General features: G+C 40.6%; 1 protein-coding gene across 1 annotated transcript; it reads right to left on the reverse strand.

Moving 5' to 3' along the window:
- Positions 1 to 4,231: 4,231 nt before the first annotated feature.
- LOC124777372 (nucleoside diphosphate kinase homolog 5-like) lies at positions 4,232 to 51,709 on the reverse strand. The gene is made up of 3 exons (XM_047252759.1): positions 51,464 to 51,709; positions 20,348 to 20,660; positions 4,232 to 4,431 (listed from the first exon to the last, which is right to left on the reverse strand). Exons 1-3 carry the CDS (start codon positions 51,707 to 51,709, stop codon positions 4,232 to 4,234), a joined length of 759 nt encoding a protein of 252 aa, XP_047108715.1.
- Positions 51,710 to 72,089: the final 20,380 nt, after the last annotated feature.

Below are 72,089 nucleotides of genomic sequence, written 5' to 3' on the forward strand. Positions count from 1 at the left end.
ACACAATTCTTCCAGCAGTCTACATCTAGAACTGATGCCCATACCTGGCTCCTCCCAGAAGATTTGTGTGATTTTAAGACAGACATGCATCACCCATTTATTCCGAAAAAATTCCAGCACAGCACTTTTGACTCTGTCCACGGGTTATCACATACTGTTGCAAACACCATACTGTCACTTGTGGCAGCATGTTTTGTCTGCTCCGGACACCGGAAGGACTGTCATCAATGGGCACACGCATGCATGGCATGCCGGTGTGCCAAAGTCAGGAGACATACCCGCACACCCATTGGCACCTTCCCCGACATGACAAATTGCTTCACACACATCCACACGGACATTTTAGACCTGCTTTCCCCATCCCGTCCACATGCTTAGCTGGGTGGTAACATGCTTGCCTTCCATGCAAGTGGGCCAGGGTTTGATTACCGGCTGGGTTGGAGATTTTCTCTGCTTGTGAACTGGGTGTTGTGTTGTCCTCATCATCATTTCATCCTCATCATTGGTGCACAAGTCGCCCAATGTGGCATCGAACGAAATGAGACTTGCACTTGTCAGCTGAACTTCCCCCAATGGGGCCTCCCGGCCAACGATGCCATATGCTCATTTCCATTTTTCCTCCATCCCAAGGTAAGCGCTACCTCCTTACAATGGTGGACTGTTTCACCTGCTGGCTGGAGGCACTTCCTGTAGTGGATGCCACCAACAAGATGGTTGCTACTGCCTTTGTTGACACCTGGGTTGCGCACTTTGGCTGCTTGAGCAATATAACTAAGGACCACAGCTGTCAGTTTGTCTGTGTGCTCTTAAAATACATCACCCAACTGTGTGGAGTGTGGCTACACTGCACAACATGCTACCACCTGACATCTAATGACATGGACAAGTGGTTTCATCGGATGCTCAAAGCCTCCCCACTTGGATGGAAGCACTACCGCTCATACTACTTGACCAATGAGTGACACTGAAGGAAGAGATCAGTATCTCACCTGCAGACCTCGTCTAGGATCAGTCACTCTCCATTTGTGGAGAATTCATGGAGGAAGTACTGCTGCCACACAATGCCTCAGCCCTGCTACTAGCAGAACACCCACGCAGTCACATGACTGGCCTCTGACCACATGCACCGACATGGCATGGTACCAGCAAAGCCTTTGTCCATGTAGACCTACAGCCATTTCGGCTGCCCTACTCGGGACTGCACACATGATAACCCGCGGTGGGAAGATGTTGGGGACTGAGTGTAATGGTAGGTCTGATCAACAGGATCAGACTGGCATATGTCTTGACAGAGCCCACCACCGTGCACTTCTTTGACCCTGTGGAGGGCTTGGTAACGGACGATACTCCGCAAGCAACCGGCAAGCAGAGCCCACTCCAGCACTTTCTGCTGACTCTTGTGCACCACCAGCTGTCACCAAGCAGCCACATACACCCCAGCTTGCTCTGCACCCCCCCCCCCCACCCCTCCCCCCCACCCCCCCCACCCCACCCCCACCCAGACAGCTGCCCAGACTGCAACCCACACAAGTGCACTGGCCAGCCCCACCACAGTGGCCAGTGGATTATGTAATGCATGCGAGCTGTGTTGTTCACTTCAAATACCAGTGCCATGTCATAATGATGTCATGTTGCACACAGCAACCCACACGCACACTGCATGCCGCCAGCCATTGAGACCCTGTCCTTGGCTGGTCACCTCACCAGCTGACAAAAAATCTGCAATCAAGCTCCGAACACTGCTACCCATCTCACCGGCTGTTTGCCCACTGCAACTCCTGGAATTGCTGTTGCATCTCTGCACCTCCATCACATCTGGCGCTGAGGCTGAATTGACTTTCAAGCTCGTTCCTGCGTCATGACCCGTCGAGCTCCAGACAGCACCTCACTCACCACCAGGTATGTCTGCCGCAGCTCTGGAAGCTGTGCTCTAGCCCCAGAAACACTGTATTCACAAGTGTTAAACTCTCCATAGTCTTTGCTGCTGTGAGTGCCAGGACTGGATTGAGTTCCACGTCATGTTTCCACGAAGTGTTTACAGTGAGTCTCCACGAACATTTTGTTTAGTTTTTCCCACAGTTAATGAGCCTCATTTATTTGCATATGAACTCAGTGTTATGAACAATATATCTTCACCAACACTTCATTTCTTATCCTTTGTAGCAGTTAATCAGAGTTTGATTGTGTGTCAGTGTTCCCGGGCCAACATCTGTACACTTGGTCTGAAGCCACTCATTACTACAGACAGTTCCTGCACAGTGCTGCCGGGCACTGCTGTTCTAGCAGGCCATGTGGGAATGCACCCACATGTGCCCCACAAGCTGCTCATGATGACACACACCACTGTCTTCATGCTCACATTGATGTCATGCATCGCCGCAACCACACTTCCGCTGTCATCACAAACGCTTGAATCACAAACATCCCCAAGGGATGATCTGTTTGGCAGCCTCTGACAGCTGTACAGCAAATTCAGATAACACAGTCAACAGGCTGACATTCATCCATGCATGACCCCGCACAAAAGTACCATTAGGCCAAAGCCCAGCAACAATGCTATGCTGAGAGGCATGCAGAACACAAAGAGACAGACCAGTGTGAGCTATCCACTGTTACTCAGTGGACATCTGCATCATTCTGCGATCTCACCAGCCACAGTTCACGTGGGTTGAGCATTATGCGTTCCCCACTGTTGCAGATACAAATCGGACAGCTGCCACTCGTTTGCCATGTTTCTCATGGCCACAAGTTAAGTGGCATCCACAAGACAAGAGAACATTTGCATGCTCATCTAGACAAGCATCCATTGTCTCCCATCTCCATGAGTCTGGTCTGCATACTCAATCCCTGAGGAATGTATTCCCTCTATGATCAGTGATCAAGCCGTTTGCCATGCTCATGTGATTGCTGATACAGGCATTTCCAGTTTATTTATAATAACTTTTTGGGTATTATATTGGTGTGAATAAATGTGTTTTGCATAGCCATGTGTGTTCAGTTACTGTCACCATTGCCTACAGGTTGGACCTAGTGCAGGGGCTCGGCAGTAGGCTGGCCGACAGTACAACAGTTCTGAAAGCAGCAAAGAACCCCGTGTTGCTCACTTCAGTATTCTGGGAATATGCTATTGCTATAGCTCACAAAGCCTTCTATTCCATTTAGCTGTCACAAAATTGGCATATCCTATAGGATGGGGTAGTGGGAAGGAGAGAGTAGGGGAGGGGGCAGAGAGGGTTAATGACCCATCTGAAACCATGGGTGGTCACTGTATACAGGAAGTGTCACTATCACACTAATTGTGGAAACTGAGTTCTGTGGGCTTTCAGGTGTCATTAACAGTCACAAATTCTCTGAAGATGGCTGAAGTTATCACCGCAGTTATGACCATTACATCAGTGGCGGTGAGTTCTTAAAAGAGGGGAGAAATGTAGGTACACTGCTGTCTCTCAAAAAATGTGCCAGTTAGTACAGAAATTACAGTGGTGGTTGTCCAGTCTTATGTGATCATTCCTCCACATTTGTCACAGCGTGCACCATGGAATGGATGTCCACAGCACAAACTATGTCTTTGTGACCAAAGGTTGAGATGAATGGCTAACCATGAATGGATTACTGCCATTTTTGTAATGTTAGTCACATGTATCCCTGTTTCAATGATTATCATGCTATCCTGTGTTTACTAATAAGATGGTCCATGCTTGTTTAAAGCTGTGCTGTTGATCTAATCATGTATAAACTTGGCACTGTATGGTTTTCATATGTTGAATATCTCCTCAGTGAATCTGAATGTTGAAAAATACACTGCTGACATCTAACACTTTGCCACTACATGTTGACTGGTCCTCTGTACCCATTAGGTTACTTGGCTCCCACCCAGAACATTCCATTACCATAAAAAGCCATATCAGTTTCTGTTAATTGCTTCTAAAGCCTCCATTATTGTCTATGAAGACTTTTCATCCAGATTTGGATTGTACTCAAGTAAAACAGCAGATTGTCTCCATAGCTCAGTGGTCAGCATGCTTTGCTGCTATAAGTTTTGACTTGTAAGTAAAACAGCACCTAACACTATGTATTGTGAACTATCTTGTGTAATTATTATTTTATTGATTACAGAACAGAGCTGATGCATTTGCTATATTGTTATCCTTCACATCACATTCGCAGAAAAAAAATTTTCTTACGTCTTGTTTTAGATTGCAAGAAGATATTTATTAAATTACATTGTGGTTTATGTTGGTAAGTTAGACAAGATTTCATTTGTTTTGGGTCTGTTGGGATTATGTGTGAGCAGCCAATCTGCAAGCCATATCACAGGATCTACAGGTTTCACTTTGCAAACAGCAGTCAATCCTTCAACCAAAGTAGGGTTTACTTTTTCTGCCAAGTAGAATGTTGGATGGTGTCCTTTCAGTGTAGATTCCAACATCACTGTAAAGAGGAAGCAACTGGAATAAGTATATGGTAAGTATGTAAACATGTGCATTAGATTAGAGATTAGATTAGATTAATACTTTTTCCATAGATCATGAATACAACACTTTGTAATGATGTGGCACATGTCAAATATTAACAACACTATTAAATTTACATCTGAGTTTTCTAAGGTTGATAAAGTCTATGTTTTTGATGATCACTTAAATGCACAGTCATACATATCAATCATCTATATGCAGACAGTAGTCTATATACCATAATCTTGTAAAAGTTGTTTGAATATAAATGCAATTTACTTTTGGTAATACTCTGTATTATTTAACTTTCTATCAGCACAATATCTTAGACCAAAATTATCAGTATTAACTGTATACTGATTGTTATGTAATATATATAATACTAACCCAGAAGTACCTAAAGTAACTTATATTACAACCACACCCTACACTCAGTAGGCAGAAAACCCATATTGTCTTTGCAGTCAATGGAAAGTAGAGTCAGTACTAAAGCATCAATAGTTGCAGAAACTTATTAAGAATTTCAGTATGTATATTACTTCTATAGGTATTAAAAACACAGAATCTAAGTTGCATATTTCCATTCACTAATAAGTTACAGAATATGTTTAGAGGAAATCAGCTTATAGCTTAATTTGCATTGTTTTATGTAATATATTTTCTGATTGAAAAGTATGGCAATGTGCTGGCCAGTTATATTATTTTATTTTAAACAATAAGCTACCTTTATTTTTATTTTACTTTATTTTATTGCTTGCAGTGATTTATACTTAACAATTTTTCAGTCTCTCTCTCTCTCTCTCTCTCTCTTATCTCTCTCTCTCTCTCTCTCTCTTTCTGATATTAAACAATGAGAAATTCTTCTCTGGAGTACTGTGAATAGTAAATAGTGATTTATACACTTATTAATCATCTTATATGGGTACAGGAGACACTACAAAAAATTAGCAGTGTTGTTTGTTTGTAGTTAATGAGATGAAGCATTATTCTACAGTTGATAATTTATATCCTCATAACAAACATTTATATTTTCATAATAGGTTGATCAGTGACATCCTGCTTAAGTTTTGTTTGTCATTCATGATCTGTTCCAACAAGTAATAACACTTCTGTTTCTAGAATATTAGCAAGCTTCTTGACAAAATAGATCATGGGTGAATGGCTGGATCTCTGTGTCAATGGACACAGTATTTTGACAAATGACCACATTGCCGTCATCAAATATGCCAAAAAATTAAATGACTAGGAACTGGCACCAGGCATGGGCCTCATACAGAATGCCAGGTAGGAGAGAGGAGATATAATTCTGGTGCCAATTCCTAGGAATTCAGTTCATCGGTGCACTTTATGATGGTAATGTGGTCATTTGCCAAAATATTGTTCCCAATGGACACGGACTTCCAGCCAATCAACCATGAACTATTTCTTAACTAATTATGCCAGGAGAAACTGAAGAAACACATCACGTACCCCTACAGGGAGAAGATGTATCACAGCATGAAAAGATTTGATGAGCTGCACCACTGGAAAAGCCATCTGCTGACTTCTTTTGGACTCATTATAAGATGCTATGAAATTTGACAAGGTAATGCATCACATCAACTTGGTGGCAGCTAGAAGAATGCAGAAATGTGCTAGCGTAGCCATGTTACAGGAGAGAGTATGCCTTGAGTATGCCTCACTCTTCAGGAAGAGGGGCAGCAGCCTTTTCAGTAGTTGCAGGGGCAACAGTCTGGATGATTGACTGATCTGGCCTTGTAACTAACCAAAACGGCCTTGCTATGCTGGTACTCCGAACGGCTGAAAGCAAGGGGAAACTACAGCCGTCATTTTTCCTGAGGGCATGCAGCTTTACTGTATGGTTAAATGATGATGGCGTCCTCTTGGGTAAAATATTCCGGAGGTAAAATAGCCCCCCATTCGGATCTCTGGGCAGGGACTACTCAGGAGGATGTCGTTCTCAGGAGAAAGAAAACTGGTGTTCTACGGATCGGAGCATGGAATGTCAGATCCCTTAATCGGGCAAGTAGGTTAGAAAATTTAAAAAGGGAAATGAATAGGTTAAAGTTAGATATAGTGGGAATTAGTGAAGTTCGGTGGCAGGAGGAACAAGACTTTTGGTCAGGCGAATACAGGATCGTAAATACAAAATCAAATAGTGGTAATGCAGGAGTAGCTTTAATAATGAATAGGAAAATAGGAGTGAGGGTAAGCTACTACAAACAGCATAGTGAACGCATTATTGTGGCCAAGATAGACACGAAGCCCACACCTACTACAGTAGTACAAGTTTATATGCCAACTAGCTCTGCAGATGACAAAGAAATTGAAGAAATGTATGATGAAATCAAAGAAATTATTCAGATAGTGAAGGGAGACGAAAATTTAATAGTGATGGGTGACTGGAATTCGGTAGTAGGAAAAGGGAGAGAAGGAAATGTAGTAGGTGAATATGGCTTGGGGCTAATAAATGAGAGAGGAAGCCGCTTGGTAGAATTTTGCACAGAGCACAACTTAATCATTTATTTATTTATTTATTCTTTGCCCATGGACTCCAGCTGAAAATCCAGCTGAGAGTATTGGGTGTGTCATACAATATCCTATTAACATCAAACTTGATTTCAATATATATATAAATGAAACAAATGATTAAACAGAAATAGTCCATAATCATACAATGTTTCACATTATATGTACACACAAATAAAAAAAAAACATACAGAAATAATAATTTTTACAAGTACATTTCAGTAATGATGTATTTAAACACCATCTTAGTATTCACTCAAATTGTATATACATTTCTCTGTGAGATATAGTTTCAAATGATTTTTAAAACATTTTAGATCTGTTTCTTTTTTAACGATTTTGGGGAGTTTATTAAAAAACCTCTTGCCTGCTTCTTCTGGGGCAGTCATAGACAGTTTTAGATTTCTCTTTATCATGTAGTAATTTTCATTTCCTCTTGTACCGTGTTTGTGTACATCTTTATTTAGGAGGTGTTTATCACTTGACCTTACCACCATTATGCTTTGGTATATATACAGTGAATATACTGTCATAATATTATAGTGTACAAAAGCTTGCCTACAGGTCTGTCTTGGTGGTATTTTTGCAGTGCATCTCACTGCCCTTTTCTGAATTGTGAATATTCTTTTTAGGTAGCCAGCTTGTGCATTTCCCAATATATGAACTGAATAAGACAAATGTGGGAAGACAAGTCCATAATACATTGATCTGAGGACTTTATGATCCACAGTCTTAGCTGTTTTATGCATAGCTAACACTTGGTTCAAGAATCATGAAAGAAGGTTGTATACATGGAAGAACCCTGGAGATACTGACAGGTTTCAGATAGATTATATAATGGTAAGACAGAGATTTAGGAACCAGGTATTAAATTGTAAGACATTTCCAGGGGCAGATGTGGATTCTGACCACAATCTATTGGTTATGAACTGCAGACTGAAACTGAAGAAACTGCAAAAAGGTGGGAATCTAAGGAGATGGGACCTGGATAAACTGAAAGAACCAGAGGTTGTAGAGAGTTTCAGGGAGAGCATAAGGGAACAATTGACAGGAATGGGGGAAAGAAATACAGTAGAAGAAGAATGGGTAGCTCTGAGAGATGAAGTAGTGAAGGCAGCAGACGATCAAGTAGGTAAAAAGGCGAGGGCTAATAGAAATCCTTGGGTAACAGAAGAAATATAGAATTTAATTGATGAAAGGAGAAAATACAAAAATGCAGTAAATGAAGCAGGCAAAAAGGAATACAAACGTCTCAAAAATGAGATCGACAGGAAGTGCAAAATGGCTAAGCAGGGATGGCTAGAGGACAAATGTAAGGATGTAGAGCCTTATCTCACTAGGGGTAAGATAGATACTGCCCACAGGAAAATTAAAGAGACCTTTGGAGAGAAGAGAACCACTTGTATGAATATCAAGAGCTCAGATGGCAACCCAGTTCTAAGCAAAGAAGGGAAAGCAGAAAGGTGGAAGGAGTATATAGAGGGTCTATACAAGGGCGATGAACTTGAGGACAATATCATGGAAATGGAAGAGGATGTAGATGAAGATGAAATGGGAAATATGATACTGCATGAAGAGTTTGACAGAGCACTGAAAGTTCTGAGTCGAAACAAGGCCCCGGGAGTAGACAACTTTGCATTAGAACTATTGACGGTCTTGGGAGAGCCAGTCCTGACAAAACTCTAGCATCTGGTGAGCAAGACGTATGAGATGGGCGAAATACCCTCAGACTTCAAGAAGAATATAATAATTCCAATCCCAAAGAAAGCAGGTGTTGACAGATGTGAAAATTACCGAACAATCAGTTTAATAAGCCACAGCTGCAAAATACTAATGCGAATTCTTTACAGACGAATGGAAAAACTAGTAGAAGCCAACCTTGGGGAAGATCAGTTTGGATTCTGTAGAAATATTGGAACACGTGAGGCAATATTGACCCTACGACTTATCTTAGAAGCTAGATTAAGGAAAGGCAAATCTACATTTCTAGCATTTGCAGACTTAGAGAAAGTGTTTGACAATGTTGACTGTAATACTCTCTTTCAAATTCTGAAGATGGCAGGGGTAAAATACAGGGAGTGAAAGGCTATTTACAATTTGTAGAGAAACTAGATGGCAGTTATAAGAGTCGAGGGACATGAAAGTGAAGCAGTGGTTGGGAAGGGAGTGAGACAGGGTTGTAGCCTATCCCCGATGTTATTCAATCTTTATATTGAGCAAGCAGTGAAGGAAACAAAAGAAAAATTCGGAGTAGGTATTAAAATTCATGGAGAAGAAGTAAAAACTTTGAGGTTTGCCGATGACATTGTAATTCTGTCAGAGACAGCAAAGGTACTTGAAAGAGCAGTTGAACGGAATGGATAGTGTTTTGAAAGAAGGATATAAGATGAACATCAACAAAAGCAAAATGAGGATAATGGAATGTAGTCGAATTAAATTGGGTGATGCTGAGGGAATTAGATTAGCAAATGAGAAACTTCAAGTAGTAAAGGAGTTTTGCTATTTGGGGAGCAAAATAACTGATGATGGTCGAAGTAGAGAGGATATAAAATGTAGACTGGCAATGGCAAGGAAAGCGTTTCTGAAGAAGAGAAATTTATTAACATCGAGTATAGATTTAAGTGTCAGAAAGTCGTTTCTGAGAGTATTTGTATGGAGTGTAGCCATGTATGGAAGTGAAACATGGACGATAAATAGTTTGGACAAGAAGAGAATAGAAGCTTTTGAAATGTGGTGCTACAGAAGAATGCTGAAGATTAGATGGGTAGGTCACATAACTAATGAGGAGGTATTGAATAGGATTGGAGAGAAGAGAGGTTTGTGGCACAACTTGACTAGAAGAAGGGATCGGTTGGTAGGACATGTTCTGAGGCATCAAGGGATCACCAATTTAGTATTGGAGGGCAGCGTGGAAGGTAAAAATCATAGAGGGAGACCAAGAGATGAATACACTAAGCAGATTCAGAAGGATGTAGGTTGCAGTAGGTACTGAGAGATGAAGAAGCTTGCACAGGATAGAGTAGCATGGAGAGCTGCATCAAACCAGTCTCAGGACTGAAGACCACAACAACAACAACAACATGCCTTACTCTCTGGTGCCTGGATTTGACCATTACAGGGCCACTGAAATAACATCTACAGCTGGCCGACCAGTTCAGTTCCTGGACATGGGAATAGAGTGATGGTGTCACCTGGGACACAGAAGAATCCATATGAAGGAAGGTAACTAGACATCAAACATCAAAACCTGAGTGTGTATCAGAAAGAATACCTCTTGATGCTGCCTGAAAGGCCATCATAAGTTTCATGGCCAAGCTACTAGATAGGGGTCATGGTTTCATTCCCTAAGAAAGGACTCAATTTTGTATCAACTACTAAATTCGCACCTATCACTGACATTATCAGCACAGTGGAACAGGCAGCAGCATGAGTATCACATGAAGAAGCTGAAGAACTACTTCACGTGACTGTCATGCTCTTCTGTGAACTAAACTTATGAAACCAAACATTTCTATGAACACTAATGCTATCTAGAGAGCTGAGAGGAAGATCATGGCATTTCTCAAAGAATCTGCCTTTCCTGATGAAGTTTTCAAGAATCTATGAAAGTGGGCCCCTGTGCCATTGAGATTTTATGGACTTTCAAAGGCCTTTACACCCCCCTGTTGGCAACACTGGTATACCAACATATTCCCACGCTAAGTACCTGATGTTGAAAAATGTCCACGTCATATTCCCAGCTTCATGGATATTGCTGTCTTAACAACTGTAGGGTTGGTGATTCTGACATCCTTATGTGTGTCAATGTTGTCTCTTTTCATCAGAATGCCTTTGCAAATTTGACAGAGACATACTTTTCAGACAGGTCTTGACATTGACATACTTTCTTTTCAATGGTGGTTACTACTAGCGGACAGAAGGCGTAGCCGTGGGGAGTCCACCTTCACCTTTTGTCACCAACATGTATGTGGAACACTTCAAGGAGGAAGCCCTAAGAAACCAAATGGAAGAGATCAGCGGAATGATTTTCTTAAGCATCTTAGTTTCATACAACAGAACATCAACTTATAACAGAAGCTGGAGATGTTGAAGTGTTTCTTTTTCTGGATGTCCTGGTAAAAAGAAAAGAAGAGCTGACAGCATGTTGGGCCACAGCATGTATTGTAAGAGCTGCCACCACCAGGCACAGAGAAGCAGCATTCTCAAAACACTGGTACACAGAGCTTGCACCCTCGCTGACAATGAGAGCCCCAACCCAGAACTGGAACATACGAGGAAAATGTTCCGAGAAAAGTGCTGCCATTTATTCCATTTTATGGTGCACTATCCAGGGAGACTGGATGCATTCTTTGGAAAGTGGAAACTGTCTTCTCTACACCATATAAAACACGGGCACTATTTGATAGAAATTCAGGGTCTATTAGATCGCCTGCCAGTGAGGCCTGACTTGCACTGGCCAAACTGAGCGTACTGTCAAAGATCATTGCTGAGAACACCAATGGCACATCAGGCCGCATCAGCCTAACAGGTTAGCAGCTGCAGAACATTGCCTTCCAGAATCACACTGGAGAGATTATGACCATACGAAGGTTCTGACACAGATGTCTAACTTCTGTGACCATGTAACTAAAAAATTTATTGAGATTTAAGCAAGGGAGCCACTGATTGCTACATACTTAGTAAGGTCTTGAAATCCAAAATAAGTCTGGGTAAGAAGAAGAAGAAGAAGAAGAAGGACAAGAACAAGAAAGAGATATCCTACAATGAACTGACCTCAGGGATAGGCAGAGCCACAGCAAGATGCTACCAGCATGTATCCCTAGGCATGAACCCCAGATGAAATGATTTGGTGGCAGGAAGAAGGGAGGAGACATTGGACATATGCTCGTACCTGGGTGCAGACCTCATGCTGAATGCCAGGTAGGAAGGAGGAGATATAAACCCAGCATCAGCTCTTAGGCATCCAGTTGGTCAGAGCACCTGATGATGGCAATGTGGTCATTTGCTGAAATATTGTACCTGTTGGACACTGACATCCACCCATTCACTTGAGATTTATTTCATTATGAATTATTCAGGAGAAGCTGAAGAATAACAGTTAGCTTCTTATGTCGTGGACCAAGCTTCATGTTCAGAATGGCCTTATCTTTAAGTCTATTAGTTAGTTATTTGCATGTTCCAGGACTTGTAATTGCAACCCCTCACCATTATATGGAATGAGTCCCTTTTACAATTGAAGTACAGCCTCTCAGTGAAAAATATTACAGACTGCTGACCATTTGCATTAGCATTTAAATGTGTTTTTTTTTTTTTTTTTTTTTTTTTTTTTACATGCATAGATGTGATTTAAGTTTTTGTTTGAAGTTGATTTTATTATCCACTAAATTCTTAAATACTATACATCTCTCAGTAGGTGGTCAAAGATTTTTTATAGCTGAATGTTTTACTTCTTTCTGTGCCAACTATGGCTCAGTGGTGTACAGTGTAAATAATTTCTCCTTCTTCTTCTCCTTTTCCTTCTCCTTCTCCTTTCTTCATTATGCCCAATTAAAGAGCACATGTGAACTTGTTACCTTGGTCTGACAGTTTCCTTTTATTCTTGTCATCCCAAAATCTCTTCATGATATCTCTTTGTTGTTTCTCGATTTCCACTGTTTTCCATGATCCTTCTCTGTGAATGTGTGATTTGCAACTAGGATTCCAAAGGCTTTACACAATCTAATGGTATCTCGTGTGGCATTCATTTCTCCCAAGTCCTACATAATTGCTTCTAATCAAGTAATTTTCACCTATTATAAAATTTATTATATTACATAGGTTTTTAGTTAATCTAGTGTTGTCCATTCGGCAGCTGCAACCATAGAACTCCACAAATCTTTTATATATTGCATCAGTGAACTTATCTACTGTTGTCTATATGTCTGTAGTTTTTCTTTTAACCCACATGCCATTTATATTAATAGAGGCCATATTTTTTCTGAGAATTTTGCACTCTTCCTTTTCAACTTCATAAAATTTTGAGTGGCCTCCTAGAGATGTAGTTTCTGAAACATATAATGCTTCATGCAAAACAACTGTGTCCTAATGCTGAAGTTTCACATTATGAGACATTACTTATTTATCACAGTAATTCCATATTATGCTGTATGCTTTCTAGAATTTAATGGCTCTTTCTAAATTGGGGATTTTCTGATGTTTTAATGTAATTTGTCCATTAAATGAGTCTTCTTATGTGATATTTGAAGGCCTGTCTTTGATGGTATCTTGTGTAACTCCTCTATGGCATAATTTGTTTCAGCATTAGTCTTAGTGAAGATAACTAGGCTTGATTGTAGTACTTGCATCATCAGCATAGAGAAGTATTTCTGCTTCTTGTCTACATGATAGAATGATACTTTAAAATATAAGTGGTGTATTATGATTCTCGCATGCATAAATTTTTCCAGTACCTCCAAGGAGGAGTTAAGTAGTGAGACTGGTTGGTAATCATTAATATCTGTCTTACTATCTTTTCTGTAAAGGGGTTATATGTTGCGTATGTGAGTGGATACTGTAGTAAACCTATAATACACGAGACCAGTCCAAGTAATGCAAATATGGCTTTATTCATGAAGCACTCAACAATAATGGAAAACAAACTTCTGTGGATCCTCAAGTAGCAAGATACAGTACACTAATGTGAACGTCACCCTGAAAGGACATACAAGAGAAGTCAGTCAGCACTGCTCTTGCACTTACATGTATGAGGCACTGGCAGATGGCATGGTGAAGACCTTGCTCTGTGCATGCCTCCCGCAGGTGGCCTCCAGTGGCCTGCGCAAGCTGATACAGTTGGTGGCCAATTCAAACACACATGCACGACAAAACCACACTCAGTGCACTCATAATCAGATGCACTAATCGCAGGATGTAAAAAATACATTGCATATATATGAAGAAGGGATTTTAGCACTTTGCCTGAGACATTTTCAACTCCATGACTCGTTTTGGTTCTGAGGGAGTTAATTGCATTCTTAATTTCTTTCTCAGAACATGAGGCAATTGTAATTGTCCTTATGTATGAGGCACTATTTTCTGCATATGTTTTATTGTTCTATTCCTTGAACTGTCCATGCCAGTTTTCTGAGCTGATTCAAGGAAGTGATTATTACATACCCGACTTCTGTCATTTATTATTTGGCTGTTTTCCTTCATTACAAAAGTCAGCACATTTCTTAACTACTTCTCTGTTTTTTATTTATTTTTTTCCTACGATCACTTTCCTTCACACTGCAACCAAGATTTTTGATCACTTATCCAGTAATATAAAATGTCTGATAGCAACGTAAAATTTGAAAACAAACTGAGAAAGTTTCTCTTTGATAATTCCCTCTCTTCCATAGAAGAGTTTGTTTCAATGTAATGTGTAAAAGTTAGTGGGCAGGAATTAATAACTTTGTCTGTCTTTTGTTTAAGGAATAAAAAATAAACACTTGTAAATGATCAGCATGTAGTTACATTATTATGAAATGAGCTTTCAGCCACTACCAGAGACTGTGATCTTTATGTATGAATTGCACTTAAAAGATTCATTCCACATCATTACGAATCATCATGCATAAGTTCTGTGGAACACGAAACTGACTAACTACAGTACCATATTTTTTGTAATGTGAAATAATAACAATTTCATTTTTGTTGCACATGGTACTTTGATTTCTTGTAATCAAAGGATTCTTTAATGAGTTATTAGTTCCACACTGTTTTCTTGGGAGAGCAGCTGCTAAAGATTGATAGAAACCCATTTATAAATACATCAAATTCATTAATTACTCTTAACTGTTTCTTTAACATCACTTCATTGCAATCAGATAAACTGTTTAATATAGCTGGTTATGCCTCGTTGTCAGAGAGCCTGTTCACTACTGAATATACATCCATACAATCTACATCTACATCTACATCCATACTCCACAATCCACCGAACGGTGTGTGGCGGAGGGTACCTTGAGTACCTCTATCGGTTCTCCCTTCTACTCCAGTCTCATATTGATCATGGAAAGAAAGATTGTTGGTATGCCTCTGTGTGGGCTCTAATCTCTCTGATTTTATCCTCATGGTCTCTTCGCGAGATATACGTAGGAGAGAGCAATATACTGCTTGACTCCTTGGTGAAGATATGTTCTCAAAACTCCAACAAAAGCCCGTACCAAGCTACTGAGCGTCTCTCTTGCAGAGCCTTTCACTGGAGTTTATCTATCATCTCCGTAAGGCTTTCATGATTACTAAATGATCCTGTAACAAAGAGCACTGTTCTCCGTTGGATCTTCTCTATCTCTTCTATCAACCCTATCTGGTACAGATCCCACACTAGAGAGCAATATTCAAGCAGTGGGCGAACAAGTGTACTGTAACCTATGTCCTTTGTTTTTGGACTGCATTTCCTTAGGATTCTTCCAATGCATCTCAGTCTGGCATCTATCTGCATTACCGACAATTAATTTTATATGGCCATTCCATTTTAAATAACTCCTAATACCTACTCCCATATAATTTGTGGAATTAACTGCTTCCAGTTGATGACCTGCTATATTGTAGCCAAATGATAAAAGATCTTTCTTTCTATGTATTTGCAGCACATTAAACTTGTCTACATTGAGATTCAATTGCCATTCCCTGCACTGTGCGTCAGTTCGTTGCAGATCCTCCTGCATTTCAGTACAATTTTCCATTGTTACAACCTCTTGATATACTACAGCACCATCCACAAAAAGCCTCAGTGAACTTCCGATGTTATCCACAAGGTCATTTATGCAGGGTGTTACAAAAAGGTACGGCCAAACTTTCAGGAAACATTCCTCACACACAAAGAAAGAAAGTATGTTATGTGGACATGTGTCTGGAAGTGCTTACTTTCCATGTTAGAGCTCATTTTATTACTTCTCTGCAAATCACATTAAATCATGGAATGGAAACGCATAGCAACAGAATGTACCAGCGTGACTTCAAACACTTTGTTACAGAAAATATCTAAAATGTCCTCCGTTAGTGAGGATACATGCATCCACCCTCCGTCGCATGGAATTCCTGATGCGCTGATGCAGCCCTGGAGAATGGCATATTGTATCACAGCCATTCACAATACGAGCACGAAGAGTCTCTACATTTGGTACCAGGGTTGCGCAGACAAGAGCTTTCAAATGCCCCCATAAATGAAAGTCAAGAAGGTTGTGGTCAGGAGAGCGTGGAGGCCATGGAATTGGTCTGCCTCTACCAATCCATCGGTCACCGAATCTGTTGTTGAGAAGCGTACGAACACTTCGACTGAAATGTGCAGGAGCTCCATCGTGCATGAACCACATGTTGTGTCGTACTTGTAAAGGCACATGTTCTAGCAGTACAGGTAGAGTATCCCATATGAAATCATGATAACGTGCTCCATTGAGCATAAGTGGAAGAACATGGGGCCCAATCAAGACATCACCAACAATGCCTGCCCAAACGTTCACAGAAAATCTGTGTTGATGACGTGATTGCACAATTGCGTGCAGATTCTCGTCAGCCCACACACGTTGATTGTGAAAATTTTCAGTTTGATTGCATTGGAATGAAGCCTCATCCTTAAAGAGAACATTTGCACTGAAATGAGGATTGACACATTGTTGGATGAACCATTCGCAGGAGTGTACCCGTGGAGGCCCATCAGCTGCTGATAGTGCCTGCACATGCTGTACATGGTACGGAAACAACTGGTTCTCCTGTAGCACTCTGCATACAGTGATGTGGTCAATGTTACCTTGTACAGCAGCAACTTCTCTGATGCTGACATTAGGGTTATTGTCAACTGCACGAAGAATTGCCTCGTGCATTGCAGGTGTCCTCGTCTTTCTAGGTCTTCCCCAGTCGCGAGTCATAGGCTGGAAAGTTCTGTGCTCCCTAAGACGCCGATCAATTGCTTCGAATGTCTTCCTGTCGGGACACCTTCGTTCTGGAAATCTGTCTTGATACAAACCTACCGTGCCACAGCTATTGCCCCGTGCTAATCCATACATCAAATGGGCATCTGCCAACTCCGCATTTGTAAACATTGCACTGACTGCAAAACCACGTTCGTGATGAAAACTAACCTGTTGATGCTACGTACTGATGTGCTTGATGCTAGTACTGTAGAGCAATGAGTCGCATGTCAACACAACACCAAAGTCAACATTACCTTCCTTCAATTGGGCCAACTGGCGGAGAATCGAGGAAGTACAGTACATACTGACGAAACTAAAATGAGCTCTAACATGGAAATTAAGCGTTTCCAGACACATGTCCACATAACATCTTTTCTTTATTTGTGTGTGAGGAATGTTTCCTGAAAGTTTGGCCGTACTTTTTTGTAACACCCTGTATATATTGTGAATAGCAAAGGTCCTATGACATTCACCTGCAGCACACCTGACATCACTCTTGCTTCAGAAGACTTCTCTCCATTGAGAATAACATGCTACATTCTGTTATCTAGGAACTCTTCAATCCAATCACACAATTGGTCCGATAGTCCATATGCTCTTACTTTGTTCATTAAACGACTGTGGGGAACTGTATCAAACGCCTTGCGCAAGTCAAGAAACATGGCATCTACCTGGGAACCCATGTCTATAGCCCTCTGAGTCTCATGGATGAATAGTGTGAGCTGGGTTTCACACAATGGTCTTTTTCCAAACCCATGCTGATTCCTGCAGAGTAGATTTCTAGTCTCCAGAAAAGTCATTATACTCGAACATAAGATGTGTTCCAAAATTCTACAACTGATTGACATTAGAGATATAGGTCTATAATTCTGCACATCTGTTCGACTTTCCTTCTTGAAAAAGGGGATGACCTGTGCCCTTTTCCAATCTTTTGGAATGCTACACTCTTCTGGAGACCTTCGGTACACCGCTGCAAGAAGGGGGGCAAGTTCCTTCGCGTACTCTGTGTAAAATTGAAGTGGTATCCCATCAGGTCCAGCGGCCTTTCCTCTTTTGAGCGATTTTAATTGTTTTTCTAACCCTCTGTCATCTATTTCAATATCTACCATTCTGTCATCTGTGCGACAATCTAGAGAAGGAACTACAGTGCAGTCTTCCTCTGTGAAACAGCTTTGGAAAAAAACAATTAGTATTTCAGCCTTAGTCTGTCATCCTCTGTTTCAGTACCATTTTGGTCACAGAATCATACTTAAAAATGGTCTCATATCTATTTTGTCATCAGTAATTATTAGTTTGCACAATAATTACAACAAAATAAATTTATAAACATATATTGAGCACAGTGAAAAATGAAATGTGTTAAAGATCCATTTCTTTTTATATGCAATTCTGACAAAGCCAGTTTGTTGTGGTGACTGTTAAATATCTTTCATTGATTTAGTTCACAAATTGCAAAACCTTCTGAAACTTTCGTGCTAATTAAGGCCACAGAAGCATGGTCGTTTCTGAATGTAGGTCTACTTCTGACCAAAAAGTGATTCTGCTTTCATAATGAAATATTTTCATAAAACTTTTGCTCTGCTGTTTCACTCCCTTGGGGGGCTAAATTTCCAAAAATGCTGAAATGCATTTTTTTTTTTTTTTTTTTTTTTTATCAAGAAACCAAATACCAATTTCCCCATTGCTAGATTCAAAATTACCTTACTTCAAAAAACCTGTCATCTCCTATTTCAACCCTTAGGGGATTAAACTGTGCTTCAGTACTTCAGTATAAGATCAACACCCTCTCCAAATTTCAAGTTTCCATCCTTTGCAGTTTGGGCTGGGTGATGATGAGTCAATAAGTCAGTACATTTCCTTTTATGCGTAAGGATAGATAATTTATGCTTTGGTTTTCTGATGTAATGGACATCCACAAAGATCTCTTCACTGCAGGTCTAAGGTAAAAGAAACGTGTATAATCTCAACTCATCTGTTACCATTCAATCAGAATATGCTAAGTTAAACACTCTAAAGTTCAAAGTAATTTTAAGATTGATCATGGCCTCACATAACATTTATTGGCTACAGCCATTTGTTGTGCTCTAATTCTTTGTGGAATAGGTGTCATTAGTTTCAAAACTATATTGCATTAGTTTCATAACTATATTGTTATTAGGTAAACAATATGGGTTACTGTGTAATGAAATGAGTTCCTATGTAACATATTCAAATAATCTGACGATGACTTTGTAGCAAGTTGGAACCAGTAATGGTAACATTTGACAACTTAATTGTTGAAATAAGCTCAGACTTAATCCAGAGTATCTGTTGCAGATGCCATCAGAAGGGATCCATAATTTTTGTACAGAATATTTTACTAGGTTTAAAAATGTCATACTAAGTGTAAGATTCTGACTTGTTAGACAAGTGTACTGCTATTGCCCATCAAGCAGTCATGATCATATTGGATAATGATTTGTGGTCTCTGTCTTGGAACTTATAGTCTGAGTATATTGCTTCCAGCAAACATATCTGTTTGCCCTTATAAGTGATAAAAATGATGCCCCACTTATTACACTAGCACCTATGGCTGAAAAATTCTCTTTACTAACATGTTAAATTTAACAAGAAGTGGAGAATACACTTTCTTTGCCAAAAATAAAGTACACAGTGAAGTCATAATGTTCAACAAATCACTGAAGATTAGCATTTGAGCAATTAATAATTAAACTCACATTACCCAACACTGGCACATTATCTGAAATGTGCCTGGATGTAAAATAACATGGCTAGGACCCATAATTTATCAATTTATCAGTTTGTCAGAACTTGGTTGCTTTCACTTGCAAACAGAACACATATATTGCTCATTCATTTATTATCAATGAAAGTCCTACATCTGCATCTATACTCTGCATCTGTACCACTGTACCACTCAGAGCTTCTTCCAGTTCCTGTTGTGTACACGGTGTGGAAAGAATGAGTATTTAAATGCCTCTGTGAATGCTTTAGTTGGTCTACTCTTGTGTTTGCAGTCCTTATGAGAGCAATACATTGAAAATGGTAGTATGTTCCTAGATTTCTTACTTAGTTCTGGTTATTGAAACTTTGAAAGTAGGCTTTCATGGGATGTTTCCCACCTGTCTTCAAGTGTCATACAACAAATAAATAGGAAAGCTGTTATTCATGCAAGTTTTTCCCATTGATGGCTCGATCAGTGGGTGTTTTCCACAAATAGAAAATTAATTACAAAGCAAATGTACTCTTTGACATTTCTCTCAGAAAAAGTAGAAAAACATGTCAGTGTTAGGATTTAAGATTATTTCACTTTAATAAACTAATTCTCTGTGCAGCTCTGTACATGACTTTCTGCTTAGTAATGAGAATTTATACCGATAACTAGAAACATTTGACATTAAATAAACTTGTATCACATGGACTTACATTCAGGAAAAAAGAAGTGTAGCTCTTTCTCAGCCATTTCTTCAGAGTCACTTCCATGAAGTGCATTTCTTATTTCATCATCTGGATCTCCAAATTTTGCTCGAAGTGTTTTAGGGTACTCCACTCTGGCAACTTTAACACACTTTGGACCCATAAGAAGCTTCCAGTCTTCTATAGCATTTGTTTTTGTTAAGCAAAGAGCAATGACTGGGCCACTGGACATGTGTGCTACTAGTAGTGGGAAGTACAGATTCCCATAATGTTGAAAATACAGTTCACTCACCTGCTCTGGAGTGAGATGCACTTTCCTTTCCTACAGAAAACAAATATGGTTTTATTAGATGTTGTATCTTATAATTATTATATTACTACTTAATCAAGGAGATGAAGCAAGATGAGTACATTTCAGTGAATGTGATGGCAATTGAAGGATTTCAGATTTCAATACTTATTTCTCAAATGAATAAAATTAGTTTCTGGAGAATATAATTATGGCTAGTAATTAATTTAGCCACAGCTGTTTGCCACATTTTTTTGGGCTTTGAGAAACTACAACAATCAAAAATCTTGAGCTTGTAGGTATCACTTCTCTTTAGTACATTGCATTCTGAAATGCTTAATATTTTCATTGATTTAGCAAAAGGAAAGTCTATATCATGGAGACTGAAGAGATGAGGTACAGCCACAAATGTGAATATCATGTTTGACAGCATACTGACATGGTTTATACTCAAGAATCAAGAATTTTTTAAAATGAATCTTTGAAATGATTTTAATCATCTATAGCACAGCAAATAGCATCAGTGAAATAAACTCTGTAATCAATAAGTTGGAACTATCATTAGTAATTTAGAGCTGCTGAAGTATAACTGCAACAAAAAGTATTCAATGAAGCAAGCTCAGCAATCAGTAGTGTTTGAGCTCTTGGCAATAATCAGATGGCTACATCAAACTCACCACATTCACCACAAAGAGTATTTAGTATTGCACACACTACTTTTTATTCATAGCTCTACATTAATGGCTACAAAAAGGGAAATGAAATCTAGTAGCCTTACCAATCTTTAATTCTCTGATTGGTGTCACCCATTCCCAAAAAAGATGTATGGTAAATGCTCCTTGAATGGTGGCAATGAATGCTGACTGACTTCTCAATAGAGAACTGAATGCATGTTTGCACCATCCACTCTTTCAAACTTCTGCTGATGAAAGATTTGAACTGCTTATGAGGAAAATTTTGAAAACTAAGACAAAAGTCATTACCTGTGGTGATTTCAACACTGAAATGATCAACTAGGATGATCATGTTACAAGGACATTTTTTTAACATACTAAGACCTCTAAATTTACATTATACAAACTACAGGCCCATACAGAATAATGCCTGCTTGCATACATTATGGTTAATTTTTCTAGAGATATGTATGATGCCAGACTTGTTAGTGGAGCACTAGTAGACTATGATCCCTTAATTTTAACATTCTGCTGTGATCAGTTGTCTAAGTCAGACTCATCAGCCAGCATCAAGTCTAATGCTACATAGATAAGAGGCCAGAAAGACGAATATATTAATCTATTTGTTGACAGATCAGCTGATGTTATCAGGGACTTATGTACAACACACAACCTGGGAAGAGCACTGGGGAAGAAGCGTCTGATTATTTTCATCAAAAAACTCACTGAAATATGGTACTATTGTTAACCATTAACCAAAATTAATCCTAAGCATAAACAGAAAAAGAAACAGCTCAAATGGTATACAGATGAGCTGGCTCATATATGCTCAGACTGTACAAGAGCCTGAGCTGGATGACACCTGATATAGAGCTTTTTCTATGATGTAAAAAGAACTACAAAGACAAACTGACCCCGGCCAAAAAACTTGCATATGGACATGCTCCCAATGAATGTAAAGCAGAATGGGAGATAATTAATGAAGAAAAGTCTCAAAACTATGCACAAGATGTAGTAGCACTGGACTCTGAAGAAGTAAACAATTACTTTATAATCTCTGTGAAGAAGCTGAAAGACAAAATTAAACAAAACGACATTTGTGCTTTAGATCTTCTTGGTGCTGAGCCACCTAAGGGATATGACTTCCAATAGAGTGTTCTCACCCTCAAGACTATTATAAAAGCTGTGTGAAGATCCTCAAACCCCAGAAGAATGGACTGTTATTGGTTGTCCAACTATGTGACTAAAAAAATAATACATCTCATTTGTCAACCTCTCTATATCATCTTCAATATTTGTTTAGAATCTAGAGTTTTTCCTGATGCACTCGAACTTGCTAAACTGATAGAAATCTTTAAAAAGACAGATAAGCATCGCCCCAAAACTACTGACCAATTTCTGTTTTCCCAATTTTCTCCAAAGTTTTTGGGATCTAATGTACAACTAGCTAAATAGCTATTTGGGAGGCATTATCTTCTCTCCAACATACGGTTTGGATTCCAACATGACAAAAATACTACTGCTACAGTCACTGAAGTTGTTAACCAGGTGTTAATTGCATTTGAACATGAAGATCTAGTATCATTATACTTTGTGATCTCTGCAAAGCCTTTGGCTGTATACTGTTTAACACCATACTTGCAAAATTGACATATTACGGCATACACAGCCCGTCTTTAGATCTAATCGATTTATATCTAAGCAACAGAAAGCAGTCTGTATCAGTCAAAAACAGATGCTCTTCTTTCAAGGAAGTTTGAATTGGAGTGCCACTGTTCATCACTGCACTTAACTCTCTGCCTAACTATGCAGCATGTAGAAGCAGATTCCATAATGTGTTATGCAGATGACACAACACTGCTCAGTACCCACCATGACATGACAAAACTGGATATGGCAACACAGGAAAAATTAGAACTAGCAATGAATTGGTTTTCTTCCAATGAAGTCCTATACAGTTCTGATGAAACACAACAACTAATTATGAGTCTGTGGAAAGTAAATCAGTAAAGCTGTTAGGCTTTCACATTGACTGGAAATTAAACTGGGAACAATGTATTAGCTATGTCTGCAAGAGAATTGCAAGAGTAAGCTATCTCATGTGGAAACTGATGGATGTAGTCACTGGTGAGTCTCTGAGGGTTGCATATTTTGGCCTATTTCAATCACACATATCCTACGGCAGAGTGCTATTGGGACATTCCAGCTATGTTAGTGAAATTCTGAAAATTAAAAAAAAAAAGTCACCAGAATAATAAGCAGAGCTACACCTAAGAAACACTGTCATCCTCTCTTTATCATGCTCCAAATATTAACTTGTTAATTTATGCATATACACAACATTGCTTCATGTCAAAAGCAACATAAATGAGTCCATTGCCAGAGAGATGATACAGCCTCACAGTTCCAGAGGCAAACTGAATCTTGATATACTGAGACACAGACTCACAAAGACTACAGACTCACACAAAACAACAAACTTAATACTTTTTAATGAACTTCCACTACCTGCTTGGACATTGCTCTATAATATTTTCAAAGTTAAGGTGTAAAATTGGTTATTCTAACACCCATTCAACAAGAGTAAAAGATATGGATCAAAAATTGTAAAAACTTCACTGTAAAAATTATTCTTAATTGTATATTTAATGTTCAAACCTATTCTGCCGTAAGTGGTGAATGGTGATTAAACTGGTTTATTGGCTGTTGGCTTTTGTCTCTTAACTTTGGCTGATGTTTATATAATGATTTTTCTAATATTTCACCACTATGAGTTGTTAGGATTGTCAAAGCTTCTCCCTCCACAATGAAGAACAAGAATTCTGTTGGCATTTATTTATTTATTTTTATTTATTGTATTTTTTTTTTGCATGGAGACACCAACGGGTGTCTTTTGCAAACGTCATAGCATTTTTTTACAAGTTTAGTACAATAATTTATTTTAGTTTAATATTAACATTCACTTAAAGAGTATAAACACTTGTCAATCAAGAAATGTTTCAGTTTCACTTTGAATAAGTTCCCTTTGTGGCACCTTATAGAGCTCGGTAATCTGTTGTACCATATTTGACCACTAATGCATGGACTATGGTCTGTTGATTTTAATTTTGTTCTTTGTCTGTAATAGCAGTCTTTATTTCTTGTATTATAGGCATGCATATAAGAGCACTTTGTTTCTTTGTTTTGATGTGTCACAAAAAATATAATTAATTTGTAAAGATACAGTGAGTAGACTGTGAGGTATTTATGATGAACAAAGATTTTCCTGCATGAATCTCTATACCCTAATCCATGGATAATTCTGATTGCTCTTTTCTGTAGGGTTAATATTCTGTTCATATGTATGTCGGCAGCACAACCCCATATCTCTATCCCATAATTAATCTGTGCAAAAATGATTCCATAATAAATTGTTTTTAATCTCTGATGTGGAACTTCTTTTGATAACTGGCTGATAAGATGTAATGAACTGCTGATTTTATTGCATAAAAATTTGATATGGTTTACCCATCTTAGATTTTCATCTAGGTGAATACCTAGAAATCTGCAGCCTTCTGAGTCCACTACTTCAATTCCACCTATGTTACTGATAGAGGTTTGGTGTGAGTTTGTAAGTTTAAATGGCAATAACTGAGATTTACTGATATTAACTTTCAAACCTTGATCTTGGAAATAAGTAGTTATTTGCTGTAGTCCCTCAGTTGCTACCAACGTTAACTCATCATTTTGTTTACCAAGAAATAACAGTGAGGTATCGTCTACTTAGGTTACCAACTGGGAGTTGAAAGGTTGCTCTATATCATTTATGTACACTAGGAAAAGGAAAGGGCCCAAAATTGAGCCCTGGGGTACACCTTGTGTGACTGTCTCATATTTGGACTGGAAATTAATGATCTGATTATTGATTTTGTATGTCAGCTTTGTACACTGCATGCGGTTAAATAAATATGTAGCCAGCAATTGCATGGATGCAGCATTTACATTGTATGACTCAAGTTTACTTAAAAGTAACTCATGGTTTACCGAGTCAAAGGCTTTAGTAAGGTCTAGAAATATGCCAGCTGTTTGCATTCCTTGATCAAGGGCACCATATGTTTTGTGAAGAAATTCTGTAATTGCTGTGATAGTACTATGATCTTTTTGGAATCCGTGTTGTGTCTCTGTTAGGAACTTATTTTTCAAGAAATAGTCACTAAATTGTGTCAGCAGCGCAACTTCAACACGAGGAAAGTTAACAGGAGCAGGTCCAAAGGTCATGACCCTCTTTCTTGGATCCAAACCTCTTAATTTTACTGCTAAAACTGGGTAGCACTGCTACTGGGTCCTAGAAACTGTGTGGCCCCTAACAATTTTATCAACTGAAGACATAAAGTCTGAAAATGAGTCCGAGATCATATTATCGGCACTTTATTTTACAGATCCATCTTTATCACACAAACTTCTACACTTCACTATTACTGGTTTTGGTTACTGCCATCTTCAGATCATAAAATATTCTGATGTAGTATGAATGTCAAACTAAACATGTAGGTAAACAGTAAGTTCACTTACTATGTACCTACATGTTGAATTTGACATTGACACTATATCAGAATATTTTATGATCTGAAGATGGCAGTAGCCAAAACCAGTAATACTGAAGTGTAAAAGTTTTAGTGATCAAGACAGACCTGTAAAATAAAGCCCCTGACAATGTTACATGGATAAACCACATCTCATATGTTTCCAGTATACTACCAGTGAATTGTAGCCAACCATTTGCTTTACCTACAACTGAGCCTATGTGATCCTTCCACATCATATCTCTACACACTGTTACTCCTAAATGTGTACATGGCTTGACAAGTGGGTTAGAGAATTTAAAAAGAGAAACTGAACTACACGGTTGATGTTAGGTACACTGTAATGGGAATTAGTGAAGTGCAGTGGCAAAAAGAACAGGAATTCAGGTCTAGTAATTACAGAGTTCTCAAAATAAGGGAATACAGGTGTGCTACTATGCTCAGTATAGAGAATGCATAATCATAGCAAAGACAGATAAAGAGCCAACATTTACCACACTCAGAAAAGGAAGATAAGGGAAAATAATCAGATAACATGGAGTACGGGAAAGGAATTGTAGAGGACAGGGGTGAGTGGTATCTACAGTGGATGCTGGAGCTGGGCTGTGAACAGTCAGGATAGCCTGTAGTTCATCACCCCAGGCATGGTTGCAGTGGTGTGGTAACAGATGTCAGGTGGTAGTCTGATGTTCTATCATGAAAACAGTGTTTTCAAGCAATCTCTTCGCTCCATAACAAAGTACAACAAGGATGATTGTTCTGGGAGGCTGCCATGGCTCTCCAAGGTGCATTCTGGTTTCAACCTGCAAAAATTTCAGCAGTGGCCTATTGTTACAGACAGTGTGTGGTGTCTCACTCAAGCAAAGACAGTGGACACAGAAACGAGACACATCAGGACGGCAGCTGTAGCGCTCTCAGGCTGGACTGGGCAGCACCTGTGGGCTCATTCACACTGCACAGTGCACAGGGCCAGGTGGGAAGAAGGAATAAAACTTCAGCTACCAGCATGTACAGTGGCAGCTTACAGCGGTGACTTGTATCTGCACAGGTGATGGCAAACAATGACCGTGTTTGCTCACTCAAACTGAGATGACTGTGCAGCTAGATGGTCCAGGCTTGAGCCACCAACACAGTCGACCACCAATTGTCAGAAGCTGGCCAGCAGGTGGCCAGCCATTTAGAAGGTGCCAAGTCAGCAGCATCCAGATTTATAGCACAGGCAGCAAGCCTACAGTCAGTGAAGATATAGTCTAGTTGTGGCAGCTTGTAGACTGATCTCAACTCTTAGACCATTGTGGACCTCTCCTCGTAGCTAGCAGCTGGCAATAACTGATAATGCCTATCTTAATTTGGACGAATGTATGGAAGTGTGATCTGCACCAATTTTTGAAATGGTAATGTTTCTGGTCTCTAATGTGAGATACTGGCATGCCCATTGAGCAACTGTGATATCATCGCTCCAGTTTTCCTGTCTTCTCAACAATTTCACAGTCATGTTGGTGCAGTAGTGGTGTGACAGCCTCTCTTTTCAGAAGCCCTGGATGGTGACTTTTGCAATGTCATTTTACTGAATACATCTTCTTGCACAAGAACACCTACTGCCAAAATTTCTTGTGCCATCCTTTGTATGACGTATGGTTATTGAGACAGTCACAGGAGCTAGCCATTATGTCATACAGGATTGTGGCACAACACACCTCCCCTTTTTGGGATGTCCAGTCCAGTGCACCATAGATCTCTGTATCTCTGGGAAATCTTGACGTCATATCTCGAGGTTTGAGATATGTGTACAATACATTTTTATTCTCTTAATCCTAGTCCAGCCTGAACCACAATATTCATTGGCTGCTTAGTGAATTATTTACTATTTTCTAATAGTAACCCAGGATGTAGGGAACTGATGCCCTGGGTGCTCAAGTGGATGGTCAGTTTTCTGTCTGAAATAGCATAGAGTTGGAGCCATAATGGTACCAGTAATTGAGACACTCATCATAATGACTTAGTGGCATCAATCGTCACGATACTGCTGTATGTGCTGGAGCATCTGTTCCACGGAAAAATATCCTTTTTGCATCGATACAGCCCCACTGAACTTCCCTCATTTTTCACACATATCCATTAGTATACTGAATCATATTCTAACTAATACAATCAACAGCTATAATAATACTCCAGATCTCCTCCTTCTTGTTAACAAATTCCCTTAACAAATCATCTACCAACAGAAAAAAGGTCCTACTTAACTGATTTCTCATGCTTGGCATTTCTTTTTGTCTATCCAGTGGCTTCTTAACTCTCTGTTTTAGTACATCTCTCGGAACCTTGTCTCTGCTATAAAAGTTCACCATAACTTTTCCCAGGAATTTCATCCCTAAAACTATGCTGACACATAAATCACTTACGATACTACAAGTAGCCACTAAGACAGTCCCACTTACTTCCCTTACTTTATTGCTAACTACAGGCTAACTCCTACTTACAATGCTATGTTTCTTTGTGACTCGCCATTCTACATCACGTGAACTAAGTCTTCATGGGTTGGTTTGCAGTTTAATTGGTTCATCTTTCACAGGGGAGACCTTTGCAGTAGTATGTCATTGGCAACAGCTTCCCTCATCTGGAACAGTGCCTCAATTGAGCTCCAACAAGCACTGACAAAGATCAGTTTCCACATGACACTTCCTCTTAACCCCAGTAAACATTACATTGCAAGTATAATCAGCTTTATGGACATTCCAATCCTCAGGAGCATGCTACTGAAAGGATTTAGCCTTGTTGGCCTGAAGACTTGTATTAAAAGCATTTTTCCTCTTCCTTCTCTTGCCCCCTCCCCCATTTGCAGGAAGTGCCACCACAACAGGTGGCAAGAATCTGATGCACTATTTATGACTAAATGTGCCTAATCCACCCTATTATCCACAACACAGTAATGTAACTAATATCATCAATAGCTTCCTGTGCATCCTTCACAGCAGCTACAAAAATTACCATCTCCTACTGCACTCTGCACAACACAGAAATAATTGGTGCATCTCGAATTACACCTGACCCCAGCTCTCCAGCAAGTACGCAACACCCATTAACCCTTAATGAGTAGATACCACTGAACCTAAATCAGTATCATCCATCTTGCTACTCACATACTCATTCATTTCAATACAGCACACATATACTTCATCTGGCACTACAGCTGATTCAGACTCTGAATTTCCGCAAGATATTCGAGCTGCTAATCCCACATCACTTTCCTTAACTTCCACAATCATACTACCTTATACACCAGTTAAACTCTTAATATTAATTTATTTCTCTAACTATTCAATCTTGCACAAATCTTCCTGTTATTCAAGAGGATATTCCTCTTTGAAAATAAAAAAAAATTATTTATGTTCTCTGGCATGTCTGCTTTATTGTAGTGTCCTTCCTAAGTTCATCAGAAGCTCTGTTATCAAGTTACATGGCAATTTGTGAAAAAGTGTCTTCAAAAACCATCAACAGTGGGGGAAAAAAATAGAAAACAGTCAACATTGCAGAAAATGTGGAAGCACATAATTTCAACGATGACCCAACAGGCATTATGAAAATTTTGAACACGCTTGAGCCTGAGATCAGAGCAGCCTGATACAGTTTTTGCACAAAAGTGGATGAAAAGCATATCAAGCAAGCAGAACAGCAGATGACAAGAGACTAACAAAGAGAACGGCACAACTACTAGAAGATGAAGGAGGACCTCCTTTTGGTTCTGGAAGGATTGCCTTATGGACCAGGGATCACTTACTGGAAATATGTTTAACTTAACTACAAAAAAATGTAACCCAAAACTTTAAATGTGTTTTCTCAAAACAGTATTTTTCAAATTGGCAGGAAATATAACTCGAGAATGGTACATACAATTTTGATCAGAATTTGATGCTAGCATTCCAAATTGAATTCTATATCAGTGTAAGGAGCCATTCTGTGATACCTCGTATAGTCTATTTTTGGTGAACACTTTTGTCTCAGTGTTTTGGGCAAATAAAATGATATTTGAACATGTCACCATTTTGTTAGAACTTAATATTTTTCAATTATCCTAGATATGGTGATAGGAAATGTATTGAAAATGACTTATAGGAAATAATTTTGTTGCAGGTCCAAGAGGAGGGTTTCAGGAGTTCCTGCCAATGATCAATGTTCTGGGTGCAAGAAGTCCTTCCACCTGATGTAGTGATTACAGGAACTGTCCAATATGGACACAAAAATGATTTCTTAATGGCAAAAATGTAAAGAATTAATCTATGTTATCAGATTTAGCATTAATTTTTATTTTACTTGAAAAAATCATGAAAAGGCCCTACTTCTCATGTGCTCAAAGAAGGTACTTTTTTTTTAAATCCATCTTTTATTCTACATGTTTGAAAGTTTTAAGTGTTTAGATACATGCTTTAGGAACAGTATTTTCATTTCTCCAGTTGATTGGTACTTAAGGTAAGTAAATAAATTAGTGAAATCAAAGTGAAGTAGAAATTAGAAAATAAATGAAAAACTTAGTTTAGTTTAGAAGAATTACACACTGGGAAACAGCGGGCAGAGCAGCAGAAACAATGACCGTGAATTCAGCAAGTTCAGAAGAAGCCGTCGTCCTCCCCACATAAGCGGACGCTGTCGATTCAGCCGTCAGGGCATCGCCCGACCGGTTCACGTGTTTCTCAGTTTTCACATGTGAGCAAAGGCCCTCGCCTACATTCCAAGAGCCAATGACTGACGTTAAGAAGATTCTTCGAGAAGCTTTTCAACGTGACAGAAGAGGCAATGACCGTGAAGTCGTTCACCTCCAGTAAACTGAAGTGAATAAATACGCGAGACGCAGTGGGCCCGAGAAGACGAAGAAAGAAGAGATGAGTAGCAGTAGTTTTCAGTCAGTTTCAGTCCTGAAGACCGTCATGCAAGAAGAGACTACATCATACACAGACACACCAAGTCCGCTGCTGTAATGGAATAGCAAGCAGCAGCCTCAGTGCCAAAAGACAGAAGTTAAAAGGTATTTGAAGTCTGATTGTTACGTACCCGGGTGACTCGTGAGGACGGGAAGGAGACGGCGTCACATCAGCAGTCACCTGTGAGCTGACATGAAGATCTGACAGCCGAAGACTGGCAAGCGGGAGTCTGTTGTTCGAGTCCGGGACACCCCCGCCGCGCCGCTCCGCTGACCGATGCGCAACACTAACACATAGAGCCGCTTAGAGAAGAGAATCACTGGGACGCCACATCCAAGGTATCACCATCTGATGCACGACTTCGCTCGCAATAATTAAACGGGCCACCTCGCGCTGCGCGTCTCCAGTCAACTGGGCGAGGCAAGACGGTGACACAAGATACACTCTGCCGCGCGTAATCAGACGCCGCCGCTGCCGCAGCAGAAGGCTTCGCAAATGACACAGCTGCCGCTCTCCGAGCCAGAACATTGAGTAAGGAAACAGTTGTACAAATCTTCAATAAAAGTTATCTTATGGAAAAATGCTGTTTCATTCTACCTCATACCCGAGCCAAGGAAGAACCCACCTTGCCCACATGTTGTTAAGAGAGAAAAATTAATTTATTTAGTATTTTCGCCGTGACATAATGCTTTAGGATTAAATGCCCATTGCAGTAATGCTCATCCTGACAATTGACTAGTAACAAAAGAGAAAACCCAGTTACATTTAGTGACAGAAGTGTTACATTTAGAGTGTCAGAACTGTTACACTCCACATAATTTCCATCCCTCTCAACTACCTTACGCCATCTTGGAACCAACACCTGTATACTCACACAGTAAAATTCTGGACCAACCTGTTGGAGCCACTGTTTGGCAGCATGCACAAGGGAGTCATCACCTTCAAACCTTGTTCCACGAAGAGAGTCTTTCAGTTTCCCAAAGAGATGATAGTCACATGGAGGTAGGTCAGGACTGTAAGGCGGGTGTTTCAGTGTTGTCCATCCGAGTTTTGTGATCGTGTCCATGGTTTTTTGACTGACATGTGGCCGTGCATTGTTGTGCAACAGCAAAACATCCTGCTTTTGCCGATGTGGTCGAACACGGCTCAGTCGAGCTTGAAGTTTCTTCAGTGTTGTCACATATGCATCAGAATATATGGTGGTTCCACTTGGCATGATGTCTACAAGCAAGAGTCCTTTGGAATCGAAAAACATCATAGCTATAACTTTTCCAGCAGAAGGTGTGGTTTTGATTTTTTTTACTTGGGTGAATTTGCATGATGCCACTCCATTGATTGCCTCTTCGTCTCTGGTGAAAAATGATGGAGCCATGTTTCATCACCTGTCACAATTTTTCCAAGAAATTCATCTCTACCATTCTCGTAGTGTTCCAAAAGTTCGCTGCATACTGTTTTTCTTGTTTCTTTGTGAGCCACTGTCAACATCCTGGGAACCTACCTGGCACAAACCTTTTTTGACGCCAACGCTTTCAGTATTCTGCAAACACTTCTTTCCCCTATCACAACGTAGCGTGACAATTCGTTCACTGTGATGCGTCTGTCAGCAGTCACCAATTCTCTCTGCACATTGTCTGGAGTGTGTGCAGTACGAGGCCTGCTGCTGCGAGGACAATCCTCAATATTGCCATGCCCGCTTTTATCACGTAACCTGCTTGTCCACCGGCTAACTGTACTGTGATCGACAGCAGCATCTCCATACACCTTTTTCAACCTCTTGTGAATGTTTCCCACTGTCTCGTTTTCACAGCACAGGAATTCTATGACAGCACGTTGCTTCTGATGAACGTCAAGTGTAGCAGCCATCTTGAAGACATGCTGTGACGGCGCCACACACGGGAACAGGTTGAACTAAGTTTGAAAACAAGCGGGAAGGATGTCTCTACACACTGTAAAGCTTTCAGACATGCAGAATGAGAACTGTATATTTACAAAAATAGTGTGCATTTCTTTTGGAATGACCCTTGTACATATCCTTAGGTCAGCAGCTGCAACGATTTTCTTCTAAACTGAATGTGTATTTGTGCCATATCCCGGTGGAAATTATGTGGGTCCTTCTTTTTCGGTGAAGCAATTGTGACTGGTGTTTCCAGAATGAGATTTTCACTCTGCAGGGGAGTGTGCGCTGAAATGAAACTTCCTGGCAAGTTAAAACTGTGTGCCGGACCGAGACTCGAACTCGAGACCTTTGCCTTCCCCGGGCAAGTGCTTTGTAACCGGTGTTCCTATCTTCATGCGCTATAAATATGGCTCTTTCTTCAATTGGAAGAAGCTGATCCACGTAACTTTCTTTGGCAGTGAGGTGGTGCACGCACGCCCCACTGGCATAACACAGCATGCGATTTGTTAAATAACGTCGTGTCCGACCACTGGATTGGCCGGAAGGGGCCGCATTTGTTTTGTATGGCCTCCAAATTCACAAACGCTCTGATGCCATCCAATTTTGATCTTTGAGGGTTCATAAATGCGTCTCCATTACCAGCTGACCTACCCGACTTTAGAAACAGCATTGTAGCAACAATTACTCCAGACAAACTGACCGACATTTGGGAAGATCTCGCTATCGACCTGATGTATGACGAATAGTGCTCACATTGAACACTTGTAATAAAAACTGTTGGAGTTGCTCTTTCATTTGACGTGTAATTTATATTTGTAAGTTGAATGTAATAAATGCTACAAAGCCTTAAAACCTGTACATTCATTTCGAAACACCCTAAATTAGGAACTATTGTTTCTTTGAAGCCGTCCGCACGCGGAGAAACTGAAAAGGATGTAATGGGCAGGCGCTCTACATTGGACAACTGGTTGTCGACCAGCTGGCAACGCAGCTCGCACACGGGGCAACTCAGAAACTGCAGTTGCCTTGTGCGAGTGTGGAGAAGAGGAAGTATTGTTTGTCAAATCTGGACATCTTTCGGTTACACCCGGCATGTCGAGCACAGAATCAAGATCAGAGGAACATGTGGTTCTGTGTTATTATTACACACGAATAAGAAAACAAAGAAAATTCTGGATTCATCCGTACATCCAAAGAAGTACAAACTGCAGGCAGTACGTAGCAGCCAAGGAGCTTTAATAGACAAATTCGAAATTCATTTTTTTTTTACAGAACGACTAAACGGTGGTACGCTGATTTGGTGAAGAGGATTTCTTCCAAAATAATACATCGTTACTTTTATTTTGAAAACCGAAATATCTTGAACTTTATATACGCGGAAAAGCTCGTTAAATCACTCGTATGTGAATGCCACTGAACCTATATGCAACGGATTGTGGGTTTTCACTGTTCGTTCCCACTCTGACAATGTAATTTTACAGAATGACGAAGGCTGCTAGTCACGTGAAGAATAATGTCAGTATGAGTTACAATTTTTCGTACATTTGCTTCCGATGACGTACTGGACGACGCAACTCAGACCACTTAGCACCTCTGAGTCGTCGGCAACTGGTTAGCTACGACTGCAAGCAATTTACTCTGCAGTCGCGCCTTCTGCGGAACCGTATCTAACTACACAGGAAGTGATTCGCCGCCGACCTGTTACCAACTACATCGGCAACGACATGCGGAGGGCCTAACTGCAAATGAGAAGAAAATTCAAACGGAACAACCTTCCTATTTCACCTGTTCCCTTTCTTTATCTTCTGGAATAGAAAACTCGAACAATCTCAAAAAAAATGGCTCTGAGCACTATGGGACCTAACTTCTGTGGTCATCAGTCCCCTAGAACTTAGAACTACTTAAACCTAACTAACCTAAGGACATCACACACATCCATGCCCGAGGCAGGATTCGAACCTGCGACCGTAGCAGTCGCGCGGTTTCGGACTGAGCGCCTTAACCACGAGACCACCGCGGCCGGCGAACAATCTCAGCGCAGTGTAGCTACATCAAACAAAATGGTTTGTTTGTGCGCGCTACGTTGAGATGGTGTTCCTCATTTTCAGTTTTTAGATAAGAGAAAATAAACTTCTTTAACAAAATCGCTAATAAATAATCTTTATTCTCAACAATCGGTTTCAGTAGCCACTGTTACCATCTTCACGTCTGGAAAACATTTATACAGTGTAACTATGTACAAGGAAGTGTAATATTCACTATCAGGTACAATAAATCAGAAATACTACAGACCACGACAGACAGGTTATTGCCTATTTCTTAAAATAGCAGTAAGAGTACTCTTTCTCACGAATTGCCAGGTACATCACACTGATGCGTCGGCAAGTCAAAACTAAAACAACTAGATATACAGTTATTTAACACATACATCTGACTTATGCCACTCACAACAGAGCACATTAATGCGGCCAAGTCGCTGCTAGACTGACAGGCGTGATCCAGAAAAGGATAGACGTTGATAAATGGATTGACAGGTATCGCTAGTGTAACACATATATTCTTTCTTGAAATAATTTGTTTGACTACATTACAATTTTCTAGGCAAAACGTGGACGAAAATATATCTAAACGCATGTTTACAAAATTATTGGCAATAATTAATTAAGGTAGGCTCTAAGAAACTATTCTTACTGCGTTATTTACATGACGTACCTATGTAAAAGATGAATGCATATTTGGTACAGTTACCACAAACTGATATGCAACAGATTACTTACACTGGGTTCCATAGTTTACAAAAACCACATAAACATATAGAAAGCCATTAAAATATTTAAAATTTTACAAATTTTAAAAAAGCAGTTAAAGATAAGACATATCTTTATTTTTCTACATAATTTCCAAATACATTGAGACATGTCATGCCGCTTTATAAGCTTCAAAAAGCCTTACAGGAAAAAATCAGGGCGTTGCATACGGAAGAAGCATTGAATGGCTTGTTTGACGTCAGCATTGCTGCCAAAGCACCTTCCGCCGAGAGTCTTCTTCAAAGCAGGAAACAGATGGAAGTCACTTGGTGCGAGATCCGGTCTGTAAGGCAGGTGGTGTAGGCGCTCCCAACCAAGAGTTGCAATATGGTTTTGCGCTGCCGTCGCCATGTGTGGTCTCGCATTGTCATCCAACAGCAGAACGGCAGATCTGAGGCCAGGCCGCTTTTTCGGAATTACCTCTTTCACTTTCGACAGAGTGGCACAGTACCGTGAAGCATTGATGGTTGCATCCTCCAGGAAGTCCAGCAGTAAAACTCCTTTGGCGTCCCAGAAAACGGTGAGTAGCACTTTACCTGCACACGGAATGCTTTTGAACTTCTTTTGGACTAGTGATGAAGGATGTTTCCACTCCATAGATACAACCTTCGATTCAGGCCTGTAATGGTGGACCCACGTTTCATCCTCCATCACAATCTGAAACAGAAGGTCATTGCCAGATTCATGGTAACGCACGAGCTGTTCCGGGCTGAATGCCATGCGTTGTTCCATGTGTGGCGGGGTCAGATGGCGTGGTACCCATCGTGCTGACACCATCCCGTATCGAAGAATCTCGTGGATGACCTAGTGAGCCCGCTCAAGTCCGATTCCAAGTTCTGCCGCTACTCCATCGATGGTGATACGCCGGTTCGCTTTAATCATGTCATCCATCTTTCTGACATTTGCATTTGTAGTGGCCGTGCGCGTCCGTCCAGGTCTCGATATGTCCTGCACTTGCTGACGTCCATCACTGAGTTGCTGGCACCATCTCCACACCATTTGCCTTGACATCTCACCTCATCCATACACCTCTGTAAGGTGGCAACAGCCTTGCACCTTACATGAGTCCGTTTAACGTGACACTTTAGGTTTTGCTGGAGTAATACTCTAAATTACGGTTTAGGAAATCTATGTGGAAACGCATCGGCACGCGAGAATTCCGCGATTTTGTAATTATAAGATTTTGCGGAAAGGCAGTACGCGAGACAGAGCTCGGCTACATCCCCGCCTAGCCACCGAAGGCTACAGCCTGACGGTATGAATGGTGAACTGGGGGATTTCTGTAATCCATTTAGAGAGGCCCCAGCGGCCGCCAACCTCTGAGGTACGCGCGGTTGCAGGTGTTCAAGTGTTTACCAAAACAGAGCAGTAGACAGCTGGACGGGCTTTCCTGTGTGTGCTCTCGCCTATGTCCCACTAATTTTATGCCTTCGAGTAACTCAAGTGGGGCAGGCCTGGAGTTCCTAATAACAAACTTTCAATGCAAGAATCTGTGTTCGCTATGACGGGGAATCTTTCCGGGAAAATCTCGAGTGGTCTCTTGGGAGAAAACTTCCAGTAAACGTGTTATTGCCCACAGCTGTGGTTCTTCCCAGCCGGTGAGGGCGGAGTTTACTTGTGAAATTTTGTAGAAATAAAAGAATTGTGGAAAAGAGTTCTATTCCCAGGCCGTACATTGGTCGGCACTGGCAAACTGGGTATTTTGAGAGCTTCTATTGATGTGATTCGCTCGGTAAAAGTTGAGGTGAGAAAACAAAGGTGAAGAGCGATCTTGCTGGACTCTCAGTAGAGGTCTTCTGTTCTGGGCTCTCGTACTGAGAGGACGTTAGCCAAGTCGTCTGCCCTCTTGGTCTTTCGTTCTGAGAGGACGTTAGCCGCGCCAGCTCATTGCTGACAGAAACATTGTCGCAATTAGAGATGTTTACGGACAGCAGTCTGTTGTTCAAATACTTTAGGATTGTACTTTCCGAGTTGCCACACGCCGACCGCCGGGCCGCGCCGTCGCCGTCGGAGACCGCCGCTACAACAGGAATATTACGGTGAGACCGCTCCCGCTTCGGTCTGTGTTAGGAGTAACGTTAAATAGCTGGATCACGTGCAATTGCTGTTTGACGGTACTTTGGAGTGTAATGGTTCTTCGTATATATGTTATAAGAGATCGCCTTTGGGTTGATTTTAACACAGTTACTGCCAATGCCAGATAGATGGATTATTTGTAAATTGTTCATTGTGTTTTATTCAGCATTGATATGAAGGTTATAATAAAATTATTGTGATTCAGTAGAACCTTTACTTGTTGATCCTGAATTCACCCTTTTGCTTTATTTTATTTTTGTGTATGTGTTTGATGTCATTGAACACCCTAAGTGTTCGTGATCGTTCATGTCTGGAAGTAAAAATAGGTGTGATTTATCGTCAACACTACAACCGCAGATTAATTAGGGGTGACAGGGGCACATTTAAATCTAGCGTTATCCATTTTTACGTACAGTTTCACTCGCAATTTCTCTGTAAGTTGTTTGTCAGGGGCGAACACACGCAAAAATAGGACAAGCAACGGGTGGGGTGTTACATATGGCTGACTCATGCCTAGGATTAGTAATTTTGGGATCTGCCTGGGATGCAGTTAGGAGAAACCTCAGTTTTGTTTTTCATTGTGATCCAACTTGTCTGATCATTTTGATAGTAGAATCACGGATAAAAGTAAGTAGCGTAAGTTGTGTGTTTTTTGTTGTTGTTGTGTTTTTGCTTCTATGAAGCAAGTGCGTTATTCTTTTGTTGTTTCGTTGTGTGTGATAATGTTACTTGTACTCAGCAAATGCTGAACAGTAAGTGCACAACCGTTTGTGTGTCAATCCTATTAGCAAGTATAAGTTGGTGACATTTCTGTTCACTGCTCACACCCAGTTTCGCATTTTGTTTTGTGATTGGTATTTTGTTCCTTCTTATTGTTGAGGCAAAAAAATATACGTTGTTGTTGAGTGTACGACTAACATTAAATTGCACATTGAAAAGGAACTAAAAATGTTGTAATTTAATCTCAAAGATACAAGAAGAAAATTTGTTCGACTGTCATACCAGAGGAATACTCTAAAAAACTTTTTTATCATTGAGAGACAAAGGACTAATTTCGAGATTCTTTTATTACTTCTAGTATTAACTACCTTTTTGTTCCGATGTGCTGGCGTAAAGACGTACTGTATAGTTTCATGTCTATGTGTGTGTTAAATGAAGGGGTTAAATGATGAAAAATGTGTTTTATAATTTCTGTCAAGATCAAGCCTAAATCCCATACCAATGGAGTACAAATTATTCTGTTAATTCGAGAAGGTGAATTTCAGATGGAGGCGACGATCTTTACGACGGCGCTGCTCGACAATAGAGGCACGTGATTGTGCTCACTACTTTCCTTGGGTGGCCGCTAAGATTAATTTCGACGTGTTTTTGCCGAGACATTCAGAACCTGCAATCTTCCTTTTCGTATAAAAATAGGAGTCCGATTGAAAAAGAAATATTCCTAAATTTAAATAATTGCAATTCTTTTACCCAGACCACGGGGAATGACAGAAAGTACGTGCCTCTACCCTGATTGTACGTTCGCAATCTCCGAGTATGTTACGACGTAATTATTTTACACAAAAAATTTAAGATAGATATTTCTCATCAGATCGCAACCACTCGTACGCGAATGTACGTACCCACTGAATGTGTCTAGTCAGTCGTGCGCATTGTTCTAAAGCTTTTCTGTTAATATTCTGTGGACTGCATCTCCGCAATTAATTTTTGTTTATGCCGCAAATCGCACTTCACGCGAAGTATTTATTACGCAAGTTTCAGGCTCCATTTAATGTCAGAAAATTCCGAAGTACGGCTGACTAAGCAAACCGCTACAATAATTTCATATCTCTACAACTACAATAACAAAAAAACGATAGCAAAAACAAAAACAATAACAGAGAGAGAGGGTACGTTACAACATGTTGACGAGAGCGAAAGGCAGGGCCACAGCAGAGCAGATTCTCGTCTGTAATAGTGATAAAATGGATGACAGTCGCGAGGGTACTGCAAGCGAAAGTGACGAGCGTGAATTGCAGATGCCGGATGGTGATGATAAGAATAGGTTCAGCCCAGTGGGTAGTAAGATTTACGAGACGACAGCGACGCTGAGGAACCGAGGTACGTGGAGGCTGATGTTGTAATCCATAATTAAGGAGGATACAGCCCACGGAGTCATGGTGCCGCTGAAACGTATCATTTCCGACCCCAGTCGAGAGGTTCAGTCCGGAGCGACCCTACTAGTGCACGGAAACATTACGTTTCTAGACACAGAAAAGTTAAGAGGAACATGGGAAACGGTGTTCAGTGTAGGACACAGGAGACAGAAATTCAGAATGGACCAGGCCTAGAGAACATTATAGAAATTTTGAAAGGAATGCAGACAGAAATAAAAAGGACAACACCGCGCTTCACGCCGATCTCAGTAAAAAATATCCAACGTCGAAAAGGCGAGGGAGAAAAGATGGGTGAAATGAAAAAGGAGGTAAAGAACCTAGGTGCAAAATTAAAAAAGGAGGTAGCTATAATCAACATCCTGTACCGGCAACACTTACACAGTTATGGACGGCTATAGAGACAGCATGGCTCTGGACTTCCACTGACTTGTTGACTCCATGCCACGTCGAGTTGCTACACTAAGCCGGGCTGCAAATCGTCTCCAAGCAGGTAACCATTTCCAGCTAACAATATGTTCCAGTGGATCAGAGGACTCAGTCCATTCCATGTAAACACAGTCCACATCATTATGGAGCCCCCACCACTTTATACAGTGCCTTGTTGTCAATTTCGATCCATGGGTTCGTGGCTCTGCGCCACACTCGAATCATACCGCCAGCTATTACCAACTGAAATTGTGACACATCTGACTAGGTCACAGTTTTCCAGTCGTCTAGGGTACAGCCGATATGGCTCTGGCTCTGAGCACTGTGGGACTTAACGTCTGAGGTCATCAGTCCCCTAGAACTTAGAACTACTTAAACCTAACGAACCTAAGCTGTAGGAGCTCCAGCTGCTTTATTTAAAACCGGAAACGTCTACTTGTTGTTGCATATTGCCGATTTTTTACTGCAAGAAAGTGTAGCTCCTGAGGTAAAAGATAGAATTTAAAACTATAGTTTGTATTCAAGACTAGAAACGAGTATTTAAGGCAAATCGTGCAAATAATTTTGCATCTTGAAATAACATAGGGAAGTTTTCTTCAGTGACTTTACGCAATTATATAAATACTTTCATATACTTTCATTACAAGGACATGTAGAAGAGGAAAGCATGAGAATCCCTATGCGGTCTCAGCTCTAAAACTCGTAAAGCTCGTATAGCTGCAGAGTGCTTAACAGCAGTGTTCCGATGCAGACCTGGCCATCAGTATGTGACGTCACAAGTGTGCACGCAGGCCTGTCGTCTAGGTGGTGTTGAATTACGTCGCTGAGCAGCGCAGAATAGCGCACCATGGAGCAGAGTGTTCCTAAGCGCGCAGTAATGTTCCAGTGCGTACATGCGCGTCAGTGAAATGGAAAAGGAGATATGTTGTTCAAACTGAGCGGTGCAACGAATGAACTATTTCTTTTGATGTATCGACACCGCATGGAACTTGGTCGTTGTTGCACAGAGAAGCTCTGGTTTCCAGCCTGACCACATCCGCAGAAATCGATTGCGACATATTTGGAAATGAACAGTCAAATATTCATATAAGGCGAAAATATAAATGCTGTGCCCTTGGATTCCTGCCTAACAACACCCTCCGAAATCGCAACATATCGGGAAATGAACAGCTAAATATTTGTGAGCAGCAAGAATTGTCATTACTGGTCGTCGTTTAACTTGGAGCGTTTTAATCTTTCGTGTTTCTATCAGACAAAAGATAAGAAAAAGGAAATTTAAACATACCCATGTACTAAGTGCAAAGCCTAGATAAAATGTGAAGGGATGTTCTTATTACAAAACGGTCGAAAAAGACAGGCTAATACCAGCCACTTTCGCACTGTGGAATTTTCGACCAGAGCCTCCCTCACCACTGTGGCTTCCTTTGACGGTCCCCCTTTTTGTAGAGAGGCCTGAAAATGGCATATTTTAACCTGCCTGGGAAAATACCTTGAGTTAGTGATGCATTATATGTATATGTGACTCAGAACATCAGCTGTAATTGCTCCACATTGTTTTAATATCTCATTAGAGATGTCATCTACTCCAACAGAACATTTATTTTTCGAAGATTTAATAATTTTACTTATTTCACAAGAGGTTGTTAGGTGAAACTTAATCTGACTAAAATTTTTCAAAACTGGCTCTTCCATGTACTGCTTGGTTTTTTCTTTTTAACTATTCTCACCAATATTTTCTCCTACACTTAAGAAATATCTGTTAAGTACATTAACTACTTGTTTACTGTTGGTTAGGATGGTCTCATTCTCTTTAATAGCAATACTACCTACCCCAGTGGTTACTTTTCCTGTCTCCCTTCTAACAACATTCCATACTGATCTGATTTTATTGCCGGAGTTGTTAATTTCTTCTCTAACATACATATTTCTTGATTTCTTTACAACTTTTCTCAATGTGTTACAATTATTTTTCTTAGTATAAAAGTACGTCTGGATCTTTACTAGTTCTTGCTGTCTCATACAGTTTTCTTTTTCTTTCTGAAGACACTTTAATACCTTTAGTGATCCAAGGTTTCTTTGAAAAGTATGTGGTGTTACATTTAGTAATTTTCTTCGGGAAACAATGTTCAAAAAGGGATATAAATATCTCAAGAAATATGTTGCATTTATCATTAGCATTTGGCTCATTATATAATCTCCCCAATTAAAATTTCTTTAACTTTCTCTGAAGTGCTTTGTAGATATCGAGTTGAGCAACCTCACACTATTACTTAATGGTTTCTGAACTGTACACCCTGTTATGTTTTGTAAGTTAATCAGTTGTGCATCATGGTCTGACAATCCATTTACCACAGGGAAATCATGTGTTTGTTTTACATCCTCTTTCTGTGCAAATACATTATCTATCAGAGTGCTGCTGTCTTGACCTATACATGTAGGGAAATGGACCACTGATTCTAAGTTATATGTTGTTAATAACACTTCTAGTTCACTTTTCCTATTAGAATTACTTAGAAAGTTTACATTGAAATCACCAAAGATCAATAACTTCTTCTTTGTGTCTGACAGACAGCATAATAGGGGGTCAAACTTCTTTATGAACAGCTTCCAGTCTCCTAATGTGGACTTGTACACTGTTGCTAATATCAATACTACATTATCTAGCTGGAGTTCACATGCACGAACCTCAAAGGGCTGATAACACAAAATTTGCTTACTTCTACAGTTTTGTATTTATACCCTTGTTTTACAAAAATGACAACTCCTCCTTTATCCATCCTAGATCTACAGGTGTAAGATGCTAAATTATACCCATTTATACTGACACTATCCATCCTCACAGTTACGAGGTGTTCGGACAGACAGAGTATATCAATCTTATTCTTACTTTTGCGATCACCTGCTGGCCGTTGTGGCCGAGCGGTTCTAGGCACTTCAGTCTGGAACTGTGCTACGGTCGCAGGTTCGAATCCTGCCTTGGGCATGGATGTGTGTGATGTCCTTAGGTTAGTTAGGTTTAAGTTGTTCTACGTCTAGGGAACTGATGACCTCAGATGTTAAGTCCCATAGTGATTAGAGCCATTTGGACCATTTGAGATCATCTAAACACACTAATAGCTCCTCATCTACTTTAATTTTTATTCCCCTGATATTCTGATGAAGTAAACTGATACTGACCTTAGCTTTGCCCCTATTTACTGTACACGAAGTTTCTTTTATTCCATTTATCTTTATTGTTGTTTGTCTGGACTTTGGCTTTAACCTAAAAAACCTGTATTTCTGGACCCATTAACCACAGAGATCACTCCTTGTGTGACTGTGGCCCCCCTTGCAGTTTCTGCTAATAGAGAAGCCAACTTATTTTTCCCCTTCCTATTCCGGTGCAGGCCATGTGTAGTGTATCCCCACCTACCAATAGCATTAACTGAAACAACACTTACGTGAGATTTTGCCGGTGTCTGGAGCATCCTGTTCAGCTCAGTGTTAACACGCCTTACAGCAGTGTTTACCCAGGGCTGATCATGGGGCTGAAAGACCTCCACAAACCCCATATTTGTGTGCCCAGTTTCTGCTCCTATTTTATCCAGGTCACTCCTAATATTGTATCTTGGATTCCTAGCCAGGCTGTTTTCTCCTCCCCCAACTATAATTACCTCATCTTCCCTCTCAAAGTCCCTGCATAGCTGACCTAAGTTTTCTGTCATATGGCTAAGGCTAGCACTTGGTTGCACAAATCTTGTGACCTGGTACCCTGCTCCTAATTTCTCCTGAAGCTGCTGGCCCACACCCCTCCCATGACTGCTGCCTATAAACAGAATTCTTCTTTTCCTATTCTGGTTGATCCGACCTGTCTTTTTTCTATAAGCTAATATTCTGCTTCAACCTACTTTCAACTACATCTGGATATTTTCCCATTCCTCTACAACGGCCTGAATGATGCCCTGTAAAGTCTCTTGGTGGGACAGGAAGATTGCAGACCGCTAGTTTTAGCATGGTCTGTGCGTTTTCAGAGCTTTTGGAATCTGGATAACATGGAGGTCATTCCGTTTGACTGATTCTACGGTCCACTAGGAAGATGTTCACAAGATAGTAACGATGTGGGCGTGCATTCTCGTCCATCAGCGTGAATCCCGCTCCAATATGCACACCAAATAAAACCACCGTGTGTGTAAAGATTTCCTCATACTTCACACACACAATACACACTACACACACATCTTCCTGTGTATTGGCACAAGGGGTGTCCTGTGGTCATATATGATTCCACCCCAAAACATGATTGAATCGCCTTGTTAGGAGTGGCGTCCGCAGCTCGTGGTCGTGCGTTAGCGTTCTCGCTTCCTGCGCCCGGGTTCCCGGGTTCGATTCCCGGCGGGGTCAGGGATTTTCTCTGCCTCGTGATGACTGGGTGTTGTGCGCTGTCCTTAGGTTAGTTAAGTTTAAGTGGTTCTAAGTTCTAGGGGACTGATGACCATAGCTGTTAAGTCCCATAGTGCTCAGGGCCATTGTTAGAAGTGGCGGTCTACGGTACAGTTAGGGTATAAACGTTGACCTCGTTGCTTCCACACACGAATATCAGTGTTGCCAGGAAGTAGACTGATACAGGTTACAAGAGCGTCGTGTCCCATTGTTGACTATTCCACAAAGGGTGGCTTGCACCCGCGCGACTCGAGACTCCGGACCCGATTGAAAGGAGAAGCTTTGAGTAGTTTTCTGACTTGCAATCATTGCTCATAAAGACTATTCGTATCGTTTGTATTGACACCTGCAGTCTTGTAGCTATTTGGAATTGCCGCCGCAGACGTGTCACATTGTGCTAAGAGTGTGTACTCGCTGTTATACACAGATATTAGTCCTACACAACTATTCTCTTTTCTTCCGCGCCCACTACTGTGATCTACTGATCTTGCCGCTAGAAACTTGTTCAAGTTTCTAGACACATTCACTGCGACGTCCGCCTGTCTCATTCGCTGCCGCATTGGAGTGACTCTACGGAGTAATTTATTTTTGCCCGAACCACCCTGGAGCAACACAGCTCTGATAATGGCATACAGCCCAAGCACTTCAATGTTTACTGGTGACGGCTGCCACAGACTGAAGATACTGCCCCCTCACGGTAGAAACATGGACTGTTTGCTCTAGAATTACATTACAAACCGACCAATGTACTGACATCATAACGTGTTTCTGGATTACAACATTCAATACTAGTGTTTCGGCAATACGCAGCATCTATTTTGACCGCTGCATATGACAGAAGGCCTTTAGTCGATTTTTGCTGACTGAGGGCTATAGCACACTGTTTGAGATACAGTGCTTCAAAACCTTTGATGGAATACTAACGAAGTGAAACGGAAAACAAATCTCATATACATCCAGCACTGGTTTAAGGCCCAAGCGATACAGCTGCTGCTTGAGGCGTCAATGGCTCCACATTATGTTTCTGTACCTGACCTATCACACAGTAACGGTTGCTTATGGCACCAAGCTGAGAAGAGCATCAAGGGCGCCAAAGTAATCGATTTATACAAAGAAGGCCAGAGTGAACAGCCACTGGTTTGATTCGCCGAGGGGAGAATTTAGGAAACGCTTAAAAACCTTAAGTGGCATACGCATTCTATCCCATGAAAGCCTACTTAAAAAGTTTCAAGAACGAACTCTGTGTGAGGAAGCTAGAATATACCGCAGCGCTCCGCGTATCTCTTTCATAGGGATCGCGAAGACAAGATTAGACTTATAGCAACTCGCTCAGAGTCATTTAAGCAACGTTCAGCGCGGGCGTCACATATGACTGGAGTGGGGAGAAGTCCTAATAAGTGAGACAATAGGATGTAAGCTCATCAGACAAAAAACTAGTCATCCCAGTGCGCACTCACAGATGAATAATACAGTAGAGTCTCGATTATCCGACCTAAACCGACAGCGGCTAGGTCGGATAAGCGGGAAGGTCGGATAACACGGAAGATAATAAAAATTAAACTAAAGTAGGCCAAAAGAGTTAAACATTTAATACAATACAAATCAAATTAGACTGAATAGATATTTACTGTGTGAAGAAGCTAGTAATTGTCTTTTGTTTGCCGTTTTTTTGCCGCTAAATCACGTAGTCTCTTAAGAAGTAAAACCTCGGTAGACGATGTTTCCTCCAGTCGCTCTACATATTTTAAAGCAGTTTTTAAGGCCTTGTGTCCTTCGATGTGAGAAATCTTGGGCGCACTGTCGTCCACTACATCCGCTTCTTCGTCTTCTTCTTTTTCGTTTACCATGTTGACTATTTCTTCATCTGCCACTTCAGATTCATCTTGGACAATCCATTCATTTATGTCATCTTCTGTGGCGTCAGCACATCCCGGAACTTCTCGTAACAATGAAAGCAGGGTAGTATTTTCTGGTTCGGTCTGCTGCTGTAGATTTTAATCATCTGGAGAATTTCCTTGATTTTCCTGTAGCAAAATTTGCCAGGGTTTTGCAATTGCATTTGCTCCAACATTCTCCCAAGATTGGGCCACGTCATAAGCTACGCCTTTCAAATTAATATGGCACAACTGCTCTAGCATGTCGTCTCCCTTGTCCATAGCATTAATTAAAGAGGAAAGCAAGTTTCTGTGGTAGTTTCTCTGCAGCATCTCTAAGGTCCCTTGATCCACAGGCTGACACAAAGATGTGACATTTGGAGGCAAAAACGTGGCCTTTATATCTTGATCTTGAAATTCATCTTCATTAGGATGACAAGTGGCATTATCTAGAAGCAACAGTGCTTTGCGGGGCAAGTTGTTGGCTTTCAAAAACTTTTCAGTTTGTGGCACGAACTCGTTAAAAAACCATTCTTTTAAAATGTCTGAGCTTATCCAAGCATTTTTTTGGTTGTAATATTTCACCTGTAACGCCTTTTTAGATACATTTTTAAATGCTCTCGGTTTTTTTGGATTACCTATCATAGACAGTTTCATTTTCAAATTTGCTGTGGCGTTACTGCATGCAAGAATTGTCACTCTTTCTTTGCTACGTTTGTAGCCTGGCGCTGCCTTTTCGGCCTTTGACGCTAATGTTTTTTCCGGTAACATATTGTAATTGAGACCAGTCTCGTCGCAGTTAAAAATTTGATCGCCTGTTAAGTTTTCCTTGTCCAATACCTTGTGAAGTTTATTACTAAACAATTGAATTGCTTCAAAATTTGTTGAAAGCTTTTCACCACAGACATTAAGTTGCCGAATTCCGTATCTTTTCTTTCGTCTATCGAGCCAGCCTACATTAGCTGTGAAATCAGGTTCACCATCGTTTAGTTCGTTATGAAACTTTAAGACTTTTTCCTCCAAAATAGGTCCCGACATCGGTACACCTTTATCTCTGTGTTGAGTAAACCATAGGAACAAAGCTTCACTTACTTTTTCATAATCACATATTTTCATGGTTTTCCGATCTTCCAAAACAGCTGAGGTTGCTCGCTGAGAACACCACTTCTCAATTTCGTTGCGGTTCCTTTTCCAGTCTCCAACTGTTGTTTTCCCGACGATATAATCTTGCGCCACTTTTAATAAAGTTTCACCATTGTCTATTCTTTTTAAAGCTTTATGTTTTTCTTCCATTGAAACGACCTCCGGTTCTAGGCGCTACAGTCTGGAACCGCGCGAGCGCTACGGTCGCAGGTTCGAATCCTGCCTCGGGCATTGGTGTGTGGGGTGTCCTTAGGTTAGTTAGGTTTAAGTAGTTATAAGTTCTAGGGGACTGATAACCTCAGAAGTTTAGTCCCATAGTGCTCAGAGCCATTTGAACCATTTCTTTTGAAACGACCACCTTTTTCCGTTTTGAAGCCATCACCACAAATTTTTACAATAAACGAAGTGCAACACGTCCACTCCACTACAGATCTGCGTTAGCACTGAGGAGTGAGGAGTAGCAGACGGCGACAATGAACTGAGTATCAACAAACAACACGTTAGTCACTGACCTGTCCCCGGCTAACGGTTAGCCGGCGCGGTGAAAGGGACGGATAACACAGATCGGATAACCGAAGATCGGATAATCGAGACTCTACTGTAGATGGCGCAACGGGCGAGTCACGTGTTCAACCGTGCACGCACTGCATCTACGAGAGCAAGCAGTAAATGTGAGGACGTGACGGAGTGCAAAAAGGGGCTATCTCGTTTGACCGTGCCCGTGGCCATATGGTGTGTCAATCTGCAGCAATTGCTGGTGTTTTGCGGTGAATTGTTCAACGTGTCTACAAGCGGTGGGGTAACACACGTGGCCTCAAAACACGTCAGAATTCTGGTCAGAAAAGGTTCTGATTGAGAGGAACTGGAGACATGTTTTTCGGCTTGTGAATCGGGCGCTGATGACCGCGCAGTTGAGCGCCCCATAAACAAACATCATCATCACGGCTTGTGAGTCAAAATCGCTTTCAAACCCAGCAGAAATTACTGCAGATAGTGAATAAGGGTCCATCCCATCCTGTTAGTGGGAGAACATTGCGACAGGAACTGCATGCAATGAACATTTTGAGTCGGCCACCTCGCAAGAGGCCATTGCTAACACAGGCACATAAAGACAACAGCAAACGTCATCGGGTTGGAAGAATATGTCACCTGTTTTTTGAACAGCACACTACTCCTTCAAATCTCGACTGGCCTGCAAAATCACCTGACTTGAACCCAACAGAAAATCTGACGGACTTGGAATAGCAGGTAAAACACCGACATCACCATCCCTGTAATGTGATGATTGTACGATCAAATCCTCAGCGAATGGATTAATCTGGATGCAACGTGCCTGCACAACCTCGTGCACTTCATAACCAAATCCAGGCTCTTTCAAATTCTGAAGGTGGCAGGGGTAAAACACAGGGAGCGAAAGGCTATTTACAATTTGTACAGAAACCAGATGGCAGTTATAAGAGTCGAGGGGCATGAAAGGGAAGCAATGGTTGGGAAGGAGTGAGACAGGGTTGTAGCCTCTCCCTGATGTTATTCAATCTGTTTATCGAGCAAGCAGTAAAGGAAACAAAAGAAAAATTTGGAGTAGGAATTAAAATCCACGGAGAAGAAATAAAAACTTTGAGGATCGCCGATGACATTGTAATTCTGTCAGAGACAGCAAAGGACCTGGAAGAGCAGCTGGACGGAGTGGACATGGTCTTGAAAGGAGGATATAAGATGAACATCAACAAAAGCAAAACGAGAATAATGGAATGTAGTCGAATTAAATCGGGTGATGCTGCGGGAATTAGATCAGGAAATGAGACGCTTAAAGTAGTAAATGAGTGTTGCTATTTGGGGAGCAAAATAACTGACGATGGTCGAAGGAGAGAGGATATAAAATTTAAACTGGCTGTGGCAAGGAAAGCATTTTTGAAGAAAAGAAATTTGTTAACATCGAGTATAAATTTAAGTGTCAGGAAGTCGTTTCTGAAAGTATTTGTATGGAGTGTAGCCATGTATGGAAGTGAAACGTAGACGATAAATAGTTTAGACAAGAAGAGAATAGAAGCTATCGAAATGTGGTGCTACAGAAGAATGCTGAAGATTAGATGGGTAGATCACATAACTAATGAGGAGGTATTGAGTGGAATTGGAGAGAAGAGAAATTTGTGGCACATCTTGACTAGAAGAAGGGATCGGTTGATAGGGCATATTCTGAGGCATCAAGGGATCACCAATTTAGTATTGGAGGGCAGCATGGAGGGTAAAAATAATACAGGGAGACCAAGAGATGAATACGTTAGACAGATTCAGAAGGATGTAGGTTGCAGTAGGTACTGGGAGGTGAAGAACCTTGCTCAGGATAGAGTAGCATGGAGAGCTGCATCAAACCAGTCCCTGTACTGAAGACCACAACAACAACAACATCAAATCCAGGGGCAGAATTGCACTGTATTACAGGGTGACAATTATTGAACTATATGAAATAAAATCGTCATAACGTCTGAACAGTTTGCGTTAGGACCTTCAAACTAGCCGCGTGTGGCTCCCCCCGTCGGAGATTCGAGTCCTCCCTCGGGCGTGGGTGTGGGAGTTGTCCTTAGCGTATGTTAGTTTAAGTTAGACTAAGTAGTGTGTAAGCCTAGGGACCGATGACCTCAGCAGTTTGGTCGGTCCCATAGAACTTACCACCACCGCCACCACGTTCAAACTGGCCGTGGGGCATGATGGAAATTAGTTTGGTTTGGTTTAGTGACGAAACCTGCTTTCATTTGGATGGGTTCATCAGTAAGAAAACTGGCACATTTGGGGGACTGAGAATCCGCATTTCGTGATTCAGAAGTCTCTTCACCCTCAATGGGTGCTGTGTGGTGTGCAATGTCTGGTCATGGAATAATCGGTGCGATATTCCTTGACGGCACAGTGACTACCAAACGGTACGTGAAGGTCTTAGAAGATGATTTCATCCCCATTATCCAAAGCGACCCTGATTTCGACAAGATGTGGTTCTTGCTAGACGGAGCTCGACCCCATCGAAGCAGGAGAGTGTTTGATGTCCTGGAGGAACACTTTACGGACTTCATTCTGGCACTGGGATAAAAAAAAATGGTTCAAATGGCTCTGAGCACTATGAGACTTAACATCTGAGGTCATCAGTCCCCTAGAACTTAGAACTACTTAAACCTAACTAACCTAAGGACATCACACACATTCATGTCCGAGGCAGGATTCGAACCTGCGACCGTAGCGGTCGCGCGGTTTCAGACTGTAGCGCCTAGAACCGCTCGGTCACTCCGGCCGGCGCTCTGGGGTACCCAGAGGCCACTGGCATGGGCCTCGATTGGCCGCCATATTCTCCGTATCTGAACGCATGTGGCTCCTCTTTTCTGGGGCTATATTAAAGACAAGGTGTATAGCAGTAACTCCAAAAGTATTGCAGGTCATCGACAGCATCGACGTTCCTATTCTTGAACGGGTCACGCAGAATTTCGCTATTCGTCTGCGCCACATCGTCGCCAATGATGAGAGGCATATCGAACATGTCATAACCTAAATCCGAATATGTATAGTGATGTTGACATGTTGAATAAAATGTGTTCACGCCGTAGTTTGTAATTAATTTACGTTTTCTTTTCTTATAGTTCAATAAATGTCACGCTGTAAATGATGTTTGTAGTGATTTCTCTAAGGGTGACTAAGATATTGTCTGGTGAGCTTAGCTTCTGAAATGCACTTCACAGTAGTTTGCAAAGTAGAGATGCAGACTTAGAATTGCTGGAATTTTTGTCGGTGCTCTCTTGATTATTTTGATATCTTGTACATCTTTATTCACATTTTAAAAATATATTTTTTTCTCTAACATCTTTAGATTTTTAGAACTTATTCACTACTATCCACATCTTACCTGCATTATGTGGAATCCAGCTTCCAAAATCAGCTTCTTAATCGTCTGTATGTGCTTCACTGCCTCTGGCTTTACCAGTGCCAGCGTCCTCTCTAGGCATGGTTGCTCATCTTCTAGTTCAATTTCTATTCTGCACGGCGGTTTGGCTGAACCTTTCGTTTCTACCTCTTTGGGTACAATTTCACTGCTGAGGTTAGGCAACAAGTCACAAAAATTTCCTATAATTTCTTCCTCTCTTTCATCCATCTTTCTGTTAAACACTTGCCTGTAGAGTTGAAAACACTAATCTGTAAACATCTGGAGATATCACGAAGGATAAACATTTTTACGCAAAATTTATAAAGTGGGTAGTAAAGCCGATACAAGCATGTATTTGAGTAACATTGCGTACAGCTTCTTTGTGCCCCTAGCAGTGTAGTTCAAATGATAACTGGATGATTGCTCTAGACATGTACAAGATATGTCTGAAAAGTTCGGTTACTTATACCATGAAAAAATTTACAAATGTGAGTTAGTCACAAAGGTTTTACTTCTCCATATCGCGTCTCGACGATTACATTGTCATTACCAGGTGAAAGACATCATTCAGAGCTGTTTTTAGCGACAAACATCGGCTATGCAGCATTTAAAGTACCGGTACCACTAGGTTAAACTGCAGTTAGCATTTTTAATAAATTACTGACATATAAATGGACGAAGCAAATGGCGAGTCCATATTCTACTGAAATTAATCGCCGATACTTACTATTAAAAACAGCTGTGTATAAAATGTACTTACCTTCCACCTGATGATGATGATTTAGGGATCGCGGTTATCGCTGAAACAACCGGTGTTCGATTATATCGGTTTATTCCCACGCCAGATTAACTTGACTGTCAACACCGCGCAAAGTAATCAGTTTCTGAAATAACCAATTTTCTTTTTTTATTCTTGTAATTCACGTGGAAATCGAACAAAGATTGAAAAATTTTGACTCTCTCGATTTCAAGATACGAGGGTTGGAACTTGAATAGTGGCAACTATTTATTCACAACCGATAAAAAGAGTTACATATTTGCACCTGTTACTGTCCTTGTGTAGAACCCGTTGCCAGTGACGTGGAAGGCGTAATATACCGTTAGCAGAGCTTGTTCTGTTGATGGTGCGAATGGAGCGGTCTACTGCCTGTTGAATCTCTGGAACAGTTCTGAAGCGAATGCCACGAAGTAGTCCTTCATCTTTGAAATCAAATCAAAGTCACAGGGACTTAAGTCCGGGGAGTATGTTGTATGGTAGAGTATTTCCCAGTCCCGTCGACCGAACAGAGCAGCCACAGCTTGCGCTGTATGCACGCGCTCTTTATCGTGCAAAATGATGGGTAGGCTGCGCAGAAAGTGTCGCCCCATCTTCTGCAAAGCTGGTCGCAGGTGATGCTCCAAAAACCAACAGTAATGCTGTGCACTGAGGATCTGCCGTGGAGGAACGTAATGCGTTAGGATAACACCATCACAGTCGTACACGAGAATCATCATAACTTTAGACAGCACCATTCACATCATCAACAAAACAGGTTCTGCTAAAGGTATACTGTGCCTTCCACATCGCTGGCAACGGGTTCTACACAACGCTGGTGACTACTTTGAAGGACAGTAACATGTGCAAACATGTAACTCTTTTGTATCGGTTGTGAAGAAATAGTTGCCACTATTTAAGTTCCAAACCTCGTACATAGAATCAAAACATTAAATTGTAAATAGGCAAATAAAAGAAGACTTAGACCGTCCACCGTTCGCTGCTTTTCTCGAAAAGTGATAAGCGCTCCGTCGTCGTGTGATTCGGGCTCCCATCGGGTAGACCGTTCGCCGGGTGCAAGTCTTTCGATTTGACGCCACTTCGGCGACTTGCGCGTCGATGGGGATGAAAAGATGATGATTAGGACAACACAACCCACAGTCCCTGAGAGGAGAAAATCTCCGACCCAGCCGGGAATCGAACCCGGGCTGTTAGGATTGATATTCTGTGGCGCTGACCACTTTTTTTTTAATCTAATTTTTTTCTATATTGATCGGTGAATTTGTTCGTGGCGGACGTACGATGACACTCGTTCAGGTTGTTCGTTGATCCGTTCACTCAGTTTTCTTTATTACAGAGGGTAGCTAAACCCTCTGACCGAACACGCTGAGCTACCGTGCCGGCACCATTCAGCTATCGGGGGCGGACAGTCATAAGCCTTGAATACGACAAATAAATCACCAGTATTCTCCTGGTGATCTAATTTTTTGAAACTCTGCTCAAAAATCGAGTTGTAACCGGGATTATACTACTATTTGGGCATTACAAACAGTTAGTGATAAAAGGTGAAAACTGAGGTTGAAAAACTCCTTTCTTTCCGCGTTAATTTGTCCGTTTTCAAGGACTATGTGCAAAGAACGGCATATCAGCTACTCTTACTTTCTATTTTTATTGTGTGCTACGAGTTAACTGTTGTTAAGTCTTTAATTTTAACTGATAACATAATTTTCTTCCTCTTTTAAAATTTCATGGAAGTGAGAGATAAACCTTTAAGCTTTTAAAGCAAATAAGGTACTGTACTTCATTGCCACCTCACTTCGTAAAAATATTTCCAGTCTAGGGATGGTGCCATTCTGCAGCACAACGGATGTCCGACGACGACAGCAAGACATGAACGAAAAAAACAAAAAACAAAAAACCACTCCGTCTTCAGACCACAAGTGGCCCATCGGGACCATCCGACCGCCGTGTCATTCTCCGCTGAGGATGCGGATAGGAGGGTCGTGTGCTCAGCACACCGCTCTCCCGGTCGTTATGATGGTTTTCTTTGACCGGAGCCGCCGCTATTCGGTCGAGTAGCTCCTCAATTGGCATCACGAGGCTGAGTGCACCCCGAAGACAGGTGGGGACAAGTCTTGCATACCGCACGTAGACGCGTATCATAAGCCATGGCACACGCTAATAGCGACATTATTGTCTCAGCAATGCTGTACCATTTCTTATGCCACGAGTTTCTTGCTGTTTCCGTCGGAATTATTATTAAAGCAGCAATGATCATTAAAATTTCTCCTTTTTTTTAAAAAAAAGTTTATTTAAAAAGGAAAAATTTTAGCACTGCGGTTGTCAGTAAAACATTAAAAAAAACACCTGTTATAACTGAGACCAGGCAAATACCAAAAACTAGAGCTTAGTCAGATCTAAAATACCGGTATCGTTTTTAACCGGTCGGTTTGTCACATCCCTAAGCCGATGGTGTAACAGTTGAAACACCTGACGGATGAAGTAAAAACTTTGACTGACTCAAAACTATACGTCTTTTTTCATTTTAATTAACAGTCGCAGTCTACAACATGATCAATAATGAATGGAATTGTAGAATGATATCATAATACAATTAAAAGATGAGGTATCCGTACAACAAAATATCTTTCTTCGCTTTACATCATTTCATTTGTGACCATACTCATCTGTCTGAGTACATAAAGCGGCAAAAAACATCAGTCAAGATTTCTTTTGGAATAGATATCACACGAGGACAGCCGCGCACTGCGATTATGATGGTTACCTGTTCTACTGGTAGCGTCTTATTCTCTGTGATATTAATTTGCAGGAAACGTGGATCTTGCTCGCATATACGTCTCAATGAAGTCTCCAGTAGCTTTTTCACGTGTTACCTCCTGATCGCCAGTCAATGTATGAAAAAGAAATAGTAAAAAAATCTTCCACATACGCAAATCTTTGCAGTTTGTTCTGGTACCCAGTTTCTCTTATATCACTATCACAGTAACTAATGTTGAGGCAGCATCTGTCGCTCTTCGCCCATGTTCTCATTCTTTGTGCATTTCGACGTCGTCTCAGACACGAGGCATCATCAAGTGTTTCCTCAAAGTGTCTGAACTACTTGGAAATGCTTTTCCTTGTCACATATTCTGTTCTTTCACTTGTACTAAAAGCACATGGGCCACCGCCTTTCATTTTTTTCCCGTGTCTAACAAAACTTGTATATGCGTTGTCCCTCCATCTAATACATGCACAGAGTTTTAGGAAACAAATATCGAAGAGCCTGACAGTGTTAAATTATTGGTATTGACATTTAGTAATAAATTAATTTGGAAAGAAGATACAGTAGAAATACTGAAACGTCTAAACCAATCTTTGTATGCAGTGTATACGTTGTCGGACATATGTGGCCTAAAAAAACTGTCGCACTTTCCTCACTTTGATTATCATAACCTACGTTTCTAGCATTTGTAGACTCAGAGAGAGCTTTTGACAATGTTAACTGGAATACTCTCTTTCAAATTCTAAAGGTGGCAGGGGTAAAATACAGGGAGCGAAAGGCTATTTACAATTTGTACAGAAACCAGATGGCAGTTATAAGAGTGAAAGGGAAGCCGTGGTTGGGAAGGGAGTGAGACAGGGTTGTAGCCTCTCCCCTATGTTACTCAATCTGTATATTGAGCAAGCAGTAAAGGAAACAAAAGGAATATTTGAGTAGGTATTAAAATCCATGGAGAAGAAATAAAAACTTTGAGGTTCTCCGATGACATTGTAATTCTGTCAGAGACAGCAAAGGACTTGGGAGAGCAGTTGAACGGAATGAACAGTGTCTTGAAAGGAGGTTATAAGATGAACATCAACAAAAGCAAAACGAGGATAATGGAATGTAGTCGAATTAAGTCGGGTGATGCTGAGGGAATTAGATTAGGAAATGAGACACTTAAAGTAGCAAAGGAGTTTTGCTATTTGGGGAGCAAAATAACTGATGGTGGTCGAAGCAGAGAGGATATAAAATGTAGACTGGCAATGGCAAGGAAAGCGTTTTTGAAGAAGCGAAATTTGTTAACATCGAGTATAGATTTAAGTGTCAGGAAGTCGTTTCTAAAAGTATTAGTATGGAGTGTAGCCATGTATGGAAGTGAAACATGGACGATAAATAGTTTGGACAAAAAGAGAATAGAAGCTTTCGAAATGTGGTGCTACAGAAGAATGCTGAATATTAAATGGGTATATCACATAACTAATGAGGAGGTATTGAATATAATTGGGGAGAAGATGAGTTTGTGACACAACTTGACTAGAAGAAGGGATCGGTTGGTAGGACATATTCTGAGGCATAAAGGGATCACCAATTTAGTATTGGAGGGCAGCGTGGAGGGTAAACATCGTAGAGGGAGACCAAGAGATGAATACACTAAGCAGATTCAGAAGGATGTAGGTTGCAGTAGGTACTGGGAGATGGAGAAGCTTGCACTGGATAGAGTAGCATGGAGAGCTGCATCAAACCAGTCTCAGGACTAAAGACCACAACAACAACAACATCGTACAAGGTCATGTTTTGGGATGACTTACCGAATCATCGAACCAATTTACGTTTTCCGGGTCGCAAAGTGTGTGCTGCGAATTATTTTCGGTTTGAATTCAAGAATGTGTTGCAGAAGCCTGCTCAAAGAACTGTGTGCCTGTAGGTTGACTGCTGTTCCACAGTACACTTATTCCTTAATGTAATTTGTCATAAGTAATAAGTCTTTCTTGCAAACCAACAGCTCAGTTCATGGAATAAATACAAGGAGGAAGAAGAATCTTTATTAAGGTTAGTCATACACACATATGCGACAGGATGTTAACCCCAAGATAAAGAAGTCTTTGTAGATACTGAAAAGTTTATAGATTATGTGCCGTCCCTTCCACACGTAAACAGTTTCCGTTATACAAAGCAGTTCGGAAAAAAAGGAGATCAGACACTGAATTTTATTGTGTAGCATTATATTTCAAAACCCAGAAGCAGTTTCGCCATCGTTTTCTAATGGTCTCACATCAGTGCTGTACGTAACCCCGAGCAGTTTTTCGCTGACAGCGTTAGATCGCTGTTTACAAAACGTGACGCTTATTTTCGTATGTGTTCCATAATATGTTGAGGCGGAAGGCATCGCTGCATTACGCCACCAGCGATTTTTTCCGCAGGAAGAAAAAGCTTATCTGAGATACTTCTATTATAGAGAAGAATGTCGCGGCAAAAGAAGCTATTCGTTGGATGGTTATTTTAGGAAACTAAAATTTTACCCACTTATAAAACTGTTATAACCTTTCTTTCTGGAATCTCCTTCAGTAGTAGACACAGATTCGGGGATTAAACTAGTCACACCCTCTGTGAACAACAGATAAATACTCGAAATGTATTCACGTACGTGTTCGTTGGCAATTAATGTTTATTATGTCTTTTACTGAGCTGGAAATCTACTCATACCTCAACATGTTATTACCACATGACACAGTAGTTCACTGAACATGGATAATACAATAATTGAGCGTAACAAATAATCGGCAACATATACATTACGACTGTGGCTCACTATGCTACGCTGCTGACCCGTCTGGTAGCACAATCTTCATTTCGTATTTAAATTCGTTGGTTTAGCCAAGTCAGAACCAAATTGACCTATTACCACCTACAATATATCTCAGTCGACGGTACACATCATTCTGCCACCACAGCAAGAATTTAGGAGAAGGGAGGGTCAAGTATCGGAAGCCACACTCGAATGCGAATTATTTACGTAGAACCCAAAAATAGCCCTTTACAAAATTACGGAAAGTGGGCACCTGACTGGACCTACTATTAAATACTTCACGCGGACACGTGATGACCGACTACGAAGTAGGAGCACTACGCATTGTGTATTTTCCCGAAGCAGGAACTATTACGACGAAAAATCATAAGGTTACTGGTCGAATAGCCACCCCATAAAGCGCCTGGCATCAGATGGTTACAAAGAACAAGAAACGAGGATGAGTCGAAGTATGAAACAAGTTATAGCAAGATGAAGCTACGAAGAAAATAATTCAAAATGGGAAGGCATGGAGCTTCACAAGTGACAAACGACCTACAAATCAGTCAGATAATGAAAGTGATCCATAGAAATAGTTCCTTAAATGGGAAATCAATTAATAAATGTCTTTCACTATTTGTCTCGTTATCTTTTTGCACTGTTTGATGTAGTTGAGATGCGACACTCTTTTACCAGAGCTATCACGGAAAGCTGCAGAATTTTTGTGTTAGAATATCCATAGCTTGATACAAAACATGTAGCTTTTGTAGTGATGTATTTGTACTACCTCTAACAATAATTTTATGAATTAACATATTGTTAGTCGAAACCATCACCAGACGTACCTTTCAATCCTGGCTAGACACAATGACAATTAACATGCATTTAACTGACCTGAAATAGAAGTTTCATCGGTACACTGAATTCTCATACGTACTTGAAGTCAGTGTAGTCATTATTCAGCCGTATCGGTTGGCATTTGTTAGTCAAAGATTCAACGAATGTTAACAGATCCGATGTTACAGAATGTTGCCCTTGTTTTTGGATTTTCAGCTGTCTCAAAGTGGACAAAACAACTTCCTGTAGATTTACGGGGAATAATAAGCTATTATTCGATAGTGAACACATAATACAATCAAAAAATTGTTTAGTAATGAATATATCTCGTTTCAGTCCTATGTGATGAACGGATCGATTTAAAAGCCTCTTTTATATGCTAAGAGAGAAAAAGACTGCTGTCACAGACAACTTAGCTTTGTCGCGTTTTCATTTTGCTATATTGTCTTCAATGTCAATCGCTGGAGCTGCTAAGCTTCCGGAAAACGGTTCCTCATTAATTCATTATTGTTTACCGCTCCGCTATGCGTGCGCGTATCCCTTTGAGCAAATACTCTGCAACTACAACGACTCTTTCAAGCAGACAGTTGTGTGACGATTGGCAACAAACATTTTCTGTCGAGCCCCGCTTAAATTTTGACTATAGTACGTATTGGAAGCCAGCTTCCCAGCATCTTACGAGGCGAACGCCTAGCATCCAAGCGATGATTGGACTCGTATTCCAACAATCCAAATTTAGTTCTTGTGTGATTTTCCTAAACTAATTTTTTTTTTCAAAATGTCGAGGTTATGTAACTTCCCCCATCCTTGTCTAATCTGAGCAAAGACCTAGTATTTTAATGACATCGATGTTGACATGATGTTGAATTCCAAGCCTAATTCCTTGCTACGAATGCCTTGCATGATGTTCTAGACGGACGCTGGACTACATAGGTGGCTACCCAAGGTGCTTCAAACTGAATTTAATTTCAACGACAACAGCCTGATTTAGAAATCGCCTTTTCAAGTTTTTATTTATGATATTAACTGTTTCTCCCATTACCTATCGTTCCACTTGAACGGTCGCCGACTGAAACAGGTCTGATTTTTAGTCAGCCGTCTAGCCAACAGAGACAAGTGAATTTTGGAAATGAGTCGAAGCTACCTTGAGTGTAATGCAAATTAATTGCACAACGAAAATGGATCGGAAAAGGTGAGCATAATATTGCTGAAATATACCATCAAAGTCACTTGTGACTGTAGTTAGAGACATGTGACACTTGGAACGTTCTAAAAGCGGCAGTGGTGTTTGACAACGTTAGCATGACAAGCAATTCGAAATAGGCCTATTTTTCATTTTTATCTGCGAAGTAACGGCCGAAATCTCTTTGAAAATCACTTTGAAATCTGGACAAGGGAATAAAAAAAAAAGCTACCCTAACACGTTAGATTCCCATTGGGAGCTATGTACACTGCCTGACAAAAAAAGTGGAGTACCCAGAGGGGAGGAGGATACGGAATGAACTTCACGGGTTGAGAGGGTATGTGATGTTACTGCACAGATTACGAAATGGAGCCAAGCTTACAAAGAACTTGGCAGTATTAACCTGGATTCGTTTGGGAAGAGTGTCATAAGGTCGTTGTATCCTCATCTGAAGCTAGGTGGCCCCAACTGTCGTAACTGATCGTTGATATCCTGGATACTGACAGTGGGACAGAGTTGAGTCCAATCCGGTTCCACGAATGTTTTATCCGGGAAGGTCTGGTGATCCTGCTGGTCACGGTAATATCTCAAATGTCACACAGTCAGTTCATAGACATACACTATGTGGGCAAAAGTATCCGGACACTCCCAGAAACATACGCTTTTCGTATTAGGTGCATTGTGCTGCTACCTACTGCCGGGTACTCCATATCAGCGACCTCGGTAGTCATTAGACATCGTGAGAGTGCAGAATGGGGCGCTCCGTGGAACTCACGGACTTGAAATGTGATCAGGTGATTGGGTGTCACCTGTGTCATACATTTGTACGCGAGATTCCCACACTCGTAAACATCCATAGGTCCAGTGTTTCCGATGTGGTAGTGAAGTGGAAACGTGAAGGGACACGTACAGCACAAAAGCGTACAGGCCGACCTCGTCTGTTGACTGACAGAGACCGCCGACAGTTGAAGAAGTTTATAATGTCTAACAGGCAGACATCTATCCAGATCATCACCCAGCAATTCCACACTGCATCAGGATCCGCTGCAAGTACTATGACAGTTGGGCGGGAGCTGAGAAAACTTGGATTTCATGGTCGAGCGGCTGCTCATAAGCCACACATCACGCCGGTAAATGCCAAACAACGCCTCGTTGGGTGTAAGTAGCGTAAACATTGGACGATTGAACAGTGGAAAAACGTTGTGTGGAGTGACGAATCACGTTACACAATGTGACGATCTGATGGGAGGGTGTGAGTATGGTGAATGTCCGGTGAAGTCATCTTCCAGCGTGTGTAGTGCCAACAGTGAAATTCGGAGGCGGTGGTGTTATGACGTGGTTGTGTTTTTCATGGAGGGGGTTTGCACCCCTTGTTGTTTTGTGTGGCACTATCACGGCACAGGCCTACATTGATGTTTTAAGCACGTATCTGCTTCCCACTGTTGAAGAGCAATTCGGGCATGGCGATTGCATCTTTCAACACGATCGAGCAGCTGTTCATAATGCACGGCCTGTGGCGGACTGGTTACACAACAATAACATCTCTGTAATGGACTAGCCTGCACAGCATGCTGACCTGAATCCTATGAAACAGCTTTGGGATGTTTTGGAACGCCGACTTCGTGCCAGGCCTCACCGACCGACATCGATATATCTCCTCAATGCAGCACTCCTAGAAGAATGGGCTGCAATTCCCCAAGAAACCTTTCAGCCCCTGATTGAACGTATGCCTGCGAGAGTGGAAGCTGTCATCAAGGCTATAGGTAGGCCAACACCAAATTGAATTCCAGCGTTACCGATGGATGGCGCCACGAACTTGTAAGTCATTTTCAGCAGGTGTCCGGATGCTTTTGATCCCATAGAGTATGTGGTCAGCATTGTCCTGTTGAAAAATGGCACCATGATACTGTCGCACAAGACGTAACATATAGGAACGCACGATGTCCGTGACGTACCACATAGTTCCCTGAATCACTACCAGCTGTGACCCAAAGTCATACCTAATGGGTCCCCATATCAAGATGCCAGGAGAAACAACGCTGTGTCTCTCCAAAACATTAGAAGAATGGGAAACCTTCCAGAATCGCCGATATACGTGCCGACGACGGACGTCTGGGGTAGTGCAGAAACACGCGACGCTGTTCATCAGCAGTTCATGCTTCTCAGTCACGGCACCATTCCAAAGGCAGAGGTTTGTGTTTTGGTGGAGCCTATATGTGAGACGACAATTCCCTCGTGGGGCTGCTGCTAGGCATTGAGCAATGGTACGGGTGACAGAGGGAGTCTGTTACTTTTACCCGTATGGTATGTGCAATTGTGAAAGGGTTGGGATGTACTTGGTTCAGTCGAATGGAATGGCCGCGCGGTTTGTGGCGTTATGTCACGGACTGCGCGGCCCCTCCCGCCGGAGGTTCGGGTCCTCCCTCGGGCATGGGTGTGTGTGCTGTTCTTAGCATAAGTTAGTTTAAGTTGTGTGTGAGGCTAGGGACCGATGACCTAAGCAGTTTGGTCCCTTAGGAATTCACACACATTTGAACATTTTTGTGCTTGGTTCCCTTGTGGTTGGCAAAATGTGGTCGACTGGAACCCTGAAGACGAGTATGTCTGCCGTCACATTCCCAAGCTGTCCAACATTTGGCCATTGCTACATCCGAATGCCCCTCTAATCTGGATATTGCACGTTCGCCCGGACGGCTAAATGGAGATCCAGAATGAGACACCTTCCAAACTCTTGTCAGTCGCTATTAACGCTGTCTCACGTGAGCCTGTGACGTCTCTATATCTTTCATAATGACAACTCAACGTCTGACATTGTTCACGTCCCTTATATACACCACCAGGCCTGGTAACAACACTAAAGACGAATAACACTAACACACTCAGTGACAGTTCCGTCTGTCACAAAAAATTACACTAAAGCCCAGCCTCGATAATTCAAGCCCCGGTATTTCGAGATTCCGTGTAATTCGAACTTTTATTAAGAAAAATTAAAATTTTACGTAAAACTAGAGTAAAAACCCGTCCTCATACGTTGTCTGCATGCATGTTTAAGCACTTTCGAATGTGTTTTATTTTGAACTTTTTTTTTAATTTCTTTGCACAGCACAGATGAAACTGTCCGACTTTGCGTTTTCGTTCATAATGCACAGAAATAACCTTCGCCTCACACTGTTAATGCATTTCTGTTACAGATGGACAGATACCATTAGGTTTTGACGAGTGCTCTTGCTCTTTCTTTGTCGACCCTTCACTTACCGTCAGTTGTACAGTGTATACCATCCTTGTTGTTACCCCTATTGTTGTGTCTGCTCAGCAATAGTAGTCATTAAAATACAATACACCTAAGTAACAATACAGTACATATTTCCGTGGGCTTACTGCAAAAACCTGTTAACTCCAATTTTTGACATTTTCGAGTTATGTACACAGACGGTATCAGAAAACGAATATCTTTCGTCTGGAGAAACCAGTTAAGAGCATATATCACTCTAAAGTGTTAGAGAGATATGCCAAGATTGCAATAAGTACATAAGTGATTGTTTTGTACAGCAAAAGTCATTCAGGTGCACTTGAATGATTTTTCCAGTACATTTCAATATGCTTGATGAAATAACTTGAACAACGAGAGTCCTTCAAGTTCACTTAATTGATTTCAGCAGAAAAAGAAACCACAACTTACTGGATTTAAATTTTATAAGTCGACTGATGCTAGCTTGTATTTTTTACATCAGCTTCGTTTATCAGACTGTGGTAAATCTGTGTATCGTATTTCCAACAGCCAACAACAATGCACGTGATTCCACATAGGCTGTAATAATATCATTATACTACAATACGTGAACAATGCAAGAACAGCCTTATTGTCGATTATTTCAGTTTGCTTGAATAAGAGCCTATTGTCGCAGTAGCTGCTGTTAGTTCAGTGAGTGCGGTAGCATTTTGCTGTTTGCCTAGAGTGTGTTTAGTTCTAAAATGTATTCAGGAAGTGCCCCGACTGTATCATTGACCAAGAAAACGTTACTCACAGCAGATGGCATTGGAGGTAAGCAACAGAATAATACAATACTGTAAACATGAACTGAACTGTTATAGTATACTGACATTTTAAAATTAATAAATTAATTTTATTTCATATTTTTACTTTAAGGTAATGAATGTGTATCTCCAAGTGTGTCAACTGGAAGCAGAGTTCATGATGCACACAGAGTATTCAATGAAGTCCTCATAGAGTCAATTGGGGAAGATAAACCGAAGCAGGAACTGTATCAGGTGAGTTCACAGGGGAATGACTCAAGTGAAAGTGTCAATAAAAGCGTAGAGGCGGTTGATTTTGACTCAGATTGCTCCATCAAGGATCCTAACTACGAACCAGATTCGAGTGATACAGATAGTACGGATCTCCTGAGCAAAGAAATCAATGCTGTAAAGAAAATTACTAGTGGTAAACGATCAAGATGGAAGAAAAATGATCCCAAAAATTGGAAGAAGAATGTAATTAAGAAGTGTAAAATTGAAAACAAAAAGTCAAAGCCAGTTAACTGTGAAAGATGTAGATATAAGTGCAACAAAAATTTCTCTGATGTAATTAGGTACTCTATTTGTAGAAGCTTCTGGGACTCTGATTATACAAGGCAAAAGGATTTTATTCATTGTAACACACTGAGTTTAACTCCAGCTCAGAGACGAAGTATTGCTCAGCCACTGAAAATACGTAAAGATTCTAAGGTATACTACCTGAACAAAGACAATAAAAAAGTATGTAAAGAAGTTCTTTATTAAAACTCATTGTATTTCGGCTGATGTAATAGGCACTGCATATAAGGGAAAAGGCGAGAGTGGACTGTTCCTAGGAAGTGATAAGAGAGGCGAAGGAATTCCTCATAATAAAACTAAACCTACTGAAGTGCAGAAAGTTAAAGACCACGTAGTAAAGTTTCCTACAACGGAATCTCACTACTCAAGGAAATCCACAAAACGACTGTATTTAGACTCCAAACTAAGTATATCCAAAATGTATAGTCTATACAAAGAAGAATGTAAGGATTCCGAACCAGTCAGTGAAATAATTTATAGAAGAATATTTTGTCAGGACTATAATCTGGCCTTCTATAAGCCAAAAAAAATCAGTGTCAAAAATATGTGAGTTATCAGAAATCAAAAAGTAATGAAAATAAGAAAGCTTTACAAGCAGAGTGTAATGAGCATATTGCAAGGAAAAATGAATGCAACTAACCAAAAGCCGCCAATAAAGAAAGATGTAAGGTAGAAAAGACATTTATGTGTTCCACGTTTGATTTGCAATCTGTCTTGCATATACCTGCAAGTGACGTCAGCCCGATGTACTACAGCCTGAAAATCTGTACATACAATTTAACTGTCTACGAACTATCTGAGCCAAATGATGCATTCTGCTACGATTGGACTGAGATAAACAGAAAGAGAGGTAGCTCCGAAACTGGTTCCTGCATCACGAAGTATATTAAACAGCTTCGACCAGGTATAAAGCACATTTCGTTTTTCTCTGGCACCTGCGGCCGTCAAAATAGGAATCAAAACGCAGCTGCATTGTTTCTGTACTTGGTTCAGATAGTAAATTTAGGCATTATTGAGCACAAATTTCTCGAATCTGGCCACACCTTGATGGAAGTAGATAGCATGCACAGCGCAACTGAATGTGCGAAAAAATATGTACCTGTTTATACTATTCAGGATTGGCTTAATATATTCGGACTTGCAGGATCCAAAAGAGTTCGAAACAAGAAAAGTTCTCCTTATGCAGTACATGAAATGAAAAACGTAGAATTCAAGGATTTATTTAAACTTTCAGCATCTATCATTAAAAACAGAAGTACTGACATTCATCGAAATAAAGTTAACTGGCTAAAAGTGAAATGTTTTCGCTAGCAGAAAACCAATCCAGGAGTGATCGAATACAGATACGACCACACATCGGATTATAAAGAAATACATATGTTTGGAAAAGGACGTTCTTTAAATATGGCAAATATTCACTTAGAAGATCTTTATCCCAACATTCTGCCAATAAGCAAAAAGAAAAAGAACTGCCTGATATAGTTACGCAAATATGGTGTCATTCCTGAAGAATTTCACTCTTGGTATAAATCTCTTCCTACATCAGCTGCAGCCATTGACACAGTTCCTGAGCCAGGTGTAGAAGACAGCGACAGCAGCGAAGCAGATGTATAGACTGGAGAAGAAAAGAACCTTCCACAGCGTTTTTCAATTGTTAAGTGATATTATAAAATGACTCATTATTGTGATTCAAATTATTCAGTAATGTGTTTTTTTGTGTAACTTTGCTCAAGTTGATAAATAATTACTATGTTGACTACAAAACCAATTATGTGATGCAATATTTGTATTTCATGGTAATTAATAAAAAGTTATAAAGTATTAACAAGCTATTTATGCATTAACCTTTACTAGATATCACCATTAGTTAGTTATTGCATTGCAACAATTCATTTTTGAGTTAATTATTTATGGCTCACTAAGGAATATAAAAATCCATTTTTCTTGGAACTAGCTAAAACGGAGTTAGTGGGCTTTTGCAGTAAGCCCACGTTTTACCACTGACCACTGTTGCATGTACTGTAGTTGATGGTGTAGTAACATCTGCACTGTAGTAAGCCCACCTGTATCACATTAATTTTAAAGTGTTGTATGTATCTACATCTACATCCATACTCCGCAAGCCACCTGACGATGTGTGGCGGAGGGTACCCCGAGTACCTCTATCGGTTCTCCCTTCTTTTCTAGTCTCGTATTGTTCGTGGAAAGAAGGATTGTCGGTATGCTTCTGTGTGGGCTCTAATCTCTCTGATTTTATCCTCATGGTCTCTTCGCGAGATATACGTAGGAGGGAGCAATATACTGCTTGACTCTTCGGTGAAGGTATTTTCTCGAAACTTTAACAAAAGCCCGTACCAAGTTACTGAGCGTTTCTCCCGCAGAGTCTTCCACTGGAGTTTATCTATCATCTCCGTAACGCTTTCGCGATTACTAAATGATCCTGTAACGAAGCACGCTGCTCTCCGTTGGATCTTCTCTATCTCTTTTATCAACCCTATCTGGTACGGATCCCACACTGTTGAGCAGTATGTACTGTGTATCGTACGCATGTAACTATGTGTTACTTACTTATTGCTTTAATTCATATATTACAATGAGTGGTGGGGGTAGGAGAAAATTGTGCCGTTGAATGTGAAACTGGAGGCTTTGAAAAGACTAGACAAAGAAGAAACATTTATAAAAACTTGCTGCTGAGTACTGAGTTGGTGAAGTGACAGTTGTATGGCTCTGAGCACTATGGGACTCAACTTCTGAGGTCATCAGTCCCCTAGAACTTAGAATTACTTAAACCTAACTAACCTAGGGACATTACACACATCCATGCCAAAGGCAGGATTCGAACCTGCGACCGTAGCGGTCTCGCGGCTGCAGACTGTAGCGCCTAGAACCGCACGGCCACTCTGGCCGCCGAAGTGACAGTTGTAGATTGGCGTAGAAACAGAGACAAAATTGAGAAGTTTTCTTCAAACAAGTGTTCTATTTCGTCATTTGAAAGGAAGTCAATGAGGAAATCTGAGTGTGAAAAAATGAGTAAAGCTTTGTTTGTTTGGTTTTCTCAACAAAAACAAAAAGGAAATCCAACTTCAGGGTCTATTCTGCAAGAAAAAGCTGTATATTTTTAGAAATGTGTTAAAGGAAGCCGAGGACGATTTTACTGCAAGTTCAGGATGATTGAATAGCTTGGAGGTTATAAAAATGCAACAAACTGACTTTGTTTCATTTGAAGCAATGGACTGCGTTGTTGATATCAAGCCTTCTTCTATCTGCAAGGATGAATCGGGAAATATTGGCCATCAATTCGCTGGATACGCTATGAGAAAAATTGGCCATTTGTAATGCTGGTGAAGATTACTTTTAATCCTGATCTTGATTTCCTGAAGATAAACTTCCAAAGAAAAACGAAACGAAGGCAACCAACCTTTCAACTAGATAGTCTAAACATTTTTCACAAATTATATGAGTCACTTAAATATGATGGCAGATCAACAAATGTGAGAGGAGTTGGCTGAGGTATAGGGCAAGGACCTAGACGTGGGCGACATGCAACTGCAACACAGTTGTCACAGATCTCCAGGTGAGGTTCTTACTGTAGTGCAATGGACACATATAATGATTAAAGTATTAAAAATTGCTTCATAATGTAAACTGTTATCCTAAGAGTTTGTCATTTGATTTTTGGACAAAGTAATAGCCTACTGAATCCATAAAACAATATGTGATTGACCTATACCACTTTTTTCCTCAGTAATCTCATGCGCTTATACTTAAATTACTAAATTTTCTTATATTATTCCTGCATTATGTCATTTTGTTTCGTAATATTTTGACACCAAACCAAACAAGGCATCGTTGACATTGATAATGAATGTATATTCTCCAAGACTGGAGTGTGAATTTTTTATTGCATGTCAAAGTAGATATGCATTTTACCATGAATGATGTTTTACCATGAATTATGCTAATATCACTTGTACCATATTTTTTTCTGAGCCCTTCGATTATTGCTTCCACTACTCCACATTAAACTGAGTTCTGAACAAATTTATGAAGGGAGTCCAACAGGGTTCAATTTTGGTTCCACTCCTATCCCTCACATATATGAATGACCTTCCTCTAACCATTCAAGAAGCAAACTGGTACTTTTTGCAGACAATACTAGTTTCATAATAAATGTGTTTAGAGAGAAAGCAACAAAAGAGCCACAAATGATATTTTACAAAGAATTATTAAGTGGTTCTCTGAAAATGTACTCTCCCTGAATTTCTGAAAAAAAAAAAAACTACGTTCAGCTCTGTACAACAAATAAAGTCATACAAACTGTTGATGTAGCACATGAGCTTGAGTCAGTAAATGTTGTTGTTGTTGTTGTTGTTGTTGTGGTCTTCAGTCCAGAGACTGGTTTGATGCAGTTCTCCATGCTACTCTATCCTGTGCAAGCTTCTTCATCTCCCAGTACCTACTGCAACCTACATCCTTCTGAATCTGTTTAGTGTATTCATCTCTTGGTCTCCCTCTACGATTATTACCCTTCATGCTGCCCTCCAATACTAAACTGGTGATCCCTTTATGCCTCAGAATATGCCCTACCAACCGATCCCTTCTTCTAGTAAAGTTGGGCCACAAATTTCTCTTCTCTCCAGTTATATTCAATACCGCCTCATTAGTTATGAGATCTACCCATCTAATCTTCAGCATTCCTCTGTAGCACCACATTTCGAAAGCTTCTATTCTCTTCTTGTCTAAACTACTTATCGTCCACGTTTCACTTTTATAAATGGCTACACTCCATACAAATACTTTCAGAAACGACTTCCTGACACTTAAGTCTATACTCGACGTTAACAAATTTCTCTTCTTCAGAAACGCTTTCCTTGCCATTGCCAGTCTACATTTTATATCCTCTCTACTTTGTCCATCATCAGTTATTTTGCTTCCCAAATAGCAAAGCTCACTTACTACTTTAAGCCTCTCATTTCCCAATCTAATTGCCGCAGCATCACCCGATTTAATTCAACTACATTCCATTATCCTCGTTTTGCTTCTGTTGATGTTCATCTTATATCCTCGTTTCAAGACACTGTCCATTCCGTTCAACTGCTCTTCCATGACCTTTGCTGTTTCCAATAGGATTACAATGTCGTTGTCAAGCCTCAAAGTTTTTATTTCTTTTCCCTCGATTTCTACTCCAAATTTTTCTTTTGTTTCCTTTACTGCTTGCTCAATATACAGATTGAATAACATCGGGGTTATGCTACAACCCTGTGTCACTCCCTTCCCAACCACTGCTTCCCTTTCATGCCCCTCAACTCTTACAACTGCCATCTGGTTTCTGTACAAATTGTAAATAGATTTTCGCTCCCTGTATTTTACCCCTGCCACCTCCAGAATTTGAAAGAGAGTATTCCACTCAACATTGTCAAAAGCTTTCTCTAAGTCTACAAATGCTAGAAACGTAGTGTGGCGTTCGCTGGTTTATTCAGTGGTTTGGTATTTAACTAATTTGTAAATGGAAATGATAATCTTATTTTATTACATTGAGTAATTATTAAATAATTTTTCTCCCGGCTAAAGACTTGATCAAGTTGCTAAAGAACTCCAAGTTAACGTCGTGTTAAAGTGTTGTCTGGAAGTTGTGTAAGTGTCACTAAATCACAGTTTATACAACGGATTCTATACAGCTATTGATTAAGATGATGATCATTAAAACCACCGAATATCAGCCGCCCACAACACTGACGTATGTTACCTGAAACAATATTCTTCGCAACTCGTGCGTAATTAATTTCGGCTCCATACATTAGCTGGAAAAGTTTCTTATAAGGATCGTGCGATGAGCACTGTTTTTAAAGAACCAATCTGATTCTAATCATTTTCATTAAAACGAGTTCGGGACCACCGGTGCACATTTATTTTTACACATTTGTATTACGTTCAGCATTTATGCCTGCAGAGTTGCGTAATTTGAATTTTTCGCTGAGGCAATTGTTAAGATGGCGGCAGAAAATTGATAGAGACTTTCTATTGTTAGACCAAATAAATATTTTAACTGCTTATTAAACTTCACAGAAACTTTACTTTCGTATTGTGCACTATTTAGACTTCATCAAGCAAACATTTGATTTGTTTCTAAGGAAAACACAGACAAAAACGCGATACAAATCGCTATCATCAATGGCTGCGCTCCTTGCAGCGGGAAGAATCAATTAACACAGATAATGCTTACTGAGAGAGGAATTACAGTTACAAATAATTATTCACTCATGTTTGTAATAATAATGAACTCTATTTTCAAGTAATAATTAACAAATAATTACAATTTCTTAACAGGCCTCAGTTTGATATGCGTCTTGCGTGCTGAATCTACAAAAGCCATCCAACAAAAGTTAAAAACAAAGGAAGACAAACGCAGATCATAAAAGCAATTTACAATTGTCATTGTCTTTGTATAATACACATCGATATGTCCAATTATATCATAGAATATTATATAAATAATTAATATTTATAAGTTTTCACTGTACGTCGAATACATAATGTTTATAACTGTTAAGAGGCATAATTTCCTCTCGTCGCGCTGTAGCCCAAAATTTATCTCGTGGATGTTACAATGCCCCTTGGGCTGAGAAAAAAAATTAGTTTATCTATTGTATTTTTTTTTATCAGTCCACGTAATACACGTAGATTAGCTACTCTCAAGATGCAAGTGTTAATTTCAATGTTGTTTTAGACATGATTAAATTATTGTTGAATCGAGTACTGTAAATGACTTCAGTAACTGTATTATCTCGGAAATTGCTGCGGATACTTCCCGGATTAACTTATCCCCCTACCATTTGGGTTCACCGGACTCGGGAAACCGGGAATAAAACCGTCCAAGGGGCTTCAAGAAAATACAGACACCTACTTTTAACAGTCAGGCTTGACATGATTGTAATAAAATATGCTGGAAAATGCAAATTTCTGACTCTGTTGTAAGCATCTGAGATAATAAATGTTTTTTCATGGTGGTATATCACTCATTTATCGAATGTCGTAAGAATTTGCTGCTGACGTCGTAAGACCGCCTCCGTGTCGCGCCGTTGGACCGCAGACAGGTAGTGGCTGCTGCTGGACCGCCCCCGGCCGAGTCGGTGGGGCGTCGGCTGCCGTCGGCTGCATCGTGGTTTTGATCTGCTGCTGGCTAGAAGTCGCGCTGCAGCAGGTCTTGTTTCTCCTTTCCCACGTCCCTCAGTTTAAGACGGGTACATGAGATGTCAAAATATAAGCATCAGTGACAAGATAATTACTATTCTCATCCTGTGGAAAAGTTTATTAGCGTCCATTTCACTTGCATTCACACGGATGGAATTAGACTGCTTTTGGAGTATGTTCTGTATTTTGACACTGTTCAACACAATGTAGTGATTCACATGTAAGTTTATCACAATATGCACATTTGAACACTGCACCGTTAATCATACAAGTGTCCGAGGTGTGCTTCGTTTACTTAAGGCTCTAGTCCGGAACCGCGCGACTGCTACGGTCGCAGGTTCGAATCCTGCCTCGGGCATGGATGTGTGTGATGTCCTTAGGTTAGTTAGGTTTAAGTAGTTCTAAGTTCGAGGGGACTGATGACCTCCGATGTTAAGTCCCATAGTGCTCAGAACCATTTGAACCATTTGTTTACTTAAGCGGAATGTAAATATTTTCGCG

This window comes from Schistocerca piceifrons, chromosome 1, assembly GCF_021461385.2.
Source record: "Schistocerca piceifrons isolate TAMUIC-IGC-003096 chromosome 1, iqSchPice1.1, whole genome shotgun sequence".
In the NCBI taxonomy this organism is placed as follows: domain Eukaryota; kingdom Metazoa; phylum Arthropoda; class Insecta; order Orthoptera; family Acrididae; genus Schistocerca; species Schistocerca piceifrons.

Coding starts and splice junctions, on each gene's coding strand:
- LOC124777372 (XM_047252759.1), bottom strand. CDS start 51,709: ATGGATGAAAGAGAGGAAGAAATTATAGGAAATTTTTGTGACTTGTTG. Junction 20,661..51,463: donor CTGGATTCCACATAATGCAG/GTAAGATGTGGA, acceptor TGTTTTCTGTAG/GAAAGGAAAGTGCATCTCAC. Junction 4,432..20,347: donor ACACTTCTTTTTTCCTGAAT/GTAAGTCCATGT, acceptor TCCTCTTTACAG/TGATGTTGGAATCTACACTG.